Source organism: Schistocerca cancellata, chromosome 2, assembly GCF_023864275.1.
Source record: "Schistocerca cancellata isolate TAMUIC-IGC-003103 chromosome 2, iqSchCanc2.1, whole genome shotgun sequence".
Lineage (NCBI taxonomy): Eukaryota > Metazoa > Arthropoda > Insecta > Orthoptera > Acrididae > Schistocerca > Schistocerca cancellata.
The window spans coordinates 730,580,531-730,652,619 of record NC_064627.1 but is presented as its reverse complement, the minus strand read 5'-3'; the positions used below and the strand labels follow the sequence as shown (position 1 = coordinate 730,652,619).

Here is a 72,089-nt window from a genome sequence, read left to right as displayed (position 1 = left end):
TTGGAAATTGCAGTCACGATCAAACCAGGTCTTGTCTGATGTATATGTGTGAAACGGACTCCGGTGAGATCATAAACACAAATATATTCTCATTATTTTCATTTACAATGCAGTATTTGTCATACCTCTTTTTTGTTTCGTGTTGGAGGTATAATATGCGACTTTTGCTTGCACGGTTTATACCTAAAACCAGCAATATTCGGAATCAGTTTTCAGTGAACATAAAGTTACAATTGGCAACATTAAATTTTAATTTTTTCTTTACTAACCATCAGTTCGATGGGGAAAACTACATGTAAATGCATTTCGTGTAGCACAATACATCACCAACCACAAGAAAATGGTAAAATAAAAAGAATGCAATGATAATTAAATTGACAAAAAATGGTTCAAATGGCTCTCAGCACTATGGGATTTAACTGCTGAGGTCATCAGTCCCCTAGAACTTAGAACTACTTAAACTTAACTAACCTAAGGACATCACACACATCCATGCTCGAGGCAGGATTCGAAACTGTGACCGTAGTGGTCGTGCGGTTCCAGACTGTAGCGCCTAGAACCGCTCGGCCACTCCGGCCGGCAATTAAATCGACACCCTAGCTGCAAACAGGCGTTTATAAACATCATTGGGGACATGTCTAATATGTGTGCCCCGAACGGGACTCGAACCTGGGATCTCCTGCTTACATGGCAGACGCTCTATCCATCTGAGCCACCGAGGGCACAGAATAGTGCGCCTGCAGGGACTTGTCCCTTGCACACTCCCCGTGAGACCCACATTCCCAACATGTCCACATCACTACATTCGTAGTGCGCCTAATAAATGTTTGCCCATCACACTCATTATTTGTGGCAGATTAATCTACCATCTATTAGGCGCACTACGAATGTAGCGGTATGGACATGTTGGGAATGTTGGTCTCACGGTGAGTGTGCAAGGGATAATTCCCTGCACGCGCAGTATTCTCTGTGCTCTCGGTGCCTCAGATGGTTCAAATGGCTCTGAGCACTATGGGACTTACCTGCTGTGGTCATCAGTCCCCTAGAACGTAGAAGTACTTAAACCTAACTAACCTAAGGACAGCACGCGCATCCATGACCGAGGCAGGATTCGAACCTGCAATCGTAGCGGTCGCGCGGTTCCAGACTGTAGGGCCTAGAACCGCTCGGCCACTCCGGCCGGCTGCCTCAGATGGATAGAGCGTCTGCCATGTGAGCAGGAGATCCTAGGTTCGAGTCCCGGTCGCGCCATTCATTTTCAACGTGTCCCCCAATGATGTATATCAACGCCTGTTTGCAGTTAGGGTGTCGATTTAATTATTATTTCATTCTAAAGAAGCTGCACGGTCATCAGTGGTCTCTTCTTTTGGGATCAGATATTACCTTCATATAAAATAAAAAGAAGTTGGTTCCCAGTCCATTCCTCTTCTCTGTCTGTCATCGGTTACCACCGCAGCTGCCGCTTTAGTTGGGAATGCCATTTCTACGTGCGACCTCGAAGGCTAGGTAAACGCATGTCAACCCACTGCTTCATACTACAATGCTGCCCTCTAGTCAAGTGCGTACCGCCCTAACAGACGAAGCTCACAGCTCAGTAGGCGACCGTAATCTAAGGCAACCGTACCTTCGGTACAAAGTGGTACACTCACACGGCGATGAGAACGAGATACTTTGCGCGAGCGGACATTATTGTGTCATACAATTCCCAGTTGACTGTTTTCCTTTTACTTTTTTTTTTTTTCAAACTGTTCCGACGGGAAAATTCCAGGTAACCCTAAAACCTTAATATGAGTGTATTGGAATGAAGCATTGCGTTCCCGCCACAGTGCGTGCTAATACCAACAAAACTTTATTGAGTAAATTTCGCCGATAAGTCGTAAAAGACACGGCAGTTATCGAGCTCAGTTTCTTTTGCAAACTATCGTACTACTGACTGGGTAGTAGTGATAGGAAGTTTGGAGGTAAATGTTTTCCTACTTAGAATTTTGTATTTGGGGCAGAGCAAGGAAACCACTTCCTAAGTCCCTCACATTCTTCATTCCCGAATTATTTTAAGTAACTGAAGATCGATGAGTTTGCTTTTAATAAATTGAGAGGTTGAAAAAATTTGACAAATGTGATTATGCTACAAATATTAAAATTATTTCAATAGTGACAGATGTAACTATACTAAACGTCAAGTTCATCAACGGTAACGAATCAATTTCAGCGATGGCTTCACACTGGTCACTTACAGCATCTGTAGCATAGGCTGAAATGGTAGAGACAATGGTAGATCATTGGGAAGATTCAGTTGAAGTTGCAGTTTTCCACACGTATTGATTGAGACGTAACCTTAGATCGTGAATCGATCCTCTTATCCTGTCTGGTGGTGCTGTGAGGTCATTCTGTATTATATACCTTTTAAGTTACCAGCTGAGCATCCAAAAATGATAAAGATGGCTTTGCAATATTTGTGTTACTCTCTACCCCGCTCTTGTTTATGGTAGTGATACCACAACGTCATTAAAGAAGACGAAAATATTGGTATGTGTAATAACACTAAAAAATTATAAATAACACTTCATAACTTACCTCGAATAATTTTAAAGGATACTTGCGTTTACGTTGTGTACAATTAGACTAAAAATAGACACCCATGTGTACAATTCCATATAATAATCAACAGAATTGGATATTGAACAGTAGAAATTAGAGTCGATCAGTTTACTAATAAAAAATTCAAAGTGCCAATACAGTGGCTTTTAAAAGTTACTTATTAAAAAACTGTTAACAGACTTTGTTGAGCTACCTCTTAGTTTTATTCCATTCCATGAATATATTAGCTGTATGAAGTCCGGGACCTCAGGATAAGGGAAATGTGTGCCATTGGGCCATAAAAATCTGGAAGTCCGGAAAGAGTAGCAAATTCTTTCAGGGTGAACCAGAACGCCACCGACAAACTTTCAGAGGTTTGGAAAACTTCTGAAAGTTTTTCGGTGGCATGGAGTACCATCCGAGTATTTACTGAGTAATAATTTAATTTTCATTTATTTAGTTTCTTGTCACCATCATCCCCGTTTCTGTGAAAAACCTTCACAACAGTGAACGATGCAATGACGCTCAAACGAGACATACACTTCAAGCGTATTCAGTCTATTCACCTAGTGTACACTACAGTGGATAAAAACTTCCGAACTGTTCCCTTACAGCTATTGCTCAAAATTTCGGTCACCATGATCATGGCAGAGTGTACAACAACGCACCACTGACGGCTTACGAGCTCAAGAATTCCTAGAGATGCGAATTCCTAGAGATTGGCCTTCCACTGCTGCGATGATGCTGGTAACCAAGGCTATGTGAGTTTCGTAAATTGGACTCTTGACATGCCCCCAGAAGTATAAGTCCATCGCTATCATGTCTGGTGACTGAGCTGGTCATGAAATAGGACCATCGAAATCGAGTCTTTGTTGTCCAAACTGTATGTCAATGTGGTTCTTAACAGTGAGTGAAATGAGTGACAGGAACCTATCATACGAAACCACATACCGTCGACATTGGCACTGTTTGGCACTATTCTCAGTGTTATGCGAATATCAAGGTAATTGGGGCCAGAAACCAAACAAAATGCGGTATCTCTGTAAAGAGCCTCTTGAGTCTGCGGATCCCTCATATAAAGGCACATTTGCATGCCGAGCGTGAGTTTCCTCGGAAACGCGAGATATTAATTAAATAAATAATCAGTGACAAATAAATAAAGCCTATGGCACACAACTGCAGCGCTGTGTCGCTGATAAAACAAAAGCACAATTACGTTACTCGTATGTTTGATTAAGAAAAGAGAGCTCTGGTTGAAGTGGTGCGAGAAGCACGTATTTTATTTTATTGTCTGGCACACCGCCATATTTCATGTTATAGAAAATTACTGCGAGTTGCAACCACACTAGGCACTCGATTCTGTAAAGAATTTATATTTATAAAAGTAAGTAGGATTATGAACTGTAGGCTTATTCATTGAATATATCTGATTTAACTAACAGTGTAACTTTTTTATGTTTAGTAGACAATCACCTCTGTACGACGTTTTGGCATGGCTGGCAAATTATTGTAATATTGAGATTTAGATTATGAGTCCGCACCTACCGCAGCAGTCTTTGGAAACGATTTAACTACGAAGTCCGATTATTTCAATTTTATTTCACGGTCAACTACGAGTAACATTGCCTTTACGAAAAGCCATTGTCAAGCGTCTGATACCGAATAATTATCCAGATAAGCAAATATCAATTACAATTACAATCACCATCATACAGAATAATTAACATTAAAATAATTAATATTTTATTTGATTCTATTTTATTTATTTTATATTGGCGACTGCGTGTCGGACTTGTTATTTTGTCATTTGTTACATTGTTCTCTTTGTTTCATGTAAAAAATCAACTTTCTGGACCTGGACGTCAATGTATGAGAGATAACAAAATTTGAAGACATTGCAATTCTGAAATTTTGCCGGAAGACGCAAAGAAGCTTCCAGCAAAATAAGGTAAGACGCAGCATCCTTGCATTGGCAGGCTTGACCAGACGTATAATTCAGTGTATTAGCTTTTCAGTAAATTCTGTAGTGTTTCTTTTCCGCATAACAGTTTCAGTGATAAATTTCATTCTCAGTACTTTTCCCTAAACAATAACGTATGCAACAATACCAGTACACGAGTGTACAATATGGCCGACTTCTGTACGATACGTAGTAACGTGGACAGCAGCCATTACCAATAATCTCAAATTCAGTTTATATTTTTAAATTAATAGACAGCCATTGTTGCTACGAGCGATTCATGCTCAACTGCATTTTATTTTAAAATCAGTGTCAAATATTTTCTTGAAACATATATCACGTGTGGCATGGTAATAACTAGAAAACAATACGCAAAAATGGAACAGCAAGGACGTACTATTCAGACGCAATCCGACTCGGACGTGAGACAAGTGTTAGAAAATGACTTTACGACAGCAACCGGTAGTGACGATTCATCAAACATTGACGCAAGTGTTGACGAAAATTTTGACAATAGGCCGTCCACCACAAAAATTTCAAAGTCTCAATCAGAGCCCATGTTAATGCATGACGTCACGTCTAATGACGCGGCGGGGGCAGAGACCTTGCAAACGGTAAACATTGCCGACATGTTACAAATGTTAATCAAACAGAACGCCGAAAACATGGCAACCTTAAAGACACAAAATGACGCAATTAAATCTGACCTCATAGCACTCAAGACAGGTAATGACACTTTATGTAAACGTGTGGAACTTATAGACGCCACACTGACCAAACAGATGACTGAACTCAGTACTAAATTTTCCCAGCTTAATACGAGACAAGAAAAGACTACAACTGACGTAGCACTTTTACAGACACAAATAAAAAACCTTAATGTCACGTGTGAAGTTCTTACTGAACAAATTCAAACATATCCTTCAGTACATGACAACCTTGAAAAACGAATTACTGACGTACAGAATAAATTTGACAATGTTGAACAACACCTGACTGACATCTTACAATCTGATGCCACAGCTCATTTTGAAAATATTAATAAAGAATTTAATGATTGGGTAGTGAACAAAGACAAACATTTTGATACATGCTTACGTGAAAATTTACCAACAATTGTGCACGACTCCGTAGCGCAATACATTACTAATAACAAACAGCTGATCAGTGACGCAGTACAATCCGTCACTGCACCCATGGGACAATTCACCGATCGACCACAGTCTGAATGTAACGAAAATATCAGTCAAAATGTACAGTTCAGAAACCAATATACATTCGAGTATGATACACACATTCCGCACACGACAAATACACAAGAACAAAACGCACCACGACTACAACACATACCACGATGTGCAAACACAAACACAAGCTATTATCATGGTAAACCACAGCAACATTATCGTAATTACTCGCCAGCTGGACATAGCAGTAATTACAGTGGGACAAATCCATATCATAATGCAAAGGAAGACGAAAGCTTAATGAAACACAGGCAATTTCAGATTTTTATCCCAGAAAAACGAACCATTCATCCGGTGATTTTTCTTAAATCTTTTAGTAACGCATTTCCACGCACTTGGAGTGACCGGAAAAAGATTTCATATATTGTCGGTTACATCCAAGGCGATGCAGCTGTCTGGGCATACAGTCAAGCTGACGTATGTACCACGTACAGTGAGTTTGAGCGTGCTTTTCTGAACAAATTCTGGTCGCAATCCGTCCAGGAGCGACTCAGAAGACAAATTTTAGAACCTGAAACTTTTAACAGTAAAAATGGCAACTTACGCAGATATTTTGAAAAATACTTGAACATGGGACACTTTTTAGACGAACCAGTCGCAACGCGTGATATACTCCGTGCGTTGAAGGCCAAATTGCCTTTCAACATTAAAGAAAAACTTCTACATATCCCGGATGACGATTCAGATTATTTTTTAACAGCTTTAGATTCGGTTGACATGTTACTTGAAGACCAGCGCTTCGCGCGGCAAAACAGCAGCCACAATGTTTACACTAGTGGTATGCAAAACATGCAGGCTTGCCAACACAATTCTGGCGCGCCCACAGTTGGATACGCGGTACAACAAAAACAGCAAACTCACATGCCGTCTCAGTACGGAAATCAAAATCAACACGCGTATTCCAATACAAACAATAGTTACAACAGTAATAACACTTCATGCGGCAATTGTTTTAGCATCCACTACTGGTGTAGTAGGTGGGATTCCAACTACTATTGTCCTAGATACAGGTGCAGCTGTGAGCGTTTTATCTTTTAATTTTTATAAAAAGATGTGTGAATTGGAACCTGTGCCTGAGTTTCCTGCCCAAAACTGTAAAATAACTACTGCACTAGGTAATAAGTCATGTAGGGTTACGAAGCAAGTTTTTGTAAACGTTAAAATAGGTAATGGAACCGTACAATGGCCATTCCTGGTTGTACAAAACCTTGTGACTAATTGCATATTAGGAATAGATATTATGAGCGAGAAGGACTGCATTATAGACTTCTCCAAAGGAAAATGTATTTTAAATGATAAAAGCAGGGTAATTATTATTGATTTGGACAGGAGAACTCTAAAGCATGACAAACACTGTACAGGGTACAAGGTTCAGTTAGTACTTGACAAAGACATTCAAGACATGCAAACACACTCATCTGACGCAGAGCTAATGGACTTGAAAACATTGCTTGATCATAAGATAAGTGAAGCTACAGCTCTCAGTGTACATGAACGTATAAAACTACAGGAAGTGTTATCCAAATATTTACAAGTTTTTACTAAACGATTAGGTGTTATCAACACGTATGTGTACAAGATTGAAGTTAAGCCTCACAAGATCTTCTACCATAAGACATATAACGTACCGTTATCTCAACGACCTGCTGTGTGGCAAGAATTAAAACAAATGTTAGACTGGAAGGTCATTGAACCATCCACCTCACCTTACTGTAGTCCTCTACTTGTTGTCAAAAAATCAAATGGAAGCATTAGGTTAGTGTTAGACGCACGAGCTATTAATGAAATAATTTTACCGGTTCACACAAAACCTGAAAATTTAGAAGAGCAATTACAGAAATTTCTAGATGCAAAATATTTTTCCACAATAGATCTCGCTAATTCGTTTTGGCAGGTGGGTATCACTCCTGATTCTCGGAAATATACTGCATTTATGTTCGGGGGGCGAACCTATCAGTTTTGTGTTCTACCCTTCGGACTGAATGTCAGCTCTGGGGTATTCATTACAGCCCTGGATACCGTGCTAGGCGACGATTTAGTTGAGACAGTCACACACTATGTAGATGATATACTGATAGCTACACAATCCTGGAATGAACACGTTGACACACTTCAAAGAATTTTAGAAAAATTTGCACAAGCTGGAGTCACAGCCAACCTAAGAAAATCAAAATTTGGTTGCAGTGAGATAAAATATTTAGGACATATCATTAATTCACAGGGCATACGTCCTGATCCCAGTAAATTAGATGCTATCAGAAACTTTCCTAGCCCTCGAACTAAAAAGCAGTTAAAATCATTCCTTGGGCTATGTTCATTTTTCAGACGTTTTTTGCCACAACCACTTTTGAACAGTAAACATCTGCTAAATCTACTCAGAAAGAATCAAGTTTGGATCTGGTCGGAACAGTGCCAGAATGACTTTAATACAATTAAACATGCTTTAGTGAATGCTAACATATTGAGCCATCCAGATTTCAATTTAGATTTTTGTATGACTTGTGACGCTTCACATACTGGCTTGGGATGTTGCATATTTCAAGTTGTAAGGAATAAAGAAAAGGAACAGATAAGAATTATTGGGTTTGCAAGTCGTACTTTAACTGAATGTGAGCGTACATACTCGACTACTGAGTTAGAAACACTTTCCATAGTATGGGCATTCAAGAAATTCAATTATTATTTATTTGGAAAACATACAGTAATTTACACTGATCACCAGGCCCTGACATTTTTGTTAACTTGTAAACTTGTACATCCTAGACTATCACGATGGGCAGTTACACTTCAGAACTACTCTTTTGAAATTAAGTACATAAGAGGTAAGGACAACACCATTGCGGACACTTTGTCTAGACTTCCACAAGGTATGAATGATACCAACAGTGACTTAGAAAATATAAATGACTATAGGATTCTCTTAATGCAAGACAAGCAGTATCACCAATATTATATTGATATGTGCAGAAACATGGCTGAATTACAAAAATCTGATCCTCACTGGTATAAGATAATAACATTACTGGTAGAAAAACACAATCATCCTTCGACTAAGTATTACAAGTTACACAATGATGTGTTATTTTATCGACGACATCCAAATGCTACTAACTGGTGTGTATGCATTCCCGAAGAGTCTGAACGTAATTTAATTTGGCACACACACTTAGTTTGGGGTCATTATGGGACGAAAAAGTGTTTGGCAAAGCTCAGCACATACTGTTATTTTAGCAATATGAGAAGAAAAATTTACAGGGAACTGAAAACATGTGTCATATGTCAAAAATCAAAACCTCAGAATTTATCCACAAAAACAGATTTACATTCTATTTTACCCAGTAAACCCCTGGAAATTCTGTGTACTGACATCAGTGGACCGCATCCAGCAAGCTCTGGAGGCGTCAAATATATCTTAGCTTTTTACGATGTATTTTCTAAACATGTAAAACTTTATGCTTTAAAATCCGCCACTGCAAGTGCTATAATACGAAGATTCTCAAGTGATTACCTGACGCACGTGGGAAAACCTAAAGCAATTCTGTCAGATAATGCAGCATACTACTCTGGGTACAAATGGAGAAATTTCTTGAAGGACAATAACATTAAAAGTATATTTATTTCGAGGTTTAGTCCACAATGTAACGCGACTGAGAGACTTTTCCGAGAATTAAATCGATTCATGAGGACCTATATTTCATCAAAACATACTAATTGGGTGTCCTACCTAAGTCTTTTCGAAGACGTACACAATAACTTAAATATTTACGATACAAATTACACACCTAACGAGATCATGTTCAATTGCAAACAGAACGATCAGTGGATAGAACCATTACCTAAGTTGTCAGCAAGGAAATCACACCTGAACAGAAAATAAAAGAAGTATTGACTACATTGACACATCACGCACAAATACGAAACAAACATCACAGAAACATAATAAAAAGAAAACAAAAATTCGAGGTAGGAATGCTTGTACTACTTCGTACTCATCATAAATCTGTTGCACTCAAACGACGCAACGCTAAGTGGCGTCTGCTGTATGAAGGACCTTATATAATTGTTAACATACCGCACCCTGGTGCGTATCTGTTACAACATCGTAGAACTAACAAAATTATTGGGCTTTACGCACACCGAGATCTTAGAGCATTTCATGCTGAATAATGTCAAAGTCATACCCATCAAAATATTGCTAAGCAACTCAAAAAACTCTGTTGTTACAACACAGATAATAAGTAGTATAGAAATTTTCATTTCAGCGTTCCAGAGTCGCAGTTGAAGACAGAAGAACTTTTCTTTCAACGCCGCGGCTCCACCGAGAAGACTGAATATTAAAGTAAAATTTATGATTACGTAGCAGTGAATGATATATTAATTTTTCACGGAACATTTGTGACTGTAGGTACCACTGACTTGGTATGACACCTGACGAACTGACAGACGTCATCTGTGAAGCGATCTTTTACTTTGAGAAATAGATTAGACGCACATCTCTCAACACGAAAAGCATCTACCAGTAGTCAAGGCCACACAGACACTCTACACACACGCACAAAACGCGAGGAATCGAACATTTTCTCTCTCTTACTATTTTGAATATTTATTGAGTAGTGAAAACGCCTGGTCTTGCCTACTGATGTAATGAATGTTGTGTCTAATCTATCTTAATTTCAGGTGACATCACAAAACCGATAAAGAGGACGTAAATATCTGCAATTCATGTAATCAAATGTGACACAATGTAATAACCTATAGCGATGTAATGATGATGTAAACATGTTTATGTGCAACTGTATTATGTTTATACTAAGAAAATATGTGACGTGTGTATGTATAATTACTTCTTTTTTAACTGATGTATCATGTAAAAATTTGAACAAAACGAATGCCAAAAAGACATTGCATAGTGAACCTCTGTTCACGGATATTAACGAACATTACTAACTCTGCAACTACGCAGAAACCTATGTGAAGGAAACGGTTAATGCCATTCATTATGCATCGTACCTATGTAAACGCGATGAACGATTTCCTTGATTAATAACTACGAACATTTAGGTGAGCTATATTCAGCAAAAAACTGAAAATGTGAAGTGCATAATTCGTGCATCGTCTAGTGACATTACTACAGTACCTAACTTCAAGATGTTAACTGGATTAAATGGACACAAAGTGCCTGTCCAGAAAACAACACGACGGGTGGAAGAATTTTGGTTGGAACTTCAGGGAATGAAATGTTCTCGAAATGTGACGGACACTCTTACCTGGACTGTCCTAGGATCGACGCCAGCTATGTGCCGTCCGAGGTTCTACAACCAAGCTTCCACGGAATGTAAAAAACGAACTGCACGTGGACCAATTACTCGACGGGTCACGTCTGATCTGTAATAAGCAATGCTTTTAGTCACAACGAACTGCATCACAACGACTATAATGGAGATGAGAAATGGACACGCTTATGTATTAATCACGTTGTTATACAACGATGTTACTGTGATCAAAAAAACTTTACCACGACGATACTAACCTGTAAAAAATTATTGTGCAGCAGATGACTATGAACTGTGATAACGACACGATGTGTATAGGTCAACGCACCTGAAACATACGGACATTTTTCTTTGAAGTATTTCAAAACAATACTATGTAACTAAGAACATTCAACAATCTAAGTTGTATTGTGTTATAACGAATATTGTAAATTTAAAACTAAGTTACCTGTCATAGAATGTAGTCTTCATATGTAATCTTGGTTGAATATTTTCTTGGTGCAACGACTGAGAGACGCGCGCACACGAACAATATGAACTGCAATACTGTGCCGCGTGATCTAACTGTACGATATAACGGCAGTGCCGGAGTCACACAGACGCTTCAGCGCATGCGCGCACTCTATCTGCCAACATAAGCACTTTTACGAGGCACCCGCGTCATTCAAAGTTTGTATATAATGTGTATAATGTGTAGGTCATGTAAATAGTTGTAGATAACTTGGATTTTCTTGTGCCTTTAGGTGAATTGCTCGCCTGCAGGTGTGTCCTTTCGCCTCGCAATTCAGGGGGCAATATAAAGGCACATTTGCATGCCGAGCGTGAGTTTCCTCGGAAACGCGAGATATTAATTAAATAAATAATCAGTGACAAATAAATAAAGCCTATGGCACACAACTGCAGCGCTGTGTCGCTGATAAAACAAAAGCACAATTACGTTACTCGTATGTTTGATTAAGAAAAGAGAGCTCTGGTTGAAGTGGTGCGAGAAGCACGTATTTTATTTTATTGTCTGGCACACCGCCATATTTCATGTTATAGAAAATTACTGCGAGTTGCAACCACACTAGGCACTCGATTCTGTAAAGAATTTATATTTATAAAAGTAAGTAGGATTATGAACTGTAGGCTTATTCATTGAATATATCTGATTTAACTAACAGTGTAACTTTTTTATGTTTAGTAGACAATCACCTCTGTACGACGTTTTGGCATGGCTGGCAAATTATTGTAATATTGAGATTTAGATTATGAGTCCGCACCTACCGCAGCAGTCTTTGGAAACGATTTAACTACGAAGTCCGATTATTTCAATTTTATTTCACGGTCAACTACGAGTAACATTGCCTTTACGAAAAGCCATTGTCAAGCGTCTGATACCGAATAATTATCCAGATAAGCAAATATCAATTACAATTACAATCACCATCATACAGAATAATTAACATTAAAATAATTAATATTTTATTTGATTCTATTTTATTTATTTTATACTCATTCCAAAATACTAATAAGGTACCCCTTAAAAAACTTTGGAAGTTCGTCGGTGGAGCTCTGTTTCAAACTATAAAGGGAACTGGTACCTCTATCTAATATCTTGAAGGGCTCCCGCGAGCACGCTGAAGTGCTACAACACCATGAGGCATGGATTCGCCTAATGTCTGAAGTACAGGGTTATTACAAATGATTGAAGCGATTTCACAGCTCTACAATAACTTTATTATTAGAGATATTTTCAAAATGCTTTAGACACACATACAAAAACTCAAAAAGTTTTTTTAGACATTCACAAATGTTCGATATGTGCCCCTTTAGTGATTCGGCAGACATCAAGCCGATAATCAAGTTCCTCCCACACTCGGCGCAACATGTCCCCATCAATGAGTTCGAAAGCATCGTTGATGCGAGCTCGCAGTTCTGGCACGTTTCTTGGTAGAGGAGGTTTAAACACTGAATCTTTCACATAACCCCACATAAAGAAATCGCATGGGGTTAAGTCGGTGGAGCACCATCCTGTTGAAAGATGAAGTCGGCGCTGTCGGTCTCCAGTTGTGTCATGAGCAATTTTCCGCGGGCTACGCGTGAAACTTGCCCGCACGCGTTCAACCGTTTCTTCGCTCACTGCAGGCCGACCCGTTGATTTCCCCTTACAGAGGCATCCAGAAGCTGTAAACTGCGCATACCATCGCCGAATGGAGTTAGCAGTTGGTGGATCTTTGTTGAACTTCGTCCTGAAGTGTCGTTGTACTGTTATGACTGACTGATGTGAGTGCATTTCAAGCACGACATACGCTTTCTCGGCTCCTGTCGCCATTTTGTCTCACTGCACTCTCGAGCGCTCTGACGGCAGAAACCTGAAGTGCGGCTTCAGCCGAACAAAACTTTATGAGTTTTTCTACGTATCTGTAGTGTGTCGTGACCATATGTCAATGAATGGAGCTACAGTGAATTTATGAAATCGCTTCAATCATTTGTAATAGCCCTGTAGAGCTAGAAGCCTTTCAGATCTATAATGAAATGCTGTGGTGGTGTGGCCCTCAACTATGCACCCACAAACTTAAAGTTGAAATATTAGAAGTTTTGGCTGGTTTCGTTGACTAGGGGCTGGGATAAGTAGTTGCTGCATTACAAGCCAAATACTGCTGAGTCTACAGTACACAATATGAATATACACATGAATCGAATGGTCGAAGGTTCCTATCACTCGGAATTTTGAATGTTATATAGAAATTTATAAATGAAAGATTGCAATTAAATAAATTCTACAGGTACTATTTTAACGACTTTAAATTATGGGTACAATAGCAGAAGTTCTTTTAAGAATGCCATTTATTACTGTAAAACACTTACTGGTGTCGATGGTCCAGCAATTAAATAAAATATAAGTTGGATGACAAGGAAACAATAGATTCCTACTTCACATAATTAGTTATGAACAAAAACATAGCTCGCGAGATATTCTCTTCTAAACGCATACTACGTCTTCACTGCAGAAGCCACGGAAATCTCACAAGTGCATAAGTCGGCACTAAAATTATTTCCGTCTCCGCGACTATGCGCAAACTGCTCCGCTCTCCAGGTCTTTCCTGCGACTGTGCGTTCGTCCCGCCATACTGTCCAGGACTCTCTCGTTTCCTCTCCCGTATTGTCCAGAACTCCCCTGTCCTCTCTCGAAACGATCCTCCTTCCCCACTTCCATACAGTCTCTCCACGCGTCCTTTTTGGAACGATCGCTGTGATTAGCTAGAGCGCACCCGCCCTGTCTCCACACTCACAAACATAATGAAACACATTCTAAATACTGGATTTACATTTAAATAACTTGAAATTAAATAAATATTCCTACAGCTGGACCATAAACACACTCTAACACATATCATTAAATACATAAACAAATTAAATAAACATATATCAAAGGAATAGAACAGAAGTAAGCCAGTAGCCTAATGTCTCTCTGCTTTCTAAAACACAGCAAATTGTTGTCCAATTTCTTCGTGAATAGCATATATCGGATATAAACAAAGACATAGACGAATAAATATATTTATAAGCATGCTGCTACCGTTTTTTCGTGTAACTATGGAGTACTTACGGCCTGACTTGATCGATAGTAATCAGCCACCTTCACCTTCAACAATTCATGTACTATTCAAGTAATATGCCTGTAATTTATACCAATTTAGATTTACACTATTAGCTTTCTAAAAACGCGTCGATCGACAAAATCGGATGACCTGTTTAGATTTTGGAAATTCGTTGCTGGGTGTTACTTGTACAATTTATCATCAGATACTAAACTTTAAACTAATAATGATATTGAAAATCTGATTAAACCATTTGTCCACTTGCACACATTAGTACACACACTGTGCAGATACAAAGTTCGGACATATGACAAACTGGTGACCCTGCCAGGTTGCGAGATTACAGCAAGAATGCTGTAATTTCACATCCTGGCAGGGTAGTCAGTATGTCGTATATCTGACCTTTATATCTGCACAGTGAGTGTACTAATGTGAACAAGTGGACAAAACATCTTAGCTATCTTCTCAAGCCCAGAGTGTCAAACAGACATTCTAAATAAATATGACCCTGACCCTGTAAGGCAGCTAATATCAGGTGCATATCGTAACAAAGAGTATTAGAGATGCTGCTGTCAGATAGATTGAGGGTTTGCTTTTGATAGGTACAAAACGCATAAACCTCCTAAATAACAAGCTGACGCAAACTGGAAATAAATATAAATGTAAACGTGACTCAACTGTGTAGTAAGTGTAGATAGAATTGTATTCATGTATTTCTTATTTTCTGGCCCACCACATCGTTGAATTGGGTTGTGTTGTTTTCTGACTCAACTCCAGTAACAATAAGGCTACATAAAAGACGAGGAAACAGTTTCAGATATTGAATATAGGACTGTGGATGATATTTTGGGATGGAACCAAGTCTTATGATCAGATGTTAACGTGTACTCAGGTTCGGAAAATTCGCGAACCGCAGCGCTTAGTGGAATGCTCAAAATTGACAGAAAATAATCGATTAAGACAAAGAGAAGTGTTGGAAGATCTCGATAGGATCGAGTTGGACATGCAACAGGTCGATCAGCGTGAATAACACGTGACAGAACACGTAGAAATACCGAATGAGACCGAAAATGCCACAGGAGATGTTCAACATGGTCCAAAGAATGGACAGAAGAATGGCGTTGCTAATGAATCAGACGCTGAGTCTGTAGATTTTCAGTACACTAAACCAAAGATAATCATACTAAATTAGTCAGGCTTGCATCTGCATGAAACAACGAGTGGTAGTGCAACTACACTACGTTCGGTAGTAATGTAAACAGTTCATGAAAAACGAGACAGGGAAGAGTTGTATCAGATGACAACTGGCGATTTGGTGTAGATGAAAACGCCACCATATTTGGAATGTTGTAGCGTTTATTACAACAATCTCATGATTCAGAGAAGCGTATAAAGGGGCGCATAACACATCAAACAACACAGTTTCAAGTATCAGAAAAGAGTATAACACAAGGGCAAAAAGAATTAGAAGGGCGCATAACACTGAGGCTGAAAGAAACTAACAAGGAAACAGAAAAAAACTCGTTATAATATTCAAGGCCAATTAGATCAAATGCGAACTGAAGCTAAGGAAGCCCTAATCACGCTACAAACGCTCGTTACAGGGCACAAACAACTGAGAACAGACATTGAGACTGTCCTAACAGACATGATTTCGTTGAGTGAGATACGCAACAAAATGTAAAAAAGGTTAAATAATAGGACAGAACTTTTGCCATCAAAGCGACGACGAAGGCGAAACATGTTATTGCAGGGGCGACGTTTCATAAAAGAACGACAAAAGCAGCATTTTAAAAATGCAAGAGAAAAGCGAACACCACTTTCAAAGGATGAAATTGGAAGCTTTACGTTGGATCGAAAGTCGAAGTGTCGTAGAAAGCGTTCGTGAGGAGTCCCAGACGACCACAGAATCCACTTTAGTGGCTGTAGATAATATTGTGAATACTGCAAAATCAACAGTTGCCGATAATACGACGGTAAGATTACCCTAAATTGCGTGTGACGTAAGATGGAAAGTCACATGAGGATTCCAGTCCGAAACCGCGAACGAGAAATTAGTCCAAACCAGCGTAAGCCAGAACATGACGGTAGCTGTCGGGAACAGTTGGGATGGCGACCACTTCAAGAAAGAATAACAGGTCTATCTGGAATACAAGAGCGTGGTTTGCAGCAAGGTTCAGTACGTGAAGCACAAAGGGTGACATACGCTGATCAAAACATAGTGACGCATTACGCAACGTCACAACCTGAAGGACGAATACCAACGGTTACAGTACGGCGTCTAACGAGCCAGAATTGCTTACACGTCAAGATACAGAGCCGGCAACGGGCGTTATGCACGCATATTGCGCAGTGAGACCTGCAAGTGATTCTATGGCACGAATGTCACAGAATGAACCAAATTACACACGTTTGCGTAGATCTGGCGCAAACCAAGGACGGAAGTCCAGTCTTCAAAACCCAGCAGATATATCACAGAGAGAAGAGAGAGGTTTCGATGATAACCACTTTCTTACAGTGCGGAAATACCAGCACTATAAGGAAGATGCAAATCCACCCCCGCACTTGTATTTACAAATTTGAAGTAGGAATAACGACAGATTGGCAATTGAAATATAAGTTAGATTTTATTTGCGCACATATGGAGGGAAGTGTTGCTGAAACTATGCAGAAGACAGCAGAAACTTGCGACTCGTATAATTCGTTTAGTGCTGCTTATACAGCAAGATATCGGTCTCCTGAGGCTCAGATGAGAATTCGCGTGAGAAAACAGCAGTCATATTTTTTGAGAATGTGGCTAAAAGGAACCAATACTTAAATAACCCATATTGTGACGGACAATTGATTCAAATATGCATGGCAACAGACAGCGCCAAGGCTGGGTTAGGTACAGTATTATTTCAACGCTACGAACAAGATGGACAGATAACGCATGAGACCATTGCATCTGCGAGCCGTGTGTTATCAAAAAGTGAGAGGAATTATTCCATTACAGAGCTGGAAGCTTTAGCGGTAGTCTGAGGTTTCCGAAATTTTAGATATTTTCTGTTCGGAAGGAAAAGTATTGTATACACAGATCATAAAGCTCTTGAGCTTTTACTCACAGCGAAGTTGACTCGTGGTAAGCTAGCAAGGTGGATTCTAATCTTGCTAGAGTATGATTTCTGTGTAAAACATATCCCAGGATCGGCAAACACCTTAGCAGATTTTCTTTCCCGGTATCCCCAAGTAACACGAAGTTCGGTGCAGATGAAGACCAAATTTGTATATATTACATAAAAGGAGTTCCTTTTCAAAACTACGTAACAACAGCTTTCTCAAACATTTCAAACGAACAGAACAAAGACCCAGAGATGTTAAGGGTCAAACATAAGTGGAAAGACAGCAACTCGGTTGACATTCGTCAGCATTATTTCCTGAAGAATGACGTGTTGTTCTACAAACGAGACCCAAGTACAAATTTATGGGCAGTATGTGTTCCTGATGAAATGGTGAACAAGTATATATGTTGTACTCAGTTAAGTAATGGGCACTTTAGGGCGATGAAATGTTTTATGAAACTTAAAGAGACCACACATTTCCCCAACATAGAAAGACTATTCCGCAAGAACTCAAAAAATGTAAGGTTTGCCTATGTTCCTAACACGTTGCTTTTCAGACTAGACCACCATTGTCACCCATAATACCGAGAACTTAAAACATCTAGAAGCAACAGATTTGATGGGACCATTATCAAGGACAAGGAATGGGAACACGTTTATCTTTGTAGTTTTAGAGTTAACATCAAAGTATGTCACTTTGACCCCTTTGAAACGTGCAACTGGTGTTACGATCAGTAGGGCACTACAGCGTGGTTTCCTCAAGGAGGTAGGGCATGTACAAAGGTCACTTTCAGATAACGGGCCCCAATATAGGTCTAAATCTTGGTTGGCGACTTTAAAAAGACATAAAATTAATCCGATCTTCATATCTAGGTACAAACCAAGGGTTAATTGTGCAAAACGAACGATGAAGGATATTGGAACATGGTGTCATCTGTACTGTAGTTCTTGACATACCATATGGGATGCCAATTTTTATCATTTACAGACTATTATTAACGAAACGCCGCACAGTACTACACGATTACCACCAGTCACAGTGCTCAAAAATAAAAGACCATAGGATAGAATAAGAGAAGTTGTACGGTTCCCCGGTTCCCCCCATCCAGAAGACCGTCACACCAGCAGATAATAAAATTAGCACTCCAGAACATTGCACGAGCAGTTGCAAAAAGGAAGCTCCATACGGGTATTCGCTGTGGGACAGTTGGTTCTTGTTAGAACTCACTTTTTATACGATAAAGGAGAACAAGTTTGCCATAAATTTTAACCAGTTTATAAGAGACCCATGTTAATTAGTAAAGTGGTTCATGCAAATGTGGTAGAGTTGGTGAGCCTAAGAACGGGATAAAATATAGGTCTACATCAGGTAAGCCACCTAAAGGCTTATAATGAATAAAACCTAAAATATAAATGGATCACAGATAATACAGCAAACGAATGTAGATATGTTTCAGGTAGAAGCATATATCAAAAGGCAGACTGGATGGGCTACAAACAAGTAAATATTCAAATACAGGTACAATAATACTAATCATTTAAATCATCAAAATAGGTTAGAAGAAAATAAAAGCAAACTTATTGCATGTTGTAGTAATTACTAACCTACACATCATCAATCCATGCTCATTCAAGAAGTAAAGGAAACATTATAAAATGAAGTGACTTTAAGTGTTAGAAATATATTTTAATTTCTTCTCTAAAGTACAGAAAAAACTATTTAAACGTTCATTTATATTATTCATGTAAGTGGTCAAATGTAAAACTAATAGAAATATATATATATATATATATATATATATATATATCACTTCAAAAATTTTCTATTCAGACTTGACCATATATCCTAACAACATAAGTGCTAGTCCTTCCGAATAACTTTTGTTGAATAACATATCCTATGTCTATGCCCGAGAAGTTGCAGGTTCCAAGAAAGAAGAAATTAAGCCACAGCAAGTAACGAAGAGTAGAAAGAGTCCCAAGATTAGGACAGAAGACAGCAAGATTCCCTTCTCTATCCTCTACCTTAAACCTGTATGAGGTTTGGCAGAATCATCAGAAAGCATTATTCAAGAAAACCAACAAAAGGCAGTCAAACCATCAAACAGAGTATGGATAATTGGGATATCAAAATGCAGCAACCGTTATGGACCTACATACATCAGCCTCAATGGTAGTTGCACCAATAAAGGACTATGGCATTGCATTGCATTGGACAAGCAGTTAGTCGTCATAACAATGTAACATGGAATCGATCGTGTAATGGCATTCATGCACGAAAACTCGAAATGTAAATAGCGATAGTCTTCATCAACATCGTACAGAGTCTACAACTGACTAGCAGCATCAACCACCACTGATCGACAGGAGCATCGGGAACCAAACCCAACCCCAATTTTGAAGAGTAAAGTGCGACAAGAAAGAGAGGGGATGCATGTAACAAATTCATTGTAACATTTTAAAGACTGCACAAGATTATCATTTCAGCAAGGAGTTGATATGCCTGTAAATATTCAGTCGCATTTGCATCATGAGAAATTTGTACTTTATGTGTTTCATTTGTATTCTCTAATTCGATTTGTAAGTTGTTAAAGTCTATTCATAAATGACGCACATTTCATATTTTGTATTTCATGTGTAATTCGTAAATGTCCATTCAATCTAAATATATGTTAATAAGAATTTGTGTACTGTATATATTATGGAAACGCATGTTTTTGATGGTAAATAATGTCGATGAATATAAACTTTGTGTTAATGTGTATGGAGATATGCAAAAATATTAACTATTTTAAATATATAATGTCCACTTAAGTGCAGAAAGGTCTGTTTATGATGACAATTTTCAATAGTGATGTAGCATCTAAGTGTTGAGAGCAGATATAAGAGAAACCAATGCTTCCTTAACTGCACTCACCTTTCACAATCATCAGTATCATGAATGGTAGAGAATTGTGGAATTCCAGAAGTTACTGTAAAGAGAGAATCTAAAGGGTCGATGAACCACTTTAATAGAAGTTTGCCACAAGTGCTAAAGAAAAATGTTGTAAGAGTAGTCCGATAACTATCCATAAAGGACTGTAAACCCACATAATAATCATCTGAATAGAAAACACCTTGTAAAGCAATACATTTTAAATCAAAATCTAATGTTAAGACGACATCATCTAGCATAAGACAGGCAAGTAGCTGGACAATGATTAAATTATTTGAATTTCTTATTTTGCACTGCAATGAGCAATGCCTCAATCATTGATCACAGCAGCACAATATTAATTCGGAAGGGATAGCATGTGTAAGACGTCTGCATTTTATGGAACTTTCATGAGCTTTATTCATAACAACAGAATGATACAGTATGAGATTCTCATAAAATAATAATTATGGTATATCAACAAAATGCAATTGCAGTTAGTCTCATGTACTGAAAACTAACAAAACAATATCTACCAATATCTGGACTGGCATGAACGAACAAGTTAAAGTGAAATACATTTTGGAGGCGAACCGAGCAGGTGGTTACTGATATCGTAAAACTCCGATTTAGCAAGAGAACAGTGAGCTTCAGCGCAGAAAGGGATAAGGTCAGAAAAATACATTATTCTTTTTAATGTAAATAAGGTTGGGACTGAGGGTAAGTGGCTGCACGTCATTAACAAGGCTAGGCTGCAAACCCAGCAAGAAAAATAAAAATGTATTCACCTCTATCGAGATGGTGATTGGCTGAAGCCATACTTGGCGACACAGACGCGACACGGTGGGGAGATCACCATTGTATACAAGCATTTTGAGACCTAAAATTTCTAGCTCTCGCGGCGGACGGCACAAGTGTGTGGAAATAAGTTAGGAGGTTGAGAATTTCCTTTCTGTGAAGTGAGGACTATATGCTTCACTTATCAAGGTGACAGATAGCAAAGTGGTAGTTAATTATTCCTGCGGGAATTTTGGGGGCAAGGCAATTGTGCACATCGCTCCAACTCATAGTGTGTGTGCAATAGCCATCATATCAACTAGGGAAATATTAACGTTCTGTGGAATGCAGGAAAGTTGCGACTGAGTGAATTCAGGCAAGGCCAGAGTAGGGAATTCGAGTTTCAGATCCAGCACAGAGACAACGCCGTTGCACATACCGCTTGGTAAAGTACCATCGCACATTAGGCCACAGTAAATGTTGAGTCTAGATTTTACTCACTCCAACTTCCATACACTTTGTCCATTGAATATCAAAAGCTAGGATACTAACCTACCCTCACATTGAGTATATGAGAGTTTTTTTTCCATTGGTTCAAAAAGTAAATTTATTCGCCAACCACCCAATGCATTGACCAGCTACGACAACGTAGATTGAAATGAGCTGATTAAGATTTTTAGTAATCATTCTTTCCTGCGAAAAAAAATTTTCAAGTGTAGAGATAACGATTTTAATAATCGTCATTTTAGCATGACAAGGCTTAAATATTTTGTTATTGAGTGTCAAAAGTAGTTGAAATGATTGATGTTTATCACTTGACTCCTGAAAGCAACACTTGATAAATTATATGTAGAATAAAAAGGCGAACAGCTGTGTTGTCTTTCTAGAATAGACCCCAAACTATCCCTTTTAGTAATTCATGCGTTCTAGGTACGTGACAGCAGCATTTCTAATGATTTTTGTTACGATCCGCACCTGATATTAGCTGCGTTACAAGGCCAGGGTCATATTTATTTAGAATGTCTGTTTGACACCCTGGACTGGAGAAGACTGTTCAAATGTTTTGTCCATTTGCGCGCTAAGTGATAAGCTAAGTTTACACCCATTAGTAAATCCACTGTGCAGACACAAAGGTCGGACGTACGACATCTTTACCCAAAAGAAGAAGAGGAGACACACCAGTGAACGAGGGGGTTATCCAATTGGCGATCCTCGGATTATTCACTTGCGTGGAAAGCGGACATTTAGGAAATACCAAAGTATTACCCAAGAGTCAAATATTGATCTATTTTTCTTCAAGATAACAGAAATAACTACACTCCTGGAAATGGAAAAAAGTACACATTGACACCGGTGTGTCAGACCCACCATACTTGCTCCGGACACTGCGAGAGGGCTGTACAAGCAATGATCACACGCACGGCACAGCGGACACACCAGGAACCGCGGTGTTGGCCGTCGAATGGCGCTAGCTGCGCAGCATTTGTGCACCGCCGCCGTCAGTGTCAGCCAGTTTGCCGTGGCATACGGAGCTCCATCGCAGTCTTTAACACTGGTAGCATGCCGCGACAGCGTGGACGTGAACCGTATGTGCAGTTGACGGACTTTGAGCGAGGGCGTATAGTGGGCATGCGGGAGGCCGGGTGGACGTACCGCCGAATTGCTCAACACGTGGAGCGTGAGGTCTCCACAGTACATCGATGTTGTCGCCAGTGGTCGGCGGAAGGTGCACGTGCCCGTCGACCTGGGACCGGACCGCAGCGACGCACGGATGCACGCCAAGACCGTAGGATCCTACGCAGTGCCGTAGGGGACCGCACCGCCACTTCCCAGCAAATTAGGGACACTGTTGCTCCTGGGGTATCGGCGAGGACCATTCGCAACCGTCTCCATGAAGCTGGGCTACGGTCCCGCACACCGTTAAGCCGTCTTCCGCTCACGCCCCAACATCGTGCAGCCCGCCTCCAGTGGTGTCGCGACAGGCGTGAATGGAGGGACGAATGGAGACGTGTCGTCTTCAGCGATGAGAGTCGCTTCTGCCTTGGTGCCAATGATGGTCGTATGCGTGTTTGGCGCCGTGCAGGTGAGCGCCACAATCAGGACTGCATACGACCGAGGCACACAGGGCCAACACCCGGCATCATGGTGTGGGGAGCGATCTCCTACACTGGCCGTACACCACTGGTGATCGTCGAGTGGACACTGAATAGTGCACGGTACATCCAAACCGTCATCGAACCCATCGTTCTACCATTCCTAGACCGGCAAGGGAACTTGCTGTTCCAACAGGACAATGCACGTTCGCATGTATCCCGTGCCACCCAACGTGCTCTAGAAGGTGTAAGTCAGCTACCCTGGCCAGCAAGATCTCCGGATCTGTCCCCCATTGAGCATGTTTGGGACTGGATGAAGCGTCGTCTCGCGCGGTCTGCACGTCCAGCACGAACGCTGGTCCAACTGAGGCGCCAGGTGGAAATGGCATGGCAAGCCGTTCCACAGGACTACATCCAGCATCTCTACGATCGTCTCCATGGGAGAATAGCAACCTGCATTGCTGCGAAAGGTGGATATACACTGTACTAGTGCCGACATTGTGCATGCTCTGTTGCCTGTGTCTATGTGCCTGTGGTTCTGTCAGTGTGATCATGTGATGTATCTGACCCCAGGAATGTGTCAATAAAGTTTCCCCTTCCTGGGACAATGAATTCACGGTGTTCTTATTTCAATTTCGAGGAGTGTAGTTTTTAAGTCGTCTGAATATGTTCGTACGAATTTTCAAAGTTGCAAAGTCCTTTTTGATAGGTCGTATATAACTAAGACGCGTAAGGGATAGTTTATAAAACTTCATTTGATGCTGACCGGAGTGGCCGAGAGGCTCTAGGCGCTACAGTCTGGAACCGCGTGACCGCTACGGTCGCAGGTTCGAATCCTGCCTCGGACATGGATGTGTGTGATGTCCTTAGGTTAGTTAGGTTTAAGTAGTTCTAAGTTGTAGGGGACTGATGACCTCAGCAGTTAAGTCCCATAGTGCTCAGAGCCATATTTGAACCTCATTTGATTCTTGAAGGTTGTGCGTTCTCTGTGACAGTTACCAAATAGGATTTATAAAATGACGAGCATCAAAAGAGATCAGTGTGGTTCGTCATGAGTTGGTTCAATAGGGACTATGCTCTCACGAAGGTGCTGACAAAATTCCATTATCACACACTATCGGAGGTCTGTGCGACACGAACAAGTGTGCGTTACGGTAAGTCAAGCAAGATATTACGTCCCTCCACATACGAGCGATGTAGAATGGCAGTAAGACGGTGGATAATACGGGAGAACGGTCGTTGAAATCTTCGTTCGTTTATTTAGATTCAACTTTTCATTGATTTCCCCAAATCGTTAAAGGCAAATTCATTACTTTGAACGGGCAGTGCAGATATTATTTTCCGTCTTGTAACTCGTCAAAAAAGCATTAAAACGTAATATTCCCTTCTCGAGTTCGAATTTTTTCCTCGTTCTGCGAGGTCACTATTATCGAATGGAATACGAATGTTGTAAAATAGTGGTACCCACATGATACCCTTCAACTCACACTAAAGTGCTTTGGGTATAAAAAGGAAGGCATCTAAAGGGCATCTAAAGGGCCGTCATCACGCGCCCCTGGTGTAAGCTTTAAAGATTGCCAGGACTGCGCGACAATGTGGTGGCTACTTGCTCTGCCTGTCTCTCCCCTGAGCTGGCAATTTGTCTGAGGGCCAAGCCTGGGTGCTCTCCTTCCAGATGGTTCATACGTCTTCCCCTTCTACCGGCAGAGGGTCATTCTGACGGCACACTTGCGCTTCTGCCTCCATCACATCTGAGAACTTCCTGTGGTCTTGTAGTTGGTACTTCTATATTACTAAATGGTTAGCACGGTCCATAGGTCATGGTGCACTGTTCCAGTTGCAGATTGCGTGTCTAACGGCTTCCTGGAGACGACGAAAATTTCATTTTTAGTATTTTGTATAGTCACATATAGAATTCAAAATTTTCAAATACTGTCATGATCTACTCATATGACACTTCATCTTTTGATAAAGAAGCAAAGGCTCACAATAAGGAACAGTACATTCTTGGTCTTGGTGAGGCACCGTAATTTACACAGTGCAATTTACCCTAATTGTTTTTTCCTGTATTTGAGATTGAGATCACCTAGCGACTTCCAAAAAACTTTAAAAATAATTCCAAACACATTCAAAACCTTTCTCGCTTATATTCTTAATGACAATTATTTAACCCATTAACTAAGTTGTAAGGTAGTTATATATGTGAAGCTATTTTACAAGTGAATGCTCGATTCTTTAAATAATCAAAATGGTTCAAATGGCTCTGAGCACTATGTGGCATCTTAGGTCATCAGTCCCCTAGAACTTAGAACTACTTAAACCTAACTACGGACATCACAAACATCAATGCCCAAGGCAGGATTCGAACCTGCGACCGTAGCAGTCGGGCGGTTCCTGACTGTAGCGCCTAGAACCGCTCGGCCACCGTGGCCGGCTTTAAATGGTCAGGGGAGGAAGGTTACTGGTATAATATAACAGAATATTCCATGAAAACATTTATCTTCTCAACACTAGTGACGGTACAAAATTGTAACGCGAGCAGGACGAATATGTGAGCCGCAGCACCTCAGACGCGAAATACACCTGGAAAGAGTTCCGAGGAGCAATGGGTACTCCACAAATTATATTAGGAGTGTAACAGAGCCAAACACTCGGGAAATTAAGAAATCAGAAAAAGAAATGTCTGACACCGCCATACATTCCCACTGTGACGGACACAATCGGCCGTATATTGTGCAAGCATTGCGTAAAGACGATTTTCAAATCAACAAGGAAGATAAAAGAGTGTCTTAGATCGGCAAAGGAGAAAAGGGACGCACTTGCAATGTCGGGAATATACCGCATACCATGCACATGCTGAAAAGTTTATGTCGGGATGACTGGACGATCAATCAACACCAGGAAATACAAATACATGCAAATAGCTTCAACAGGAAAAAGGAGAGCCTTAAGGTAAACGGATCCTGGCTTCCCGTATTGCAGCGAACGACCATCGCAGTTAGCAAGAGGAGAACCGCACCGGAAACGACAGCGGAGAAGCCGTCGGACGTTGGCGCGCCAGGTACATATAGTCTTCGGCCGCGAGCTCGGCTCCATTTCACCACCGGCAATGGAGGGTGAAGCTCTGACAATGCCAGCCACTCGTGCTGTCGCAACGTCAGTATAATCCTTAGATGGACGTCGGCGAAGAACCCGAGACAGAAGCCAACCGGCTGTTTGCCAACTAGTAATTGTCTTACATTTATTCATTAAATTTTCTCTCATCGATTAGATCTTCAACATTGATCACTTCTGATACCACTTGAAGAAGCCGGGAGAGAGGGATGGAGGGTGGATGTCATCTATGGTGGGTGGTGGGCTGCTCCTGGTCTACATCCCTGCAGTTCACTACCCCAGGAGTGGCTGCAGCAGTGTAGTGGGTTAGTACCATGTGGTTACACGATGTGTCTCCATAGAAGCAGTATTAACAAACACGCTGACGGAAAAAGAAGTCGCAACACCAGGCAGCAGTTGTGTGACATACACGATAGTTGGTAGGCGTTTTTTTCCATCGAAAACATTGTGTCTATGCTAATTTCGTGACTGTCGCGTAAGAGTGGCGTTAGCATCCCTCTATGAAGATACACATGAGGTTTGCTTTGGATCCACGTTGTAACCATCGTGAGCGTTACTAAGCTTTGAGGTGTTACTAAAGAATGGCTCTAAGGTGACAAAGGTACCATTTTAACACCTCACTGAGTTTCAGTGTGGTCATATAATAGGGCTACGACGAGCTGGATTTTGTGATATTGCAGAAAGATTTGGCACGAATCTAGTCAGTGTACATGATTGCTGGCAGTGGTGCTCACGAGAATGTGCAGTCGCAAGAAGACTGAGCTCCAGACGAACACGTGGCACTGCTGTGAAGAAGGAATATCGTGTACGGTATATGGCTTTATCGCATCGTACTGCATCTGCAGCAGAAATTTAAGCAGAAGTTGACTCCACGGAGACATACGAACAGCCGGCCGTAGTGGCCGAGCGGTTCTAGGCGCTACAGTCTGGAAACGCGCGACCGCTACGGTCGCAGGTTCGAATCCTGCCTCGGGCATGGATGTGTCTGATGTCCTTAGGTTAGTTAGGTTTAAGTAGTTTTAAGTTCTAGCGGACTGATGACATCAGAAGTTAAGTCCCATAGTGCTCAGAACCATTTGAACCATTTGAACCAACACACGAACAGTTGCGAATCGGTTACTTAAAGGGCAGCTCAGAGTAAGACGGCCTGTGGCGTACGTTACACTGGCCCCAAACCATCGAGTTTTGTGACTTCATTTGTGTGAAGCGAGAGCTTATTGGAGAGCAGGGTGGAGATCTGTCGTTTTCTGATGGAGGCAAGTTCTGCTTCGGTGACTGAAATGGCCGTGTGCTCGTTAGGAAGTCAACTGAGCACCTGCACCCAAAGTATCTGTGTGTCAGACACACTGTACTTACACCTGGAGTAATGGTCTGTGGTGCGATTTCCTACGACAGCAGGAGCACTCTCGTAGTTTTCCCACGCACCCTTCAATCCAAATTGTAATTCAGTCTAGTTGCTCGACCTGTCATGCTGCCATTCGTGATCAGAATTCTAGGGGGTGTTGTCCAAAGGATAACACTCACCTATACACCTTTGTTGTAACCCAACGTTCTCTAAAGAGAGTCGATATGTTGCCTCGGCCTACTCGGTTAACAGATCTGTCTCCAATAGAGCATGTGTGCGACGTCATTGGACAACTTCAGCGTTATCCACGACCAGTATTAACCGTACCTCGTAAGTAGGCTGTTTAGGTTTTTATGTTAGTAACGCCATGTAGCGCTCTATATGAAAATCACTGACTGTGCTGTGTGAAGGCTGTGGTTGGTTTGCATTGTTGGAGTAATATTCGCCATTGTAGTGTTGGGCAGTTGGCTATTAACAGCGCGTAGCGTTGCGCGGTTAGAGGTGAGCCGCCAGCAGTGGTGGATGTGGGGAAGTGAGATGGCGGATTTTTGAGACCGGATGATCTGGACGTGTGTCCATCAGAAACAGTACATTTGTAAGAATGGATGTCACGAACTGCTATATACATTATGATTTTTGAACACTATTAAGGTAAATACATTGTTTGTTCTCTATCAAAATCTTTCATTTGCTAACTATGCCTGTCAGTAGTTAATGCCTTCAGTAGTTCGAATCTTTTATTTAGCTGGCAGTAGTGGCGCTCGCTGTATTGCAGTAGTTCGAGTAACGAAGATTTTTGTGAAGTAAGTGATTCATGAAACGTATAGGTTAATGTTAGTCAGGGCCATTGTTTTGTAGGGATTTTTGAAAGTCAGATTGCGTTGCGCTAAAAATATTGTGTGTCAGTTTAGTGTTGATCAGAATAGGTAAAGAGCGAAATGTCTGAGTATGTTCAGTTCTGCTCAGCTGTTTGAAAATCAAATAACATAAGGGATTTACCAGCACAGTAATTCACTAATTTTTCTAAGGGGACGTTTCATATGTTTTATGATCCACATTCTCCGAAAAAGGAGCACTTGGAAAGGAAAGAACAATGAGAATGGACTAGTAACAGTAATTGCATACATAATTTTCTTTTCAAGATCATGGTAATATTTTTTTTTACAATTAGTTGTTGTGGTGCACCACTTTAATTACATAGACACAAAGATGTGACATAGGTATTAGACATGACCATCTTTACTGTAATATTTTTTCTGCTTGAGCTTCGCCATGTTTAGGTATAAGTTATAGTATTTGCTGCTGCTGTTTGCCAGCCATAGTACTATTGAATTTCACTTTTTATTACTCTGTTAAGCCAGTTTTACTACTGATTTATTTTTCTTGTTGCTGCACATTGGCTCATATTAGTTGTAATGTTGCATTTGCTCTGCTAATTTACATTTACTGCTGCTAGCTTTACCAATTTGCATTTTTTGTCATTGCTGTTTGTGTTAATTGTTTGGTGCTGCTGCATTGCCTCGTTCTTTAGTTTAGCATCTGAGCTCAGTAGATTTAAGTGATCTTAAGAGGGGGTAGGCTATATAAGAGAATGAGTTGCGATGAATTGGAAGAAATGCATTGAGAAGTTATACAAAAAAAGTACATAAAGCAGGTATAGATAGGACATTTTGGGAATGATGAAGAACGAAGGGAGATCTCCAAGAAGTAAAGAAAGTTTTGTTTGCAAAATACTGCAGTAAAACAAACCCTGTCCTTTCCTTGTGTTATCCCACTATGTGTTTGTGTACCCTTGTGTATTTGTGTTCTTCCTGTCTTTATGTGTTTATCTAATAAGAGTTATGTTGTAGAATTTTTCTGATAATATGTTATTTACTTTGTAAAGACGTTTAGACATTATTTATTCTGTTTTGTTTTAATGTTCATGTGTGATGTTGATGTTTCAAAAGTTATTCTGATCTTTTATGTATGCACTTGTGTAATAATTCCTAACACTGATGTATATGTTATTTCGATTCTTTTGTAAAGCCTGTGTTACTACAAACGTTACCTGTACTGTTATGTTCTTTAATGATGTATTTTGTACCTTTATAATTGTATTCTTATGCTGTAAATTTATAATTGTAATTGACACCAGTTCATCAAATTAAGTAACTTGTAAGCATTCATTTCACTGCACATATTTCTGTTGGTCATAGTATTTGCACAATATGTGAAAAAAAGAGGACTGTTAGTGTTTGGACGTGTGTTAATAATTCAGGAAGGGACTGATTAACAGCATTGCTGGTTCTAAGGTCAACTCCAAAAACTTTGTGAGTGCACAAGTGGTGGTTTATGGACTTGCTATATTGTCCGCAAGACTCTTCGATGGTTAATGCTGCCTGCACAGTCGCAACAGATGGCTGCTGGCCATCTCTATGAGGACTACGGTGGGTCTGCATCTTTGATGGCCCACCAATACCATTATTTCTACAAGGGCTACAGTGGGTCTGCATCTTTGATGGCCCACCAATACCATTATTTCTACAAGGACTGCAGTGGGTCTGCATCTCTGGTGGCCCACCAATACTGTAATCTCTACCGGGACTACAGTGGGTCTGCTCTGTGATGACCTACCTACCAATATTCTTCAAAACTTCGACTGACTCTGCTGTGTGTTTGCTCTGTTGTGCTCCATTACCTGTTTCCATGTCAAGAGTCAGCACTGTCTTTCCGTTGGAAGGACAACACTACTTCTTCAAGACTGCATGGAAATCCACTACTTCCGTGTGCATTTTTTTTACTGCTCAGACTTAGAAAAAAAAACACTGCAATTTTACTGTGATGAATGATCAAGACTGTCTTTACGTACTGTAAGAAAATTTTAGCTTTTGACCAACATTTTATCAATAAGTGTGTGCATTTGATTTCTTTGTTATTGTAATTATGAAAAAATTTTTTCAAATCTGCATTGGCCACTGCCCAAAACAATTTGTAAAATTTTTTGTGGGGAGCATGGGGGCTATGTAAGTAGGCTGTTTAGGTTTTTATGTCGGTAACGCCATGTAGCGCTCTATATGAAAATCACTGACTGTGCTGTGTGAAGGCTGTGGTTGGTTTGCATTGTTGGAGTAATATTCGCCATTATAGTGTTGGGCAATTGGCTGTTAACAGCGCGTAGCGTTGCACAGTTGGAGGTGAGCCGCCAGCAGTGGTGGATGTGGGGAAGTGAGATGGCGGATTTTTGAGACCGGATGATCTGGACGTGTGTCCATCAGAAACAGTGCATTTGTAAGAATGGATGTCATGAACTGTGTTATATATATTATGACTTTTGAACACTATTAAGGTAAATACATTGTTTGTTCTCTATCAAAATCTTTCATTTGCTAACTATGCCTATCAGAAGTTAGTGCCTTCAGTAGTTTGAATCTTTTATTTAGCTGGTAGTAGTGGCGCTCGCTGTTTTGCAGTAGTTCGAGTAACGAAGATTTTTGTGAGGTACGTGATTTGTGAAACGTATGGGTTAATGTTAGTCAGGGCCATTCTTTTGTAGGGATTTTTGAAAGTCAGATTGCGTTGCCCTAAAAATATTGTGTGTCAGTTTAGTGTTGATCAGAATAGGTAAAGAGCGAAATGTCTGAGTACGTTCAGTTCTGCTCAGCTGTTTGAAAATCAAATAACGTAAGTGATTTACCAGCACAGTAATTCACTAATTTTTCTAAGGGGACGTTTCAACCTGTATTGACCGACCAAGTGCAATGGCCATGGAACTCTGTCCCACAAATTGACATCTGGCACCTGTACAACACTATGCATGCGCATTTGTATTCTTCCATTCAACAGTCTGGCTTTTACACCGGTTATTAATGTACCAGCATATTACACTTGCAGTGGCTTATCTCGCGCCTCCATTAACATGCGTTATTGCAATGTCAGTCACATAGATTTGTTACCTAGACAGATCCATTTCCAGAATTTCATTACTGTACTTTACTTATGGTACTGCGATCTGTTTTCTGTCAGTGTTTTATTTCGGACATGAATACTTTGCGGTGGCGGTGGCTTGTAAGGCTCAGCAACAGCCTCTTGTCACAGCTAGCGGGCAGTGTTCCAGTGGTGATGACTTGGTCCCGGAGATGAGCAGCGAATGGCAGCCAGCAAATTTGGCCTCTCTGACAGCCTCCGACCACAGCTCAGTACTATGAACACCAAGATGTTTAGTATCACACTGTGACCTCCAGTGTGGACGGCAGCGGCTGACAGCAGTGATGTTACTCCCATAGGCGGACGTGGATGGCAACAAATTTTGCGTGTCCGGGCGACGGCAGACAGCAACATCATTTGGCCGCATAGCTGATAACAGACAGCAGTAAAGTTCGCTCACGCAGTTTGATGACCAGCAACAAATTCAGGTCATCAAATTTCACATTACAACTGTGTGTGCCGGTACAGCAGGTGTAGGTTGTGCAGATAGATGGACCGAGCTGCCAAGAATAAATGGCCAGCAGTGGCTGGAAGTTGGCCAGCAGGTCGCTCATCAGCGACTCACTGTGAACGGATTTTCTGCGGCTTGTGGAGACAGCGTCTGGTGGTGACAGCTTGTTGACCCGTGTGCCGGTGGCTGGCGAACTGAATACTGTGTAAAATTGGTAATATTTGTACTGTCTTGACTCTTCCCTCCTTTGTCAAAGCATTATCTGCCATCAGACAAGACACGTTTCAGTAGGCAGTGAGGATTCCAATAGCACAGTGACCTCTGGCTTTCTGTTGTGTCAACGACACTGCGGCCCTGACATTTATGTGAGGGCATGAGTATCACGGTAACCACCGCGACGGCTCAGCTGCAGTACTTGCAGTACCGTCAGGTATTCCCTTATCTAACGACGCACGGACAGACTCAGTCTCACCTGCCTCATGTATGCGTCTTATATTAAACCGTGGGTGGCGTCTTTACTTTTATTTCACTGCCAGGCAAAACAGCTACAGGACAACATAGTTGTTATTTCGACAAGAGGCTTGCACAGAATACAGGGGAATCGAGTATTACATCAAACTACTCTTAGGACTGAAAAAAAAAAACACCACTGAGAGAACACTCCTGGAGAACTCTGGGAGAGAGAAGATACGTACTCGTGTGTCTTCCCTTTACAGTCACACATATTCCTACAAAAAGGGCGTAGGTTCTTCGAACAGAAACTGGTCACGCCGTACCGGACCGTCCGTCATCGTGGGCTGTTGGATGTGCTGGAACACTATGCATTCTAAAATTTTGATCTTAGTACTGAGCAGGCTAATCAGTCTGTATTTAGCTGGCAGCTGGAGGTTCTTTCCCGACCTTCGAATGGAAGTGATCCCAGCTTTATTAGACTACTGTGAAAAGAAATCTGGAAGCACCTGAAAATCAGAATCGGTGGTATCCTTGGAAGGTGTTTGTCATGGTCATTGATGACGCAGTTTTCGGGGGGTTCGTCAACGTTAAGGTCGTAGCCTGGGATGGTGTCATTTTAGTAAGCCTCTGCAGGGAGGACATAGAAAGCAGGTTGGGAACTAGGGTTGTTGTTGCTGCCCGACATGTCGTGTTTTGGACCTTTCAAGTGAGGTCATCTGGTACTGTAACATGTTCTTTGATCTGTAGGGTGAAGGCAAGTAGTACCGCGTTTGAGTCCTTTTGTAAGACTCTGTCACTAACTTTATCTACTACCATAGGCGACGAAGTGCGATTCGAACAGGGACATGGTCAGATGGGGTATCTTTGTTGATTATGTTGACTGGTTCAGTTACTGAGATGGTGATACCTAGTACGCCCGGGTGGTGCTGTCGACTGAATGACAAGTGAGTTCCTGGAGTCCGTGAATTCTGATTTCTAGTTTATCTCCTAAGGTTTCCTTTCCTGTTGATTCGGCGTTTGTTTCAGCTCGGGTGCTTCGGATTTAAGTCTTTACCGACGAGAGATGTGACCCTGACCGTAGCAAGTACTTCCAACTCTTTTCTGAAAAGGTCGTTGTGGAGGCTGAGACATGCCACAGTGAATGTGAAATTACGGGTGTTGTTGCGTATCGTCACGGCTGTTGCCATTATATTATCCAGTAGCGGGAAGTCTTCCTTGTGGTGAGCAGGGGAACTCATTAAGATGAACGCTGTGCTTTCACCTCTCCTGTTTGATCTATTGTCCAATATCAGATCACGTTAAGTACTTTGAAGGGTTCGTTCCCTCAGAGATGGGTTTCACTGTCTGGAAGAACATCCAATATGTGAGCCGTGATGACGTCTTCTAAACCATCTTCTCTTCGATACGGGTAGCATCTTAAACTGATACGGTTATGCAATTATTTGCTACTCGTTAGTAGGCCATTTTATCGAGGGTGGATACTGTACTTCCACGTAGTATCATTATTTTTCTCGTGGTGTATGTTGCGCCATTTATGCTGGTGGAGGTCAGTATGTTTAGTTTCTTTCTTGGTGAGTGACAACAGGAGTGATGTGATTTGCTTCATAGCTTCGCTGAGTGATATGTTGTACTGACGAACATAACGTCTGGAAGCCGTGTAATGACACTGGAGTAAGTCTGTTTCGGATGTCTGGGTGGTTTATTGCCAACAACTGCTAATGGGGTGGTTTTCCTCGGTCAATGGGACGACTCCAGCTAGATTTTGCAGCTGCTCTTGATTTAGAATCATTTGGTGGCGGAAGTCAGTCAGACGAAGGATTCAGGGTCTTTTGGTATTTTGGTCACCCCTTCTGGTTGCTGGGTGTCATCTCATGCCACACGGGGCACGCCTGGCGTTTTTGTTCAAGCATAGGGCTCACCCTGCTGTCGCCTCAAGGCCAGCACATTCAACGCACCTTGGTGAGAGATGGCAGCACTTCGCAGTGTGACGCAGCCATGAATAGTTTTCACATTGCGGCGGTCTGTTTTACAATGGGGTGATCCGTCTTTCCGCCTGTAGTTTCTGGTACGGACTATGATACAAAGAAGATATCGCTCATTGTATGTTGCGTCCGATTTGTTTTCCTCCCGTAGAGACACTACGAAGATAACTGCTTTGTCGTGTCGTCCCGCTTACTGTACTGGTGGATGTCGCTGACATGGTACTTTTTTGTAAGAGAAAGGAAGGATTAATGTATTGGTACAGTTGCTGTAATTCAATTCCAGGTCCCGGGCCTCTGGTAACTGGTGTGTGGATAATTTCAACTTCTGGTGCTCCAGGATGTGTTCATCTCTCTATAATTGTCTATGCAGTACAAAATATTTGCCATCGTATGACGATATTGTTTACTTAAACTTTCGCATTTTGTAGAGTATACAACACTTCAATGAAATAACGCACTGAATAGTAGATTATTATTATAATTATTCGTATTGTTTGCATGATTATTTTACTTTCTTTTATAAAGTATTAATTGTACATAAAAATCCATAATATGAAAACATACACTAGAAAATTTTGTAAGTGAATACGTAGGTTTCCTAACCAGTGCATAGGTCTTGCTAACACAAAATATAGTTCATTAACAAGGAGACATTCCCTAGTGTTAGTGAACGATCTTGATGAAACTATGTGGCTTTGTAGACGGAACAAACAAATACATTACGTATTTTTCTGTTTGTGCTCAATTTCACTTGTAAGGGGTAAAGCACACCCCGAAAGGTAACTTGGGACATTATGCTTAGAGGGAACAGTTTCGCAACCACGACATATAAACAGTATTTCATATAAAAGATGAAACACAATTAACATTTAGAACACTATAATCAACTTTTGAAAACAACTTAAAATTTTTAAATCACCCCTTCGCCATTAGTAAATTATGCAAAATGTAGACTTGTTACAACATAAATAAAAGAAGCTTTAGCGTGACAAAAGTCCACTTGCAAAACGCCGATTTCTATAATACCACTTTGGAAAATAAGTTTTAGACTGTATGATTTCAGACTAAGTGCAACATATCTAATTAAAATATCTTCGCGTTCATTATTATTCTAATTATTTGCTGTGTATATTTTGTTGTTTTTTTAACTGATCTATTACATAGTATATTAATTATTTTCGTTTACCGTTCCACAAACGTATATTTTGTTAATTGAAAATAATGGGTAACTTACTATTATGTTACAAAATCGTTACAGTGATGATAACGTGCAAAGAAATCATTAAAAAATGTTTCTGTACTCCATGCACACGAAATGAAAATTTCCTCACATAATACATACGATAGACAAGTCAATAAAAAACAAACTTCTGCAGGTATCGTAAATTGTAGCGGGCGAATCCCTAAATGTCTTTATTTGTACCAGGAATATTTAAGTACACTGGAAACCTCGAGAAAGAGAACTGACTGTGTAATAGTGACTGCAGCCGGGTTATATTGTTCCTCAAGCGAAAATTAACATCATAATCACGGAGCAGAACGATATATGAAAATCTCCTCACAAACTTCTTCCAACATCAAAAGCCGTATACGTCCAACGCCTGTGCCTGGCTTGTTGATCCTCAGGTGCGACACTCAAAACGTTTCTTTCGCACTGATCAATACAGGAATCTAACAACAATACAAACAGCACTGGAAAAGAAAACTTCTGTCAAATATATTTCGGCATGGTCAGAAGTTAGTTTACCAGATTTATCTGTCGCCACAAGAAGATTTTGGGCTTCAGAAAGAGATTCTCTAACTCTCAGTCCAAACGCTTTATTTGTTTCTTTTAAAACTTTGAAAATGGAGGGTGGGGATAAGTAGTTTGCCAGCTGCAGAGACTGTAGGCTGAACTGTGAGTAACTGATGACAATGTCTGCATCATTGATTCAACTATTTGCGCTCCCTTTTGGAAAAAAGTACGTCCAGAGGGCAGCTCCAGGTTGAACCCGCTCTAACGGACGTGTACACATTTTCAATCTTCAAAACACTATGTGCTACTTACGTTGCACTACAAATCGTAAAATGAGCCATTTGGTGCTTGCCTTGAAAGGATGTAACTTCTCTGGTTATTTGCAAGGCCCACTTTTGAATGTCAGTATCACAGATAACCAGTCGATGATCCATAGCCTCTAGTACTTTTTTAAAGTCCAGCAGTGTATTACCTTGAAGTTAACACGTTTTGAGCCATCGTGAAGAACATACTTTTCCCAGTGGTACAGCTGTTTCACTGACGTAACTTCGCGATATGTATGCTGCACGGATGATAGAGACGTTTTTCCCTTCTTCTCTTTTTTCCATAGTTCAACCAAAGATTACTTATATTCAACATTTAATGCACTTTCTGAAGAAAAGACATTGCTTGGAATGAAGAATTCTTCATGTGTTTCACAACCAGATACACAATCATCATCAATCATTGCTAAATCTTGGACGTCCAATCCGTCAAACCCGTCCCACTACCTTGTTCCATAACAGTCTTGTCCACAAATCAACGCTAGAGTGGTGTCTTTCAGTTACTCTTCCTGCGAACTGATAGAACTCTCAGGAAATTCCATAGAACTGAAATGATCATTTAACATATGGAAATTATTAACTGTGTTAGCGATTGGCATCTTCCCTATTTGTAAACACATTTACTTTATCTGCAATCCAAATCCTCACATCAGTTCGGCAACAAGTTTGTTCAACACCACAGGTTCAGTGAATACTGAAAAGTACAGAGTGTCCGAAGAATAACCCGAAGGAATGTCCATGTTCATGGCCATGTCGAGACATCTCTGTGATGTGGAATAATCGGAAGAGGGTCCCTAGAGGGAGAGAGAGAGAGAGAGAAAGAGAGAGATAGAGAGAGAGAGAGGGACGTTCTTAAAAGGGTGGTAAGGTCCATAAGTCGTGCTCCTATATACAACCCCCTAGTAGTAAAATAAATAAATGTCGTGTTGTGAGGTGGCGGGTGGAATTTAATTGTTAATATATGTAGAATGTTATGTAGAAAAGATGCATTTCCCGGCCGATTAACCATATGTGGGGCGGCGGGTGGAATTAATTGTTGTTAAATGTTCCTATTATTTATGCAGTCTTTTGCCGTTCTCAACAGTGGCTCTCTTACTACAATATTGGCAACCAGAAAGTGATTAGCAAAACGTGAAGCCCGTAATTAGAATTCCTAGTACCCACTTCATCTGAGAAATACACTTATAGCTACAGCTTATAGCTCTGAGGCATTAGGAGATTGTCTGGGATTCATAATCAAAAACGATTCCCTAAAAATGTTCACTATATTCTGAAAGTCACAGACCAAAAAGAATCCACATAACCCAACTACCAGAGTAGTTCAGAGTCTAATGTGCTGATGCAACTACAACTGTTCAAATTAAATGTTTAAGTGAATGCTCGCCATAATTTGATGATAATGTTCATCAAACGCCACGCTAAATAATGGTAGAATGTCTGTCCCGCGGCGGCACGTGAAAGTAAGACATACGCAAACTGAAGATAGATCATTAAAGTCATCCCAGAATTAACACTTCACTCGAAAACGATTTCACGGTTACGCGTATCCCGAGTAACTTATTACAGCATCCGAGGCTGTTTATAGCAATGACACCGACGCGACGCGACTCCCGGCACAGGTGGTCTGCTATTCAGCGTCTGGAGAGAACTGGGGCCTTCCTCTCTCGCGTCGCGTTCTTATATATAAAGCCGCGGTGCGGACGGCTAAGGGAACGCCTGATCAAAATTGCTCTCCCGACTAGCCGCTGGGCTAGTAATGCACCACTTTAAGTTATTGAATAAATCATCGCTTCCTTTGCTGAAGGCCGATGAAGCTCTCAATTTAAATGTGCATTCAGCACACAGGTAAGTAATCATAATAAAAGTCTGACGTGGCTAAGTCAAATATTTTTGGCGAGAGAATTAATTTAATTACACTACACGCAGTAGACGAGCTCTGAACTTGCCCTTTGGAGATACGCTATTGCTATAGCTTTATAGTTATTCAATTGAAACTTCTCACATCTTTATGATTATAGCGGATCTCCCTTCTACTTAAATTAAAACATCCTAGCCTTATTTATTCGCTTACTTAATCTATCTTGCTTCCTTAATTTCTAAGACAAAAACCAGAAAATCATGAATTTCAACAAAAATTTTAATTTGTGAGATCCAGAATACTGTTTCTACTAAATTATTATGAGAAAGGAATCTCACTATAAATTTTTAAGTTTCTAGCTCTTTTCTGTTGCGCCAATGATTTTTACAGAAAAACGTCCAAATTTCGAAAATGGTTAAAGTTATTGAACTGACATTCAACACATATTGATTTAATATTACTCCTGACATGTCCGCCCCAGTAGCTGAGTGGTCAGCGTGACGGATTGCCGTCCTCCGGGCCCGGGTTCGATTCCCGGCTGGGTCGGAGATTTTCTCCGCTCAGGGACTGGGTGTTGTGTTGTGTTCATCATCATTTCATCCCCATCCGGCGTGCAGGTCGCCCAATGTGGCGCCGAATGTAATAAGACCTGCGCCACGGCGGCCGGACCTGCCCCGCGAGGGGCCTCCCGGCCAATGACGCCAAACGCTCATTTCCATTTCCACTCCTGACATGCTAGAAACGTTTCAGGTTATTTACTTGATTTTTAAAGTATTGCGCAACATTTATGACGTCAGAGCTAGTAGCGGACTGGCTGGCACACAGTGGAAAGACTGATGTGAATTTTATACGGCGTGAGTAGGCTGCTTCCCTACAGTGTGACAAGGGCCTCCCGTTGGGTAACCGTTGGGTCGCTCGGGATGAAATGATGATGATTAGGCCAACACAACACCCAGTCCCTGAGCGGAGAAAATCTCCGACCCAACCGGGAATAGAACCCGGGCCCTTAGGATTGACATTCTGCCACACTGACCACTTTTTTTTTGTTCTCATTTTGTTCGATTTTGTTCGTTGTATCTGCTCGGGGCGGACGTCACGACACACTCGTTTCAGTTCGTCGTTGATCGGTGAACTCAGTTTCTTTATTACAGAGGGCAGCTAACCCTCTGACCGAACACGCTGAGCTACCGTGCCGGCAACACTCAGCTACCGGGGGCGGACTTCATAGTAGTAGCAAGCGCCAGACAAGACTGCTACAGAGCTGTCGGCGCCGGCTTATATAGCAGGAGGGAACAATGAGAAGACACCAGCACGCGCAGCTCTCGTTAGACTCGCCACGTGGTATGTGGCGTCGCCAACAAGTGGTACAGCTTTGAACCCCATAATCTGCTAGTTGGCGAATCTCGGCAGACTGTAGGCTGCAAACTGCAATATCCCTAGGCTGTAATTAGAGAGAAATGGTGTTGTGCAGGGCCGGTCTCTGGAGGTCCCACGGCGTGTTAGTGCATGTTGCAATCCTTTCATAAGTTTCAGATAATAGTCTTCAGAAATTGTTACTAACGTACGGAACAACTCCTGAAATCACCGTCATGTTATTAAGAACTTGTCTCAGCGAATGATGTCGGCGGATAGTGCGCCGAGCAGTACTTACTCGAAATCATCGTCCCAACAGACCGGCGTTTGCTGGCCGTTAAGTACGCTCTCTCCTAGTGATACCTTCTCTTCGAGAGCCTACGGAGCTGCACCGCGAGGAGAATTCACTTACACGGCTCAGCCATCAGTCTCTGCAGCTGACAAATTCCTTATCCCTTTCCATAGTTTCGAAAGAAACTAGTGGAAAGTTCGGACCGAGAATTCGGCAATCTCTTTGTGAAACCCCAAATGTTCTTGTGACGTTATCGAAATCTGATAAGCTAACGTCTGAAATAGTCAAATGATATTTGACAGACGTTATCTTTCCTAGCTGGATAATTTTGTGTGGATGGTAGAAAAAACTGTGTCTTGTAAGTATTTTTTCCTGGTTATCATTATTGTAACGATTTTGTTTCAGAATAATAGGTTACTTACTATTTTCAATTAATAAAATACACATATGTGAAACGGTTAACTTAAAGAAAAAACAAAAATATGTTTATTTACAATGTAATAGAACAGTTTGAGTTATAAACCAATAGAAGCAAAACAGATAATTAGAAAAATAATGAACGTTTAGACATTTCACTTAGGTAAGTTGCATATAGCCCGACATCACATTGTATTCAACTCATTTTCCCAAAATTATATTACGAAACCGCCCTTTTACACATGGGCGAGTGTAGCGTGAAAACTTGTTTAATTTAATTTGTAACAAGTTTCCATTTTGCTGAATTCCTTAAAGTTGGTGGGGTAATTTGTATATTTTTAGTTTTTTTTTTTTTTTCAATAGTTGATTATATAGTTTTTAAGATCATTAGCTACATTTTAATATTTATATGAGACACATTTATTCTACATTTCATGCTTTCGAAAATATTCCCTCTAAACGTAAAATCCCATATTGTCTCTCAGTGTGTATTTTACTCCTTAAAAAAGAAACTCAGCAATAAAAGTATTGCATTATTTTGCCCCCTCTACACAAGTCAAGTTTTATCAAGATCGTTCGTTGACACTTGGGACTTCTGAGCGCACCAAGAAATTTTGGTATTGAACATGAATTATCTCTTACTAAGTTGCCTGCGATTATGAATTTTAGATTTAGTTCATAATGTTCCACAGAATCTCCAGGTGCGTCAGCAGAATCTATAAACAAATACTAATTAAGTCTAATTTACGATCGGAAGGACTTTATAATGTGCAATGCGGGCCCAAATAGTGAAGCTGGATATCTCTCGTAGCGGAGGGGTGAAGTAATATCGACCATGCTGCAAGCTCGTCCACAGCGTCCAACATCTTACAGAAACCGCAACTCCAGCAACCTGACTTCGTGATTAACAAAATGAGTAGGTAATGCAATTGCACTGGTGTCTCACCAGAAATCTCGTGATGACGATTTTGAATTTTATTTCTCTATCTCATCACAGTTGGCTACGGCTTTACCGCAGTGGATACACCGGTTCCCGTCAGATCACCGAAGTTAAGCGCTGTCGGGCATGGCTGGCACTTGTATGGGTGAACATTTGGGCTGCCGTGCGCTGTTGCCATTTATGGCGTGCACTCAGCCTCGTGACGTCAATTGAGGAGATACTCGACCGAATAATAGTGGCTATGGTCAATGAAAACCATCATAACGACCGGGAGAGTGGTGTGCTGACCACACGCCCCACCTATCCGCATCCTCAGCTGAGGACGACACGGCGGTCGGATGCACCAGATGGGCCACTTGTGGCCTGAACGCGGAGTGCTTTTATCTTCACAATTCAATATCGACCACATTCCATGCATGCACACAATCTGATTCAACACTCATGAAGTAAATCATGTGCACAGAGCGTGTAGTACATTTACTACAGTTATGCAGTCGTTGCCCGACTACTGTCCGCCAGTACCCATAATTACTACTATTAACATATTGATATACACACACACATACACACTGAATGGTTATTTCCGATAAGGAAAGGGGATACTGTAAACATTATTCAATCAGGTACTTTGCACTTTGCAGAGCAAACCCACAGCCGCACGTCGAGCCATCCTTGAACCCCCAGTCATACAACAGGTGTCACACCATCCATGCTCTGTATGGAATCGATTAACAGCTGTCCATAATTTCTTGAGAGGACCAAACCAATTTACATGTTTTGTACGATCAGTTATAAGGCGAGAATTTGCTGCAGGAAATTTCCGCCAAACCTCTCGCCGTCGTTGGTAAACATCAAACATAAGAGGCGCATTTTGCGTTAGCCAGGGTGGTCCTCCACTAGTCAACTCGCAAATATATTCAGTAGCTCGTCACACAGAACTGACTTCTGATGAGTAGCACAGTTACAGGTCCTGTTTATTGTCTAATTGAGGGCGACGCAGTATTCTTTTCTACAGGCCTCAATGGAGGTGTTGATTTAGAATTGTCAGTAATTATTCTCACTATCTGGTTTAGCTTAACATCAGCTTTGTGGTTATAGGCGCTTCAGTCGGGAACCGCGCTGCTGCTACGGTCGCAGGTTCGAATCGTGCCTCGGGCATGGATGTGAGTGATGTCCTTAGGTTAGTTAAGTTTAAGTAGTTCTACATCTAGGGGATTTATAACCTCAGATGTTAAGTCCCATAGTGCTTAGAGCCATTTGAACAATTTTTTCTACTTTGCGTGTATGTGCAATGTGTTTCCATTCTGAAGCCCATTACTCGGCTGTCGATTAACGGTGTAGCAGTACGAAGAGCATCTGGGTCTGCATCCCATCCTGACCCAGCTAGTTTTCTGATTATATCGGTTTTGGTGTTAACTTTCTACAGTAATTTGTAAGTGGTTCCTTGAAGTATGTGCCCGGTAGGATTATTCTCATATATCATATTTAATTTGCGATCCCCCTAGCGGCTATCAAGACTGTAAGCATTTATCTCTGTTTCAGATACATTTGGTTTCAGTCTCCACTGTTCGAAGTTATTTGTGGTCAAGCAGTTTTCCACGTTTCTTACTTGAACAGCCGAGTGCTAGGTCGTCAGAAAACTAGATCTTCTTAACATTAATGATGAGTATATGGAGTTTAAAAGAGGTCGGTTATAGCACAGAACCCCGCGATAGCCCATCATTCAGCCTTCGCTATCTACTACCTACTACATTTTTATCCAAGGAATAGTAGGAATCGCCTGTTGGTAGGCATGCTGTCCAGTAGATTAATTAGTATTTCACATGGTATGATTCTTGCAAATTCGCCATACGATATCAAATTCGGCGTAAGAGCAGCAAATGCTGTTGCAGTCTTCAGTGTACGCTGGTAGCCTGCTTCCTCAAATCATATTAATGTCAATATCTAATTAAAGCCACGACGAAAGTCGGCTACTTGGAGTGGAGTTGCTCTCAATTAATGGTTGAATTCGATGTGTCACGGTCCTTTCTAGTAGTTCATAAACTACACGAAGTAGTGAAATAGGACGCTTCGTTACCATCCTTGCCCGTTTTTGTACAGCTATCATTTTTACAGCTCTAAATTTTTTTTAACAGCGTCCCAGTACTGAGAATCATGTTATGTATCTGTAACAATGACTGCTTAGCTTTCAGATCCGCTGTCTTCAGGAACTCCGAATGCATTTAATGAGAAGCAGCAGCATTGCGTATACGCACACTTTGCTGTGAACTCTCACGAGCGATCAGGAAGGGCTACTAGCTGAGAGCGTTCGAGTCGTCACTGTGTCCTCACAAGTCTACAGTGGTTCCTGTTCATAGTTGCTTTTGAATTCTGCAATAAACGTGTCAAGACATCATTTCGAGTGATGTGTTGACATCTCTTAGGATCTGCACCCAGTTTCTTCACTAGTTGCCGAGCTTTGGGATCCGAATGACTAAAATCGATACTCATTTCAGCTTCCTGCCATTTCTTTTTCCTGCTGTCATTTAAATTTGAAGAAATTCATTTGTTGTTTTATTCCAGTGTTTAAGTTAATGTTCCAGTATAGCTCATATCACTGATCAGGTCATCTTACGATATATTTAGGACGTGGGTCAGGCTGTATGTGGTAGGGAGATGGGAATTGAACATCATTTGTATTGAGGACCTTCTCTTTATTTTAACAGATCACAGTAAGTAAAGTTTATTAAACACATACTGCGAAAATATTTCCAGTGCTATTGACTACTAAGAAACAGAATAATTTACAACCATTAAACTGTACAAGACTGATTAATAACAGACAGATTAAATACAATAATAAAAACTGTAGCAGTACAGTAAAAGAGCTAAAAGTTATTTCTCGAAAAAAACCTTTATGGTGCACAATTCAAAATATAAGTATACTGAGCAAATAAGCACGGTATAAGAAAATTACTATACCTCCGGAGAGCGGAGACCCGCAAGACACGCAAGAAAACTAACCAGACGAAACTGGAGCTAAATATATCTTCCTGAATAGCACAAATAGTCAGTGACAACTTTCATGAAATCAACAAAGCTTAAATCTCCTAGCGATGGCCAGTTCAAAAACCCAGAAGTCCACACAAAGAGTAAGATTAATAAACAGTCACATGGCCGAGCCACACTTGCATAAACTCATTTAAGTAAATAAATATAGTAATTATCCGGTTAACACTTTAAGAATTTACATGAGCTAGAAATAACAACAAATTAAAGGAGTGCTCAAGTAGGCGCGCAATGACTATGACACAAATAAACGCATCCAATCATTGTGATAGTGCCTCGTAAAACAACAAGGGATGCAAGCTCCCTCCATGAGAAACACGACCACGCCACAACACCACCACCTCCGAATTTTACTGTTGACACTACACACGCTGGCAGATGACGTTCACCGGAATTCACCACACCCACACCCTGTCATCGTATCATCACATTGTGTACCGTGATTCGTCACTCCACACAACGTTTTTCCACTGTTCAATCGTCCAGTGTCTAAGCTCCTTACACCAAGCGAGGCGTCGCTTGCCATTTACCGGCGTAATGTCTGGCTTATGAGCAGCCGCTCGACAATGAAATCCAAGTTTTCTCACCTCTCGCCAAACTGTCATAGTTCTTGCAGTGGATACTGATGCAGTTTGGAATTCCTGTGTGATGGACTGGACAGATGTCTCCCTCTTACACATTACGACCGTCTACAACTGACGACGGTCTTTGTCAGTCAGCAGACGAGGTCGACCTGTACGCTTTTATGCTGTATGTGTCCCTTCACGTTTCCACTTGACTATCACATCGGAAACAGTGGACCCAGGGAAGTTTAGGAGAGTGGAAATCTCGCGTACAGACGTTTGACATAAGTGACACCCAATCACCTGGCCACTTTCGAAGTCCGTGAGTTCCGTGGAGCACCCCATTCTGCTCTCTCACGATGTCTAATGACCACTGAGGTCGCTGAATGGAGTACCTTGCAATAGGTGGCAGCACAATGCACCCAATATGAAAAGCATACGTTTTTGGGGTGTCGGGATACTTTTGATCACATACTGCGTGTGTCACCATCAGGCGAATTGCAGTAATCTACGCCCACAATTATTAGGACAAAACGACTAATTTGAAAGCAACGAAAATACTTCTAGAAGCTGAGAATTGTTGTTTCTTTAACTTGGGCAAAGGAAATTTTTCTCCTAATTGCTGTTTGACTTCTATGACTCCTCAAATTTGAGACTAGCCATAAAGTTGTCGTAAAAGCACGCTTTCATTTAAATATTACCGTGTATGCCGCCCCCTTTTCAAACAAAATGTAATATTCATACACCAAATAAAAGTAGACGTTTACACAATTACGACAATGTACATAATACATCGATGTTCGTCATGCGATGGACCAGAATATGAGTTCAATGTTAGGATTCAATCATTACGGAATCGATAATATTGCAGGAATTTGGCCAGGCCTCTGCTATATACCGAACGCCGCCAGACGACTCTCAAAATTACAGCCACAAGAAAACGCTAGGCAATTCGTAATGAGACAAATAGTTTGTTAGGATGTCGTTGCACAGCACTAGGGCGAGAAGGAGGCACTACTTTAATCTTACTATTGTCAGAATCTGTCATAGGTTTCGAAGTCACAACGTTCACTGCATATTGGAGTTTTTGTGCAGTTGAAAACAAAATGCTTAGACATGGCCTTTTTCTCCACACATGTAACACGCTGCATTACGTGATGGGCAGTACTGTCTTTCCAAGTGAGCAAAACACCTAAGGCAAGACATCACAAAATTCACAGGCCTGTTTACATGTCTACGTGGCTGTCCGCGCGGCTGTGTTATACACGTTCCTTGTTGCGGCTGCTTGGGGTGGTCGCGAGCAAGGGGCGACTCGACCCGACAAATCGGGGCCTGGTCAAACGTATTGGCCGCTGTGGCACCCGAATCATATTGCTCTAAGATTTGCAGTACTTGGGGACATGGTGGATCTGAGTACTTTAAGATTTATTCCCTTATTCTACTATCTGGGACATTGAATGTTATGTCATCCCTAGTCATTAAATCACTGTGAAAGTTGCCACAACTACACTTAATTTTATACTTTTTCTTCAAGCCCATTAATTCTGTATACCACTGACAGTACGTCTGTTCAGTCATTTCTGAAAACGGAAAAACTACTATGTGGCTGCAGCTACTTGAACTTGGTGGCCATAATACTGATTTAATGCAACGATTACTTAGTCATAGCTGAGTTCGTCGGGAGACGCCGTTGGAAATAGTTTTTGTGTTAACCTGAACGCTGGGGACCCCGCAATCGAAAGAAAGTACACTCCTGGAAATGGAAAAAAGAACACATTGACACCGGTGTGTCAGACCCACCATACTTGCTCCGGACACTGCGAGAGGGCTGTACAAGCAATGATCACACGCACGGCACAGCGGACACACCAGGAACCGCGGTGTTGGCCGTCGAATGGCGCTAGCTGCGCAGCATTTGTGCACCGCCGCCGTCAGTGTCAGCCAGTTTGCCGTGGCATACGGAGCTCCATCGCAGTCTTTAACACTGGTAGCATGCCGCGACAGCGTGGACGTGAACCGTATGTGCAGTTGACGGACTTTGAGCGAGGGCGTATAGTGGGCATGCGGAAGGCCGGGTGGACGTACCGCCGAATTGCTCAACACGTGGGGCGTGAGGTCTCCACAGTACATCGATGTTGTCGCCAGTGGTCGGCGGAAGGTGCACGTGCCCGTCGACCTGGGACCGGACCGCAGCGACGCACGGATGCACGCCAAGACCGTAGGATCCTACGAAGTGCCGTAGGGGACCGCACCGCCACTTCCCAGCAAATTAGGGACACTGTTGCTCCTGGGGTATCGGCGAGGACCATTCGCAACCGTCTCCATGAAGCTGGGCTACGGTCCCGCACACCGTTAGGCCGTCTTCCGCTCACGCCCCAACATCGTGCAGCCCGCCTCCAGTGGTGTCGCGACAGGCGTGAATGGAGAGACGAATGGAGACGTGTCGTCTTCAGCGATGAGAGTCGCCTCTGCCTTGGTGCCAATGATGGTCGTATGCGTGTTTGGCGCCGTGCAGGTGAGCGCCACAATCAGGACTGCATACGACCGAGGCACACAGAGCCAACACCCGGCATCATGGTGTGGGGAGCGATCTCCTACACTGGCCGTACACCACTGGTGAGCGTCGAGGGGACACTGAATAGTGCACGGTACATCCAAACCGTCATCGAACCCATCGTTCTACCATTCCTAGACCGGCAAGGGAACTTGCTGATCCAACAGGGCAATGCACGTCCGCATGTATCCCGTGCCACCCAACGTGCTCTAGAAGTTGTAAGTCAACTACCCTGGCCAGCAAGATCTCCGGATCTGTCCCCCATTGAGCATGTTTGGGACTGGATGAAGCGTCGTCTCACGCGGTCTGCACGTCCAGCACGAACGCTGGTCCAACTGAGGCGCCAGGTGGAAATGGCATGGCAAGCCGTTCCACAGGACTACATCCAGCATCTCTACGATCGTCTCCATGGGAGAATAGCAGCCTGCATTGCTGCGAAAGGTGGATATACACTGTACTAGTGCCGATATTGTGCATGCTCTGTTGCCTGTGTCTATGTGCCTGTGGTTCTGTCAGTGTGATCATGTGATGTATCTGACCCCAGGAATGTGTCAATAAAGTTTCCCCTTCCTGGGACAATGAATTCACGGTGTTGTTATTTCAATTTCCAGGAGTGTATTATAGTAGTATAGTACCTTGAACTTGATGATCTTTACAATGTTCTTGGAACTGTGGCAGGTATTCGAACCTTTCCTCTTCGGTGTCGTTAAATTGCAGGGACGGTGGTATGCTGGTCGGCAGCATTTGTTGGGCTGATCTGTTCGTCTACTGTGCGGCTTACGCACTTCGTGCAACCAGAAGATGTTGTACCGCCGTCAGCAAAGACGCAATTTGTTGGTTCAGAAAATGAAAAGCTTGTGTTAGATCCATCACATTAGCCCTCTGCGGCAGAGGCTTGGTGTCAAAGGGTGGAGGAGGCGGGGTAGCCATGGTTTACACAAATACGTTATCGCAAAAAAGCAAGCAAAGCCTCTGAAAAGAGAAATTTGATTATTTCTGCGGCTCCCCTCCTGGAATACAAGCAAGACCACACCAACAAATTAGCAAAATGAACAGCCCTGCAAGCTAAAACACAAGAGAAAGAAGCAAAATCTTCTTCTGTACTGAATTATGCTCGTCGCCAATTTCGTGTCATCGTTGACACTGTGCAGTCTTGTACCAGGGGAAGCAGAGGAGAGGATGTTGTTTGCTGGCCGGTATTCCCTTCCTACAACACAACTGCACACTTGTATTAACAGGGTTCTTTATTAAAAAGAGCAAGAGAGCTACCTATCTTTAAGCTAGTCCACGTATTGTGGTACAAGCTCATCCTTAATAGTCCGCATTAGCTTCACTGCAGGTGAAATACAAGTTCTGCGATAAACACTACACTCTCGTAGCCGGTGATGTAAACTGACAGACACCAATTACTCATGGAATACTGACTGAGCTAGTAACTGAGCTGACTGCAACTGCAAATGTCTGCGACTGAAGTGACTATCTGACTGAGCGGCCCCACTCCCGTGATCGTCTGGGACAGCGAAAAGCTGCCATAAGGTCTCATCCATTAACTGGGGAGATGACACAGGCCCACGGATCGACTGAACTACAACAGGCTAAAATTCTAAATCAACGAATTGTTAAACACAAGGATGAATAACTGCAAATGGGGAACATACCAGTTCCCCTTAAGGGAAGCGAGAGTGATGTTCCCGCATTGATCACCACTAACAGTGTCTATCACATTAGCAGTTGCTTAGAATTTAACCTACAAGAAACTGGGAACTCACCTACACGTCAGGCAATCAATATTGTTCCCAGAACACCAATAATGGCCACCAAACTCAAGGTAGAATATTGGGTTTATGGGGGCATAGCGATCTGTCTACAGTCACGCCCATTATATTACGTCTTGACTATCACTTGTCGTACTGCTTTGGAACATTGGCTGTCATGAGTGACGGCTTATTATGCCTCAAAACTGTTGAATTCGTGTCCATAAGCTCAACTAGAAATTAGAAGCAGCATAGGAAGTAGTTCTTCACTTGCCAACATGCACTTATCAGACGAAAAGTCTCATCAAATTCAGTAACTGGAATTGGCCACGTGGGTTGCCATTAAGTCCTGAATGGAAATGAGCATCTGTAGGTTGTCACTCCGCCCAGCAGTGATATCGGCGTCCGACACTCATCAACACGTAGGCCGCAACCCCACCGACCGTGGCATGGTCCGTCCGCTCAGCTCTGCAACACAACTTTCCACATCCACTCCAAGCTTCTAACTGCATCTCCTTTTCGTAGCGTATCGCTCCCTCTACGTCTCGTGGCGTCACTCGTTGCTGAAGTACGACTCGCGTCTTCTCTCTGACTTCCCACATACCACTAGCCAGCAAATTCTGCATGCAGAGATTCGCGAACCAGCCGGCTAGTGATTTATCGAATCGAGCACCACGGCTCACATGGTACTATTGGAGAATTGTTATGAGCAGAGAAAGATCATGGAGTCCACGCAGATCGAACTTAAAGGTAGTGGGTTATTAATCAATGGGACCACATGCGATGTACCAGGGATAACATTTCATCTACCATCCTCAGTTACTGGAATCTCGCAAGTGACATCTCATAACTTACTTGTGTTGGCCAGATGTACAGTCGTGGACAAAACGAGCGAGACCCCTCGCCTTTTCGTTATGCTGACCCGCACGGCTTTAAAGTCTGCTACACAGCATAACAGGCAAGGCGGCGAAGTGCTACCAACATACTATGTACAGGCGTGAAACTGACAAACTATCTGAACGTTTTAGGCTGTTTTCAATAATTTGTAAGACTATATTAATGCTGATTAGTGTGTTAAATACAACACGTAAATATAAGACAGAACCGAAAGAAGAAACGCTAATTGGTATGAACTGTACAAAAAAAATGAATTTCAACTTATCGGGATAACATAACTGTTTTAGTAAGACAAAGAAACCCAGATTGTTACGAATTAGCAAAATATTATCCGCATTCGGCCACGAAACGGTCTGTGTCAACGTTCAGACAAGTCATACTGGATTACCGTTGCTGACCTACCATGAAAGTGTGAAAATTTAGCAATGCGTGAAGATTCATAAGGAAATTCAGTTAAAAATCATTCAGTGCCACACTTAAGTCAATTACATTATTGACAGAAGCGGAAAAAGTAGACAGTAACATGTATGAAATTCTACAAGAGTGTCATATTGACATCCACAGGGTGCCAGTACAGAATAAAGGTAGCGATAAAACGAATTGGGGGCGCGCGAATTTTTTAAAATTGCTTTACTGACATTCTACCTGCTTCCATCGAGATTAGAACCGAAAACAAACCAGACCTTCCTTTCACTACGCTAGCAGACAACCCAGGCAAACAGCCCTCTATTGTTACCCCAGACATGAATAAGCCGGCAATTTCGCAATGAAAATGGCAAAATGATCTGCAGTTTCTGTTACATAGAGTTTTCTGGACTCACAAACATGAATTTTCTTCCTTTATGTCACCGCTTATGTGACAATCATTCGGGATGTTTATCGAAATAACAAAATACTGTTATTAGGGAGTAAATTTAGTAGGATAACTCTGCACCACCCCAGGAAATAAACGGCTACATAGCTGCCAAACGTATTCTACACTGTTTCGAATTCTCCACTAGACTCGCGACAGCCAGAAAACGTTCATTAGCCGAAGTATTTCTTAAGCTAGCTAGCAATGGGAATGTTCGCACTTCTAAAACGCGGTGGCATTAATACTGGGATGTGAATTACCACGTGTATAGGCAAATGGATTCTATTTGCATTCCTGTAAACGTGATTTATATCGAAAGCGTAGCTACGATTAATATGGTGATGTATCGACTGCAACTAGAACATTTCGCATAAAGAGTAGGGGGTGTTATTTATGCGGCCCTCATCTTCAGAAGGTATCGTAGCTGTTTTCGTTGTTAGGATTTCGTCACCTAAACCGGTAAAAACGGAACCCTACTAGTCTCACTTTCTTGACCGTCTATCGGTCCAGCTAACCCTTAAAACCCGTTTACCTCCAGAACGGGTAGACATAATAAGCGGAAATGTATCGCACTTCTTGCGGTAACCGGTTCCTTGGTGGTGTAAAAAAGTGAGCTTCTACGTCAAAGCAATCTAAAGATACGGCCGTTTATGTAAAGAAAATTTACGCGAAAGGTCAAAAAATGGGTTCAAGAACTATGCGACCAAACTGCTTATGTCATCAGCCCCTAGAACTAGAACTACTTAAACCTAGGTAGCTTAAGGACATCACAGACATCTATGCCCGAGGTAGGATTCCAACCTGCGACTGAAGTAGCCGTGCGGTTCGTGACTGAAGCGCCTGGAACCGCTCGGCCACCGCACCTGGCGAAACCCTATTCACCCCATGTATAATGATAAAATATACTGTCTAGTGAGGATAAACTGTATTCGCCAGCAACTCAGATCGTTTGATCACGGAACTTCTACGAAGCTGCATGCAAACTTTGTTCGAAGTCGTCTGTAATATCCATTTATAAACATCCTAGGAACGTCGTATGCGATATCCACTTCTGAAGACTCTGGCAGATACTGCAGTACCATAACAAGTAGGTAAGAGTTTATTGTTATTGGTCCATGCATGGCACTTTATTTCAATATCAATTTAACGCGTATATGGCTGAAGCTAATTAACAAAAAGTAAGTAAACAGCAAGCAACTTCGATGTTCAAATCAAATGAAAGTCACATGTCGCAATTACAACATAATTTCGTTGTTACATCTAAATGACTACATCAACAGGATTTCTTTGCAATCCAGACTTACGTGCCTGGCAGAAGGTTCGGACTATTTCTCTACCGTCCCACTCATTAACAGTGTGCGGGAAAAAGGACCACTTAAATCTTTTCTTGCGAGCCTTGAATTACATTATTACTATGGTTTCTTCCTGTGTAAGTTCCCGAGGAAATAATGTTTTGGCATTCAGAACAGATGGGTCGGCGAATGAAATTTCGTGAAAAGATCTCGCGGCAACGAAAAACGCTTTTGTTTTCATGAATGTTATCCCAACTCGATTATCAAATCTGGGACCCTCTCTCCCCTATTTCGTGACATTACAAATGTTTTTGCGTGCACAGTCAATCACGTCTGTCAGGGATATTATAGCAGTGGACGGACAAACGTAGTGTAGGCAGTGTTTTCAGTTGACCTGTTGCGTATTCTTAGTGTGCGGCCAATAAAACGCAGTCATTCGTTTGCCTTCCCCACAAAAGTGTGTTTTCGATCGTTCCAGTTTAAGTTTTACTGGGTACTGAGATGAACTGACAGTGCTTTAACTTGTGTTTTGTCATGTAACCGAAAGTTAATTATTGTTACTGGACGTAGCTTTCGTGTTTAAGCCGGCCGCGGTGGCCGTGCGGTTTTAGGCGCTCCAGTCCGGAGCCGCGCTGCTGCTACGGTCGCAGGTTCGAATGCTGCCTCGGGCATGGGTGTGTGTGATGTCCTTAGGTTAGTTAGGTTTAAGTAGTTCTAAGTTCTAGGGGACTGATGACCACAGCAGTTGAGTCCCATAGTGCTCAGAGCCATTTGGACCTTTTTTCTTCGTGTTTAATGTATTCCTCATTCAACAGAGTACACTCCTCGTACACCACACATAACTGTTTCAAAGTATTAAATTGTTACTGATGTTACCAAGTTGCAGTAGTCATCTTAACTTGCCGTTTTGAAGCAAAGGAAAATATTAGAGCGAAATGTAGCAACTAAGAAGCGGAGTATCCAAATAAACAAACATTTCCGGTTTAAGGAGTTGCAGTAGGTCTACTACACAGTAACGTAAATTAGGAGCAAAGTCCATTAGTAGATCGTTATCAGGAAAACCAGCCCTCATAATGCAAAGTGCCACTACAAGAAAGAAAATTTCCAAACATGTCAATGAGTAGTCGAGGAAAGTGGACGCATTCTGTCTACTGAATTCCAACGCACGCCACTTACGAGGGGACACGCCAAATGTCATACCCCGATCTTGCTGAAACTTCGCTCAGTGAAAGAGGGGACAAAACAAGCGAACACGTGTCTCAGCTTATCTGCTTACACTCTATCGCTTCTGAGAAAACGACGGGCAAAGTTTTCAATGCACTGTTGCTGTAGTGTAGATACCTCTTAGCGGGTAAGGATTCAACTGAAACGGTGGCTGGGCGGCTACCATAGCGACTTCGGAACTTTTCCTTTTTTCTCCCCTCACTCTCTGAATTATCTACGAATGTTTATTCCAATTGATGTTGAAACACTGTTGTCGTTATTCGTCAGTTAATTTACAGTGTAAAGAAATAAGTTAAGGAGGGAACACATAGTGCGTAGTGGGGCGATCACTCTGTTGTAGAAATAATTCAGAAGCCAAGATCGCTTAAATACTGTTCACTGGATAACCGGTTGCAACACACTAAAGGTGCCATCATCGGATCTGAATGTAGATTAACATTTATAAACCATTTGGATATAACGATACATGAGGCAGACCAGATGATTTTAGATCAGCTTGTCTCATTCGTTTATTATTTTTTAAATTCATTAATTACACATAAGTTAATTGGCGAATAATGACAACATTATTTCAACATAAATTAGAAAAAAACAGTCGTAGATAATTCTGATATAGAGGCAGGAAAATAATAATAATAAAAAAAGCCAATATGGTCTCGAACACGGGAATCAAAGTTAAGAAGGAACGACGGTAGCCACTGAGCCACCGCTTCAATTGCGTTCTCGGCTGCAGAAGGTATCTACACTATAGCAACAGCGCGTTGATAACTTTGACTGTCGGTTTCTCGGAAACGGTCGAGTGTCTGCAGATAAGCCGAAACACACGTTTGCTTATTTTGTCCTCTCCTTCACTGAGCAAAGTTTCCGGACAATCAGCCTATGACACCTGATGAGTTCCCCTCGTTAGTCGAGTCGCTTCTTACGCCCGGCGAGAATTATGTATGCCTGAGAGTAAACTGCGCCATTTGGAAACACGGCGAGCGGGGATAAACACGTTTTCCTTCTTATAAGGCAACCTTTTGGTCAGGTGATTACAGGGTTATAAATACAAAATCAAATAGGGGTAATGCAGGAGTAGCTTTAATAATGAATACAAAAATAGGAGTGCGGGTTAGCTACTACAAACAGCATAGTGAACGCATTATTGTCGCCAAGATAGACACAAAGCCCATGCCTACTACAGTAGTACAAGTTCATATGCCAACTACCTCTGCAGATGATGAAGAAATACATGAAATGTATGACGAGATAAAAGAAATTATTCAGGTAGTGAAAGGAGACGAAAATTTAATAGTCATGGGTGACTGGAATTCGTCAGTAGGAAAAGGGAGAGAAGGAAACATAGTAGGTGAATATGGATTGGGGGGAAGGAATGCAAGAGGAAGCCGCCTTGTAGAATTTTGCACAGAGCATAACTTAATCATAGCCAACACTTGGTTCAAGAATCATAAAAGAAGGTTGTATACCTGGAAGAATCCTGGAGATACTAGTAGGTATCAGATAGATTATATAATGGTAAGACAGAGATTTAGGAACCAGGTTTTAAATTGTAAGACATTTCCTGGGGCAGATGTGGATTCTGACCACAATCTATTGGTTATGAACTGCAGATTGAAACTGAAGAAACTGCAAAAAGGTGGGAATTTAAGGAGATGGGACCTGGATAAACTGAAAGAACCAGAGGTTGTACAGAGTTTCAGGGAGAGCATAAGGGAACAATTGACAGGAATGGGGGAAAGAAATACAGTAGAAGAAGAATGGGTAGCTCTGAGGGATGAAGTAGTGAAGGCAGCAGAGGATCAAGTAGGTAAAAAGACGAGGGCTAATAGAAATCCTTGGGTAACAGAAGAAATATTGAATTTAATTGATGAAAGGAGAAAATATAAAAATGCAGTAAATGAAGCAGGCAAAAAGGAATACAAACGTCTCAAAAATGATATCGACAGGAAGTGCAAAATGGCTAAGCAGGGATGGCTAGAAGACAAATGTAAGGATGTAGAGACTTGTCTCACTAGGGGTAAGATAGATACTGCCTACAGGAAAATTAAAGAGACGTTTGGAGAGAAGAGAACCACTTGTATGAATATCAAGAGCTCAGATGGCAACCCAGTTCTAAGCAAAGAAGGGAAGGCAGAAAGGTGGAAGGAGTATATAGAGGGTTTATACAAGGGCGATGTACTTGAGGACAATATTATGGAAATGGAAGAGGATGTAGATGAAGACGAAATGGGAGATAAGATACTGCGTGAAGAGTTTGACAGAGCACTGAAAGACCTGAGTCGAAACAAGGCCCCGGGAGTAGACAACATTCCATTTGAACTACTGATGGCCTCGGGAGAGCCAGTCATGACAAAACTCTACCATCTGGTGAGCACCATGTATGAGACAGGCGAAATACCCTCAGACTTCAAGAAGAATATAATAATTCCAATCCCAAAGAAAGCAGGTGTTGACAAATGTGAAAATTACCGAACTATCAGTTTAATAAGTCACAGCTGCAAAATACTAACGCGAATTCTTTACAGACGAATGGAAAAACTGGTAGAAGCCGACCTCGGGGAAGATCAGTTTGGATTCCGTAGAAATGTTGGAACACGTGAGGCAATACTGACCTTACGACTTATCTTGGAAGAAAGATTAAGAAAAGGCAAACCTACGTTTCTAGCATTTGTAGACTTAGAGAAAGCTTTTGACAACGTTGACTGGAATACTCTCTTTCAAATACTGAAGGTGGCAGGGGTAAAATACAGGGAGCGAAAGGCTATTTACAGTTTGTACAGAAACCAGATGGCAGTTATAAGAGTCGAGGGGCATGAAAGGGAAGCAGTGGTTGGGAAAGGAGTAAGACAGGGTTGTAGCCTCTCCCCAATGTTATTCAATCTGTATATTGAGCAAGCAGTAAAGGAAACAAAAGAAAAATTCGGAGTAGGTATTAAAATTCATGGAGAAGAAGTAAAAACTTTGAGGTTCGCCGATGACATTGTAATTCTGTCAGAGACAGCAAAGGACTTGGAAGAGCAGTTGAACGGAATGGACAGTGTCTTGAAAGGAGGATATAAGATGAACATCAACAAAAGCAAAACGAGGATAATGGAATGTAGTCAAATTAAGTCGGGTGATGCTGAGGGAATTAGATTAGGAAATGAGACACTTAAAGTAGTAAAGGAGTTTTGCTATTTAGGGAGTAAAATAACCGATGATGGTCGAAGTAGAGAGGATATAAAATGTAGACTGGCAATGGCAAGGAAAGCGTTTCTCAAGAAGAGAAATTTGTTAACATCGAATATAGATTTAGGTGTCAGGAAGTCGTTTCTGAAAGTATTTGTATGGAGTGTAGCCATGTATGGAAGTGAAACATGGACGATAAATAGTTTGGACAAGAAGAGAATAGAAGCTTTCGAAATGTGGTGCTACAGAAGAATGCTGAAGATAAGGTGGGTAGATCACGTAACTAATGAGGAGGTATTGAATAGGATTGGGGAGAAGAGAAGTTTGTGGCACAACTTGACTAGAAGAAGGGATCGGTTGGTAGGACATGTTTTGAGGCATCAAGGGATCACAAATTTAGCATTGGAGGGCAGTGTGGAGGGTAAAAATCGTAGAGGGAGACCAAGAGATGAATACACTAAGCAGATTCAGAAGGATGTAGGTTGCAGTAGATACTGGGAGATGAAGAAGCTTGCACAGGATAGAGTAGCATGGAGAGCTGCATCAAACCAGTCTCAGGACTGAAGACCACAACAACAACAAGGCAACCTTCTACAGCTAAAATTCACGAAGTGTTCTTCAGGTTGCCTCAGATATTTCAGAAATGTTTCTTGCGTTAGGCCTGCCGCATATGCAAAACGTAAACATTTAATTTCATGTAATATTTATCAGGATAAGACAACACAAGAGTGGAAAAATTACAAATTCTAAGTAGCTCCACTATGTAATGACACGGGTACGGGCTTGCGATCTCTCGTTTATGCCATCGATTTCCGTGTTACACATACTTGGCCACTGCGTTGTGGCTGCCATCGTGGAGGAGGCAGTCTATTTCCTGCTAGCGCTGTTTCCGCAGCAGATATTAACCGCGACGAATCATTCAGTCAACGCTAAATGGTCCATCTAGCTGAGGCAGACAAGGGCGCTATAATAGCACTCCATGCAGAGGGATCTTCAAATGGCTATATAGCAAGAACTATGGGTCTTCACAAGTCGACGGTAGCCAGGTGGATCAGACGAAAGGAAGAGAGTGGTAACCTGAATGGGAGGCCTCATGGCCGTCGCCGCAAAACAACAGCAGCTCAGGATCAGCAGATACGCCGTTTCAGTGAGAACCACCCATTTGTCAACGCACGACAAATTCAGCAAACTTTAGGTCTCAATGTTAGCAGTAAGACCGACACTCGTCGTCTAAGGGAAGGTGGACTGAGAGCAAGAAGCGCTGCTGTGAAAGAGACATTGACTGTTTCCCACAGAGAAGCTCGCCTTGCTTTTGCTGCTGAAAATGTCGACAAACCTCTCCAGTTTTGGAGGCGAGTGAGTTTCACGGACGAAAAAGTTCTCTCTACGGCATCAACCGAAAAAGTACTTGTTTTCCGGCCTAAAGGTGCTAGGTATAATCGAAAATATATTTACAGTTGCCGAAGGAGAGGCAGGGAGTCGGTAACGGTATGGGCATGGATATCGGCCGAAGGGTGTGGGCTCCTGTGAGAAGTGGAAGGAAGATTCGATGCGCGCAATTACATATCAATTCTGGAGAACGTGATGCTACCTTCTGTGACAGCAAGATTGGCGATGATCAGATCATGTTCCAACAAGATCGCTCGCCTATTCATATGGCACATGTGGTTAAGAGGGTTCGACGATCATAGTAATATTACTGTAATGGAATGGCCACCTAAAGCAGCTGGCATGAATCCCATTGAGAATATTTGGGCAGAAATGGTCAGAGTAATACGAGAAAAGGGGCAGTCACCGTCGACTCGCCGACAGCTTTCTGTTGTGATTCACGACGCTTGGAGTGAGTTACTTGAATCTCCTAGTTATGTGGCTCGAGTTGTGGGCTCAATGCCCAACAGACTTCGAGCTGTTGTGGAAGCCGAAGGAGCATCAGCAGAGGTGTTACTTTTTTTTCAGTCCTTCACCAATCAGCTGCAACAGCTGTTTCAACTTTTCTTTTTTTTTACGCAGTAAGTGGAATGTGGACAAACAAATTACAAGATAGGTAATATTTAATTTGATAAGAGAAGAAATACTCACCTCATATATTCATGCAGTCTCTAAAAAATACATGACACACGTGTATATGTAAGAAGGGTACAAAACAATTCAGCACAAATGAAGAATATTGAGGAGAAGCTCGTCGATGAAGGCGTAATTCGAGAACAAAGGTTGGGCTAGAAGGAGAGGTAAGGAGGCCCGAGAAAGCAGAGAAAAATCAAATACCCAATAGACTTTGAGTCGTTGTCGCAGCAGAGGGCGGTTGGTATATGCAATTCGGAGCAACAGTAGAAGAATAGTTTTATTTACTGATTTTTGAGGCTTTATTTTGTGTCGGCTAAACAGTGCTGCATCATGAGACCCACAATTTGTCCACATGTGGATAAACATCAGAGGTGTAAAAAATTTAGAGAGGTTGCGAAGTTCTCTGGATGAGTAACGTGTTTTAGACAAGAAGATGATTCTTAGTTCATTTCATTTTAACCATTCACACTATGCTTTGACATTCTAATCTTTGATTTCATTTTATTATTATGTATCTTTTCTTCAGTGAAAGTAAACGGTAGTAAGTTTCAAGATATGAAGAATAACTGGAAGTTTTTAATTTGTGGAATAGCGTATTTAACAGTTAATATTTTCAACAAATCTGTAGTTACAGGACATATTAAGAAGCAAGTCAAAAATGGCATTGTGGAAAGATCAGGTTGGTCTCTAAAGGGTAACGAGGGTAAAATAGCAAATACGAAACTAATGGTAACAACTATTGTTAATGGTGACGAGCCATAATCGATATGCCACTACTCTGTAATTGTATTTCTGAAGTTTATCGACAATCCTAGGACAGAAACCGGTACTCTGTTTTACGTAAAGAATATAACCTTCAAAATTTATTTAGCAACGCAGAATATTAAATCATAGTTTATAGATCAGGAACCTAATCCAACTGCCTTTAATTTTATTCTCACGGATGACATTGAGACAGTAAATAACAAGAGAAATAACAAAACTCTCAGAATCAATATAGAGAATTCAAGTGTCCAGTGGATTCAAGAGTTTGCTGTAATAGCGAATAATTGCTTTTACTGACTCCTTCATGCCTACGTTTTCTGTCAGACAATTTTTGAAACTAGGACTAGCAAGGTAAACAATTTTTCCACAAATTGTCAAATTGGAAGTCGGAGAGCCAGTTACATAAATTACGATGACAACAAACGTTTTTCAAGTAAACTGATCACAGGAGGCATCCAACGCATTTATTGTGTGCTACATGCACAGTATGTAAACTGGCAACGCCACCAACACACAATACCACTAACAAGGGAACATCCCCATCGCACCCCCCTCAGATTTAGTTATAAGTTGGCAAAGTGGATAGGCCTTGAAAAACTGAGCACAGATCAATCGAGAAAACAGGAAGAAGTTTGTGTGGAACTATGATAAAAATAAGGAAATTATACAAACTGAGTAGTCCATGCGCAAGATAGGCAACAACAAGGAGAGGGTGAGCTCAGCAGCGCCCTGATCCCGTGGTTAGCGTGAGCAGCTGCGGAACGAAAGGTCCTTGGTTCAAGTCTTCCCTCGAGTGAAAAGTTAAATTTTTTATTTTCAGACAGCTATTATCTGTCCGTCCGTCCGTCCGATGCGAGGTAACTGCGCCGATGACGCTACACCTAAACAAACATTGAAACACATGACGTAAGTCGACTACAGCGCACGGAAGAGAGAGTATTCCTGCTAACGAGGCTCCCTGGCTGGCAGTTGACTGTTCGCTACTTTGGACGAGAGTGCATTAAATACGTGAGATGCATTCCGTGGGCAATATGAATCCAGCAAATATAGCTCGCGACTTAAATAACAATGTCAGTGAATATTTTCCGAACTGTAAGGCATCGGAGTGTTCCTTAAGGGATCGAACGATTGGCGAACATTTGTATGATTATTTCCTACATTTGTTGATAAACAGTACGTGTGGTGATGATAGTCTGAAAATAAAAAATTAAACTCTTCACTCGAGGGAAGACTTGAACCAAGGACCCCGCGTTCCGCAGCTGCTCAGGCTAACCACGCGACAACGGCGCTACCGAACTCACACTCTCCTTGATGTTGATTATCTTGAACATGGGCTACTCAGTTTGTATATTTTGCTTATTTTTTTGTCATAGTTCCACACAACTTATTCCTGTTTTCTCGATTGATCTTTGTTCAGTTCAAAAATGGTTCAAATGGCTCTGAGCACTATGGGACTTAACATCTTAGGTCATCAGTCCCCTAGAACTTAGAACTACTTAAACCTAACTAACCTAAGGACATCACACACACCCATGCCCGAGGCAGGATTCGAACCTGCGACCGTAGCAGTCCCGCGGTTCCGAACTGCAGCGACAGAACCGCTAGACCACCGCGGCCGGCCAATCTTTGTTCAGTTTTTCAAGACCTATCCACTGTGCCAACTTATAACTAAATCTGAGGAGGGTGCGATGGGGAGGTTCCCTTGTTAGCTATGAACCAACTGTAGCAAAACGGAGCATCCTCGTTATCCATGTGATGGATAAGACGACTAATTCTCAACATAAATGTCAATGTAAGCATCAATTTCTGTTGGAACGTGCATACTGGACCAAATAACATACATTTCCTACGTCTTCAATGCGAATCATGTAGCAAATGTAATTTAAAGGACATAAAAATATCGAGTGAATTTACTAACATAATTATGAACCACTCACGAACATAAATCGATGGTCACATAGTTGTCAAAAGTATTCTACAGTATTGCTATTATCCATTAGACTAGCAGCAGGAAGAAAACGTTCGCTCAGCTGTGCTGAGATATCTTGCACTGACGAAGCTCGAGCTTCGAAGACGCCACAGCATCGTGTGCCACCATTTCATGGGAAACGAAATATCTCAAGTATACAGTCTTAGACATAAAAACTGACCGCCGGCCGGCCGCCATAGAGATTAAGACCGAGTCGTTCACTTAACGTGGCCAAAAAAACACAATCTGGCAACACTGTTAGATGCGGAAGTGTTAGGAGGAAGTGTTGTCTACTTCCGAGATGTTCTCGGATTGTGTGAGCCCGTGGTCTAGTGGTGCCGACACGGTAGCTCAGTGTGTTCTGTCAGAGGGCTAGCTGCCCTCTGTAATAAAAAAAAAAAACAAAAAACAAAAAACTGAGTTAATGGATAAAAAAAATGGTTCAAATGGCTCTGAGCACTATGGGACTTAACTGCTGAGGTCATCAGTCCCCTAGATCTTAGAACTAATTAAACCTAACTAAACTAAGGACATCACACACATCCAATTACAACATAATTTCGTTGAGCCGCGTTGTGCCGCGAGGCATGGTCGCGCGGTTCCAGACTGTAGCGGCTAGAACCTCTCGGCCACTCTAGCCGGCAGTTAATGGATAAAAAACGAATTGAAACGGGTGTCTTTCGACGTCCGCCCCGAGCAGATACAACGAACGTAAAACGAACAAAATGATATAAACTTCGTGCATTCTAAACTTATGGTCGCCTATCCGCGCCCAAATGTTTTTTTTTTTTTTTACCACATTTCGGTCTAAAGTTATGAGTCTGATTGAGCATCGAAAATAATTCACTTAACATTCTACCTACCAGCAATAACAAGTATTCCAGAAACAACTCAGCAGGACAGCTCGTGGCTGCGCCGCGATCATAACAGCTTACGCTCGAGCGTTTCCTCGCGGTGCAGCGGCTACCGGCCACCGGCCAGACGCCACCCGCCACCTGAAATCCGGCGCCGTCAATGCGAACGCGGCGCCACGCTCTCAGTGTATATATCAACTGTCATTTTCGAATTTGAAGTTCTAGTTATCATCTTGCAGCTAAGCATTGGATTTTGCATACTTGAAAGTCATGAACTACAGTTAAGCATTGTAAAATTGAGTCGCAAGTGGAAAAAGGTGTAACATCTGCGACACAACGTTTTCTTTTGGTATAACAGAGGGATGAATGCAGAGGAGGCGGCTAGAAACATTTGAACTGTGTTTGGAGCGAGTGCTTTTGGGAAAAATACGCCAGAAAAAGATATTCGTGTTTCAACAAAGATCGTTCTGGCATGAATGATTTTCCACGTTAAGGAAGTCTCGAATACAGATATATGTGATGGATTACCATTTTACCATCATGCGACATTTGCATTCAACAGGCAAAGTTCAGAAGTCTGGTGTAGGAGTACTGCATGCTCTAATTCGAAACAACAAAAATCAACGGAGTGACTATTATTGAACGTCATCAGGTCACTCATCGAGCATTCCTATGCAGTACTGTTACTGGTGACGTGTTATGATGCCTTTATCGTTAACTTCGTAAGTCCGCAGCTCGTGGTCGTGCGGTAGCGTTCTCGCTTCCCACGCCCTGGTTCCCGGGTTCGATTCCCGGCGGGGTCAGGGATTTTCTCTGCCTCCTGATGACTGGGTGTTGTGTGCTGTCCTTACGTTGGTTAGGTTTAAGTAGTTCTAAGTTCTAGGGGACTGATGATCATAGATGTTAAGTCCCATAGTGCTCAGAGCCATTTGAACCATTTTTGTTAACTTCCTAAGAAGAAATGAAAGGCTGAGCCCCACCAAAAGACGTAAACTCGAGGAAAGTGTAGTGTGAACATAATATTTTACATCTGATAAATCCAAAAGTGTGTTTTGGACTACGAATTCTGCCCCCAGGGTGTGTGCAACACAGCTGGAATTTGTTGCCAACATCTGAGACACCTTTCGGTCGCAGTGTAGGAAAATCGAGCAACAAAACTACATAACCTGTGCTACTGCATGATAACGCACTATGTTGATTTGAGAAACGAAACTATCCAGGAGATTGATAGGAAAGTCGTCTCTCAGGCACTTGTATTGATAGGGAAGTCCTCTCTCAAGCACTTGTCCCTCTCGTCATACATTTGTAAAATTTTACCTTTCCCGCTCTTGATCGATCAACCGTCAAGGCAATTCATTTCTAGACGAAAATACTCTTAAAACTACTCTGGTTTAATGACATCGTTAGCACCAGTAGGTTTCTACAGGCGTAGAATTTGTAAACAACTTTAGCATTGTCAGATCGTTTTCGATATCGTGAAAGAAAATTCTGCTGCTGATTAATTTCTCTTTGATAATTACTGTTGCGTTTAGTAAACTAATGGAAAATGCAATTAAAATATTCACTGTACTAATACAAATTAAATTCAGCTTATTACAGAAACATCACGAAGGCAGTCTATCTTAATAAAGCATTAAGTGTCTGTGAGACGATTGAGCCTATTTTAACGCGAATTAGTAGGATATTACCGACTTTTGACTTCGAAAAGATCTGTATTTATTTCATTTCCTGTACCATTCGTAAGTATTATGAAAATGTGACATTTCATAGACAAAATTATGTATTCACAACAACAAAAAATATGTCGGCAGAAAACAAAAGTGGCATTATGAATTTGGCAGTACCGTAAGGTTTTCGCTCTGACACTAAGGGTTACTGAAAGTAGCAAGACGAATTTTGCTCGAGCGTTGTCTTACGATTCCCTTATTGAGTTTTTATCTGCCTGCTTGTAGCTGTGCTACAAAAGAATTAAAAATCTGGCTTTCAGCGAGTCTCGAAAGGCGAACGAAAGCAGCTTGCACCGGGGAGCTAAGCATGTTACCTGGGAACTGGTTTTATGCTAAAGTGGGAAGACATCATTTTGTGGTTGAATTGTTGGCAAATTGTCAGTCAGACGTGTGCCGTTGGTCTAAGCGTTTCGGTGTGTTGAATTTGTACCAATGATTTTTCTACAGGTTTTTTCTGTCCCAAATAGAGAGTTGAAGTCTCCCATTAGTATTTTCACGTCATCTTGGTGAATTTTGCTCATAGTATTTTCGAGTGTGTTCCAGAATTTTTCGACATTTTCGGTGTTTTTCTTATTTTCAATGTTGGTGGGGACACGTGATTGATGAGTGTTTTTTTTTACTGGGGCTCTGAATGAGCATAGTCAAAAGTCGCTTGTTGATGGACCGGCCGCGGTGGCCGAGCGGTTCTAGGCGCTTCAGTCCGGAACCGCGCGACTGCTTCGGTCGCAGGTCCGAATCCAGCCTCGGGCATGGATGTGTGTGATGTCCTTAGGTTAGTTAGGTTTAAGTAGTTCTAAGTTCTAGGGGACTGATGACCTCCGCTGTTAAGTCCCATAGTGCTCAGAGCCATTTGAACCTTTTGATGGGTGTGATTTCTTTGACAGAGTTGATGATAGATCTGTGTTCGAGAAATGCAATGCCGAAGATTGGTACGCCTTTCGCTACCTTTTGTTGTACTTTGCTCTTGAAGATGCAATGGTTTCCCTAATGCAAGGTTTCATTGTCAGTTAGTCGTGGTTGTTGAAGAGCAAGGATGAGAATTTTTTGTCGGTCGATTTCTTTTGTGAGATTATTTAGTTTTCGTGTTTGGATCAATGTATCGATGTTTACTTTTAAATGCATGTTTTTTGCTTGTAGGGAAATTTACCAGAGATCTTTGATATTCTCTGCCGTGCTAACCTGGACTCCCCAGAATCCGAAAATCCAACTGCCGCCTGTCGACAGCCGGGTTGTGTACCACCTGGGGTAAAGTTGACTTTGCTTGCATAGGTCATGTTTGCTTGTGTTTCATTGGTTTGGCTTGGATGATTGCAGGACCGGACAGGACCAGAGGGTGTTGAAGCCTTTGAAAGCAAATATTTTCAGCCAAGCTCATTGAGCTAACAGGCGGTGACCAGAGTAGCGGTGATTTTCAGTCAGACGTGTCTGGATTTTGGGTTCAACGGATTGAGTAGCCGTTCAGGATTGTGTTAGTATTTGGTTCACCCCTAGTATTTGATTTCCTCGGTACCACCCATATGGGGGAGGGTTTCACTTATCCGCCACACGCGATTATTATTATTAGTATTATTATCATTATGTCATCAGCAAACCCGATATGGTGTATCTTCCCATCACTGAAATAGATGTGTATTGTTCGATTCAGTATTTCCATCACATAAATGTGGGTTATAATTACGTTACATTGCTGCTAGTAGACATATTTCTCACTTTTTCTTAGACAGTTGCTACCTGTTACTCCATCATAGGAATTTATGTGCGCAGCATTGTTGCAATACAGACGTTTAAATTATCCGATTTCTGTAATTTCATTTCGATACCAGATCGTTCTAATCGGTTTCAGCCAGACAGTCTTAATGTGGATATCCGACTACGACTCTCATCATATGGTAGACTGGGTAAACCACATTCTTAATCGGACTGTTGAATATAGATCACTTATCTATGACAGGGCCTGAATTCTTAAACACAGTAGAAAATAATAATCCAATGTGCGTATTACAAATACGTTATTTAAATATAAATATATGAACTAACTAGATAACAGTTTATTTACAGGAGCAGAGCCCCATCCATCATAGCAGAGCAGTGCGAGATTGGTTTCAGGGCCAAGAGAGGATAAAGTTGTTGCTGTTTGTTCCACGATCACCAAACATCAACCAGATGGAGAATATGTGGGCAGAGGTAACAAGGCCATTGCCACGTGGATCTACAAAAGCAAGCGACCTTTGGACAAATACAGAAAACATATGTTGGGAAGTAAACCATCACGCTACACTGTCGACGACTTAATGAAATCAATTCCCCTACGCCTTCGAGAAATCTTACGTAATGATCGTGGGTGGGTTGGTTACTGAAAGTATGAAAAAATGTTCAAATGTATGTGAAATCTTATGGGACTTAACTGCTAAGGTCATCAGTACCTAAGCTTACACACTAAATGGTTTAAATGGCTCTGAGCACTATAGGACTTAACATCTATGGTCATCAGTCCCCTAGAACTTAGAACTACTTAAACATCCATGGCCGAGGCAGGATTCGAACCTGCGACCGTAGCAGTCGCCTTACACACTACATAACCTAAATTATCCTAAGGACAAACACACACACCCATGCCCGAGGGGGACTCGAACCTCCGCCGGGATCAGCCACGCAGCCCATGACTGCAGCGCCCAGACCGCTCGGCTAATCCCGCGCGGCTACTAAAAGTATACTCGTCCACAAAACCCATGTGGACAGTTATCTGATAATCGGTCAAGCTTTGCTTTGTCGCAGCTCTTTAGCATACAAGTCCATTTACTTTCAGGCTTCTCCTTACAATTCTTGCAATGCAAGGTAATTGAAAAAACTCATCCACTCGACGCCAACTGAGGAACTGAATGGTGCACGTGTTGTTCAAGTCACAGTAGTTGTCACCCTCACTGGAATCAATGACTGTGTGTGTGTGTGTGTGTGTGTGTGTGTGTTTGTGCTTTCGTGTTCATGCACAATCTGAATCAATACTATTAACATTAGAGAGACAACCAACAATAAATATTGCATCAAATATGACTGTAAAGTATTTTAATGCGATGGGAAGTTACAAACTGAATTTTCACCCAACCCACGTCCTGCACATTACGTTAAGTAAGATGTATTAACTCCATAGTATCGTTAGCAGAGACAGTGCGCTCTTGTTGTCGAGGCTCGCGAGTAGCGGAGCGATCAGCAGTGCCCAATGCCGCCGCGATTTGTTTATGTTGGCTGAGCGTGGACACTGCAGCAGACGCTTCGCCATAAACAGAAAGAAATCACCTTGGCTCTGACTGCAGTGAGCGGATATCATTGCCTGCGAGTTCTTATAGTACCCAACGTGAGACTCTATTCACAGGTGCCATGGAGCAATTGCAACGGGTATCATGTCATTAGTCATCATAATATTAACCAGTGATGAAATGTCCACTCTATTTGAATCCCAAGAAGATAGGAACCTTCTCACAAAGGAATGTAAGGTGATATCAAAATTTATCCAACATACAAAAATTAACTGCAGGGTTTTCATGTATGCAGTAGCAGCACACAAGGAAATATTATGTCTTGGAAGCGTATATTTCATTTGGTTGGTTCAAATGGCTCTGAGCACTATGGGACTTAACTTCTAAGGTCATCAGTCCCCTAGAACTTAGAACTGCTTAAACCTAACTAACCTAAGGACATCACACACATCCATGCCCGAGGCAGGATTCGAACCTGCGATCGTAGCGGCCGCGCGGTTCCAGACTGTAGCGCCTTTAACCGCTTGGCCACCACGGCCGGCTATATTTCATTTCCTCTTCTCATATTAACGCCCTTGTTTTAGAATGAAGTGAGAAAATAAACAAGAAAAACTTAAGTTCCAGAGAAGCATATAAGTCATTTCCTCTTCTCATATCAAAACTTTTTTTTTAGTATGAGGTAAAAAGATAAACAGTTCAGGGTTCTGAAACATAATATGATACCAGATTCTTATCGTAGGCGCTATCGGAAACGCAAAAAAGCAGGGAGCTGTCCATTCTTTTGTCCAAAGTCTGTTTCCTTTCATGCATTACTCACGCTAGGAGATCCTTATTTAAGGACTTGTGGGCATCAAGTTCTTCAACAGAACAAGCCTTATGTTATTGTGCTAATTACGGTATGGCAAAAATGCAACAAAGACGAGTTCCCCTAGAGCAGTAAGGATATTTGCACATGTCTGTATTCAGCAATGACTGCCAGCTGCCACAACACTTCACAGAACCCTTGCGGCAGGCAACACAACTGTGCGTGCGCTTCAGACTTCATTCAGTAAGACGTCAGGAGATGGATGGAAACGTCAAATTAACGTTGCTTTCCGAGTCGTATTCAATCCATAATGAGGTGTTATTAAGGTAGTTGAACGTTCTAGCAATTACACTTCTATAATTCCCATATGAGTATTCCGATAGCCAAAAGAACCCGTTAGTGTGAAACCATCTGGAACTGCATTAACATCAAACTGCAAGAACTTGAGACAATACGTGGACTTCCACCAGCACAAACCAACACTAGAACCGTCTATGATTATATTACCAGACATCGTCTACACAAACCCATTCCGGTAAATTAACCTACAAAAAACTGGAGGAACGTCTGGAAAAATATCAACAGTAAAGTTATACCAACTAGAGTCAGTGCCGTATGGTGCGACGTTGTAAACGAAACCATAGCATCAGCGGAACGATTATGAAAAATCAAATTGATACCATCTCCATACTGCGACAAATGTGGGCTTGTAGAAACTGTAGCGCACACCTTCTTATGTGAAAATAGAATTTGGAACTGGACTAGGAAGAAATTAGCACTATCAACAGAACCGCAGAAAGTCATATACCGATAACTGAAGCTTTACAACCCGACTGGAAATGTTACCCGTCCGCAAAGAATAACAGTTATTCGTGGCTTCTGGGACAGTTTGTGTTTTACGTCGTAATAAACAAAACTTAGAACATAGAAGAGTGCATGTTTTATATTGCAGAAGAACATTTTAAGCTGAAGAAGAATAACAAATATAAGTAATGGTCTATATTTATTTTTCTATTGCTTTATGTGGGCTACAAAGAGGTGGAGAGTTTTATTGATTAGAAGCAGAATACTATTCTTTTACTTTTTTTAATCCTGGAATATTCTTTTACGTTGGTTCTAAAATCATAACTGTTCTAATTTGGCAAAACCCCTCCGGCTCCGAAACTTCTTCCATTTGCTGAAAAATATATGGCTTCCTTACAGACCTCATATGCAATAAGTGCATAATAACTTAAATTGTGAATATATTTCTGAATGAATGTTTGTTATTTATTTTTCCGTCACCCTGTTCACTGTTATAAGTTATGTTCCACAAGGAACGCACGCCATTGGAGGCGACAATTTGTAATTTATTTTACCTTAATTACTACTTCAATTTTGTTCAACAATTTAAAGGAATATATGAGTGCAAACATGGAATACATGTGAATAATGCAGCTGCTCAGTGACAGGTATGGGGGAGGCATTGTGGCCAGGCCTCGGATTTTCGACCCCTGCCCTCTTTGCCTCCGCCTACCTGGTGCTGAAAGTCTTTTCAAACTTTTTAAAAAAATAATAGTGCAGTGCTCAGCACGTCTGTCTAGTAAGCAGGAGGTCTAGGTTCGAAGCTCAGTCGGTCACAAATTTTCATCTGCCGTCGTTACTGTATTTCAGTGCGCTGTGACAGTGTGGACGCCGGTCCTTCGATATTTACGATGCAATTGTTTTTTGAGGCAATAGAGGTGATTTGCAAACATTTGTCTTGCCATCAAAATAACGGGATTCCAACGGCATCCAATCCTTAGTCATACCTTCGTGCCGCAGCTAACCCATGTCATATGCATGCGAAATAGATTGTAGTTCATATTTAGTCAAATAACGAATGGCCAGTACACAAGTATGCCGGCCAGGGTGGCCGAGTGGTTCTAGGCGCTACAGTCTGGAACCGCGCGACAGCTACGGTCTCAGGTTCGACCCCATCGCACCCTCCTCAGATTTAGTTATAAGTTGGCACAGTGGATAGGTCTTGAAAAACTGAACAAAGATTGGCCGGCCGCGGTGGTCTAGCGGTTCTGTCGTTGCAGTTCGGAACCGCGGGACTGCTACGGTCGCAGGTTCGAATCCTGCCTCGGGCATGGATGTGTCTGATGTCCTTAGGTTAGTTAGGTTTAAGTAGTTCTAAGTTCTAGCGGACTGATGACCTCAGACGTTAAGTCTCATAGTGCTCAGAGCCATTTGAACCATTTGAACAGCATAACACCACCACAACTACTGACAACCTGAACCATTATCATCACGCAGTTGTAACTCGCAGTGATTAAAAGTTACTCATGTTTGTCAAGAATAGCGGAAAGCGCCTCTGAAGTGCCATTTCCATTACGCTTAGGACGGAGAGAATCCTAAATATCAGTAATAGGTCACCTAGCGAAGAGAAGAGTCCACGTATTGTCTCAAGTTCTTGCAGTTTGATGTTAATGCAGTTCCAGATGGTTTCACACTAACGGGTTCTTTTGGCTATCGGAATACTCATATGGGAATTATAGAAGTGTAATTGCTAGAACGTTCAACTACCTTAATAACACCTCATTATGGATTGAATACGACTCGGAAAGCAACGTTAATTTGACGTTTCCATCCATCTCCTGACGTCTTACTGAATGAAGTCTGAAGCGCACGCACAGTTGTGTTGCCTGCCGCAAGGGTTCTGTGAAGTGTTGTGGCAGCTGGCAGTCATTGCTGAATACAGACATGTGCAAATATCCTTACTGCTCTAGGGGAACTCGTCTTTGTTGCATTTTTGCCATACCGTAATTAGCACAATAACATAAGGCTTGTTCTGTTGAAGAACTTGATGCCCACAAGTCCTTAAATAAGGATCTCCTAGCGTGAGTAATGCATGAAAGGAAACAGACTTTGGACAAAAGAATGGACAGCTCCCTGCTTTTTTGCGTTTCCGATAGCGCCTACGATAAGAATCTGGTATCATATTATGTTTCAGAACCCTGAACTGTTTATCTTTTTACCTCATACTAAAAAAAAAGTTTTGATATGAGAAGAGGAAATGACTTATATGCTTCTCTGGAACTTAAGTTTTTCTTGTTTATTTTCTCACTTCATTCTAAAACAAGGGCGTTAATATGAGAAGAGGAAATGAAATATACGCTTCCAAGACATAATATTTCCTTGTGTGCTGCTACTGCATACATGAAAACCCTGCAGTTAATTTTTGTATGTTGGATAAATTTTGATATCACCTTACATTCCTTTGTGAGAAGGTTCCTATCTTCTTGGGATTCAAATAGAGTGGACATTTCATCACTGGTTAACATTATGATGACTAATGGCATGATACCCGTTGCAATTGCTCCATGGCACCTGTGAATAGAGTCTCACGTTGGGTACTATAAGAACACGCAGGCAATGATATCCGCTCACTGCAGTCAGAGCCAAGGTGATTTCTTTCTGTTTATGGCGAAGCGTCTGCTGCAGTGTCCACGCTCAGCCAACATAAACAAATCGCGGCGGCATTGGGCACTGCTGATCGCTCCGCTACTCGCGAGCCTC

The 72,089-nt window shown here is 41.7% G+C and overlaps 1 pseudogene; it reads left to right on the top strand.

The window, feature by feature from the left end:
- The first annotated feature begins 41,814 nt into the window (after positions 1-41,814).
- LOC126163323 (5S ribosomal RNA) lies at positions 41,815-41,932 on the top strand (annotated as a pseudogene).
- Positions 41,933-72,089: the final 30,157 nt, after the last annotated feature.